This window comes from Pelophylax lessonae (genome assembly GCF_965119305.1).
Source record: "Pelophylax lessonae genome assembly, chromosome: 8".
In the NCBI taxonomy this organism is placed as follows: Eukaryota; Metazoa; Chordata; class Amphibia; order Anura; family Ranidae; genus Pelophylax; species Pelophylax lessonae.
Genome location: NC_138775.1, coordinates 236,624,192 through 236,696,280, shown reverse-complemented (window position 1 = coordinate 236,696,280; position 72,089 = coordinate 236,624,192). Strand labels below are relative to the sequence as shown.

Sequence of the window (72,089 nt, the reverse complement as noted above, 5' to 3'; positions counted from 1 at the left end):
AACTACTTGCAATACTCAAGTAAAGAAAATGTTGAATACTTTAGTACTTCTACTTAAGTAACTTTTTCTGCGAGCACTTCCACTTCTACTCAAGTCACTTTTTGATCAAGCACTTGTACTTTTACTCAAGTAGAAATTTTGAATACTTTATACAAGTCTGAATGCTGGTGAGAACTGCTGGCGGGTAGTGTTGGTGGGTAATGCTGGTGGGTACTGCTGGTGGTTACTGCTGGTGGTTACTGCTGGCGGGTTCTTCTGGCTGGTAATGCTGGTGGTTACTGCTGGCAGGTAATGCTGGTGGGTACTGCTGGCACTGCTGGTGGGTAATGCTGGTCATGCGGGTACTGCTGGAGGAAGCAGTGGCTGCAGTAGAGAGCAGAGCTGCTGCTTCCTGTATGGCTCCTGTCACAGGCTAAGTTAATTTCATATCACTTCGCCTGTGACAGAGCCGGCACTATACAGGAAGCAGCGGCTCTGTCACTGACTGCAGACATCCTAAGTCTCTGCGGCAGCTGGGAGATTGCACGACACTTGCGGGTGTCTGTGAGCCACCGGCCAAAGGCGGGAGGCTCCCACAAGTGGCGGGAGACTTGGGATGTCTGCCATAATCCCCCCTCCAATAAATGATTTGGACCAGTGCACAAAGCAAGGTCCATAAAGACATGGATGAGCAAGTTGGAGGAACTTGACTGGCCTGCACAGAGTCCTGACCTCAACCCGATAGAACACCTTTGGGATGAATTAGGGCAGAGGCTGTGAGCCAGGCCTTCTCATGCAACATCAGTGCCTAACCTCACAAATGCGCTTTTTGAAAGAATGGTTAAACATTTCCATAGACACATTTCCTAAACCTTGTGAACAGCCTTCCCAGAAGAGTAGAAGCTGTTATAGCTGCAAAGGGTGGGCCAACTCAATATTGAACCCTATAGACTAAGACTGAAATGGCATTAAAGTTCATGTTTGTGTGTAAAGGCAGTTACCAATGATTTTGGTAATATAGTGTATACTACCTGTACCTCGAGCCACACCAGAGAGGCAGCGGGAGATTAGGGAAGTTAACAAGTGGCTGAGGAGCTGGAGTTAGGAAGGAGGGTTTCGGGTTCCTGGAGAACTGGGCCGACTTCTCAGTCGGCCACCGGCTCTTTAGTAGGGACGGATTTCACCTAAATGGGGAGGGTGCAACCGTACTGGGTAAGAAGATGGCCAACAAGTTAGAGGGGCTTTTAAACTAGGTGATGGGGGGAGGGTACACATGTAGAATTAGCCAGCGGGGAGCCAGGTTCAGCGGGCACAAATGGGGACATTAGCTGTAGTTCCTAAATCCAAGGTGGGTATGGGGAAAGATCACAAGAGCAGACTAAAAACAACATCAATTGAGGATATGGTATGCATCCGGTCAAAATTACAAGGTTTGTATACCAATGCTAGAAGCGTGGCCAATAAGATGGGAGAGCTGGAGCTGCTAATGTTGGAGGAGGACTTAGATTTTGTGGGGATTACAGAGACGTGGTTTGACAGCTCTCATGATTGGCTGGCGACCATTCAGGGGTATTCCCTTTATCGCAGAGATAGAGAAGGTAAAAAAGGGGGAGGGGTATGTCTGTGTATTAAGAATAATGTACAGGTAAATATGAGGGCTGATATTAATAATGGAGCTATGGATGAGGTAGAATTTCTATGGGTAGAACTTCAAAGGGAAGGCACTATGGGTAAAGTAATATTGGGCGTATGCTATAGGCCCCCCAAACAGAGGGGGAGGCGGACCTCCTTTTACAGATAGGATTGGCAGCAAGGATGGGAAATGTCATTATAATGGGAGACTTTAATTATCCAGATATAGACTGGGCAGAAGGAAACGCGCATTCATCCAAGGCTCGGCAGTTCCTAAATGTTTTGCAGGACAGTTTTATGGGTCAGATGGTGAACGCACCGACAAGAAACAATGCAGTACTTGACCTACTGATTACCAACAATACAGACCTGCTCACGGATATAGAAATACAGGGTAACTTAGTGACCATAGGTCAATTAGTTTCAGTATTAATCATAGAAATAGGAAACACAAGGGTAATATAAGGACATTGAATTTCAAAAGAGCCAATTTCCCAAAACTGCGCTATTTGCTAGAAAATATCAAATGGGATAAAACTCTGGAAACAAAGAACACGGAGGAAAAATGGGAGTGCTTCAAGAGCATAGTAAACAAAAGGATTGGCCAGTGCATTCTAAAGGGAAATAAATTTAAAAGAGCAAAACTAAACCCTGGGTGGCTAAACTCCAACATAAAAATGCATATTAATACTAAAGAAAAGGCCTTCAAAAAATACAAGGCGGAGGGGTCATTGGCAGCATTAAAGCATTACAAAGAGTGTAATAAGAAATGTAAAGGCGAAATCAAGGCGGCTAAAATAGAACACGAGAGACATATAGCGGAAGAGAGTAAAAAAAAACCCCAAGAAATTCTTTAAGTATATAAATAGTAACAAAGCGAGGCCAGAACACATTGGCCCCATAAAAGATGACGAAGGGAATCTGGTCACAGAGGACAGAGAGAATGGGAAAGTGTTAAATAATTTCTTCTCTTCAGTCTTCAAAATGTAATGCTAAATAAAATAATACACCTCAGGAAGTACCCCCATGGCTAACAGAAGATAGATTTAGAACAGAACTAGAGAAACTTAACATAAATAAATCACCAGGATCAGATGGCTTACACCCGAGGGTTCTTAAAGAGCTCAGCCAGGTGATAGCCAGACCATTATTCATGATCTTTAAAGCGGAGTTCCGGGCACAGAAACCATTTTTCAATAAACATACCCCCGGGACAGTCAGGGCTAGCACATTCCACAATGGCTAGCCTCTGATCTGTCCCGGTTCGCACTTACCTGCAAGATGAAATACTCACTTATAAAATTTCTTCCACAGCGTTGCCATCTCTCTTGTGGGCAGCTGAAGCCGGCGCGGTCCTCTTCTGCTTCTTCTTCCGCGTCCTCTTCTCCCAGAGTGCGCCTGCACCGGCCCCTCTCGTCACTTCCGGTGCGGAAGTGACGAGCGGGGCCGGTGCCGTCGCATTGATTCCTGGGAGCGATGACGTTCAGCTCCCAGGAATCATCGCGAGACAGGAAGTGACGGCGGAGCCGCGGCGCTGAGGGAGGAAGTACCCTGAGGTGAGTATTTTCGATCTTCAATTACAAGGTGAGTAAAAAAAAAAAAAGAATCTAACTATCCAATTCCTTTTCAGGTGTTGGAGAACTAGCGGACGGGCACAAAAAAAAAAAGATCGATTTTGTGCCCGGAACTCCGCTTTAAGGATAGTCTACAGACGGGTATGGTGCCAGCTAATTGGAAAAAAGCCAACATGGTACCAATATTTAAAAAAGGGCCAAGATATATCCCGGGTAACTATAGGCCGGTCAGCCTAACATCAGTAGTCTGCAAGATTTTGGAGGGGATGTTAAGAGACTACATACAAGACTTTAGTAATGAAAACTATTATTAGTAGAAATTAGCATGGATTCATGAAAAATCGTTCTTGCCAGACTAATCTATCAACCTTCTATGATGTACTAGTGAGCTGCCATCTACGGTAGATAAAGGAAGGCCTGTGGAAGTGGTATATCTTGACTTTGCAAAGGCATTTGACACAGTTCCCCACAAACGCTTACTGTACAAACTAAGGTACGTAGGTATGGACCATAGGGTGAGTACCTGGATAGAGAACTGGCTCCAGGGGAAAGTCCAGAGGGTGGTGATAAATGGGGAGTACTCAGATTGGGGGGGGGGGTGAAAAGTGGGGTCCCCCAAGGTTCTAGCCTGGGACCAATCCTGTTTAATTTATTCATAAACGACCTAGAGGAGGGAATATCTAGCACAATCTCCGTATTTGCCGATGATACTAAACTAAGCATGCCAATATCTTCGATGCAGGATGTGGAAACCTTACAAGGGGACCTGAACAAAATAATGTGGTGGGCAACTACATGGCAGATGAGGTTTAATGTTGAAAAATGTAAAGTAATGCACTTGGGCATCAGAAACACAAAAGCAAGCTACTCAATAGGGGGAGAACCTCTAGGTGAATCTGAGATGGAAAAGGACCTGGGGGTCCTAGTGGACAACAAGCTTGGCAGTGTCATGCAATGCCAAGCCGCTGCAAGCAAAGCCAACAAAATACTGGCATGTATAAAAAAGGGGATTCACTCGAGAAATAAAGAGATTATTCTCCCACTCTACAAGACCCTGGTCCGGCCACATCTGGAGTATGCTGTCCAGTTCTGGGCACTGGTCCTCAGAAAGGATGTGCTGGAACTGGAGAGAGTCCGGAGAAGGGCAACAAAAATAATTAGGGGAATGGAGGACATCAGCTATGAGGAAAGACTACAAGCACTGAACTTATTCTCTCTGGAGAAGAGATGCTTGAGGGGGATATGATATCAATGTACAAATACTGTACTGATGAGGACCCTAGCATGAGGAACAAACTTTTCAGAGAAAGGGAATACAATAAGACACGGGGTCACTCACTACAACTAGATGAAAAACGGTTTACCCTAAAAATACGTAAGGGGTTCTTTACTGTCAGAGCAGTAAGGATGTGGAATTCTCTTCCACAAGCAGTGGTATCAGCAGGGAGCATCGATCGCTTCAAAAAAACTATTAGATGGGCACCTTAAAGACCACAACATACAGGGATATACAATGTACGTTTAACATCAAATCACACACTCGCATCATAGGTTGAACTGGATGGACTGATGTCTTTTTTCAACCTCACAAACTACAGTGCCTTGCGAAAGTATTCGGCCCCCTTGAACTTTGCGACCTTTTGCCACATTTCAGGCTTCAAACATAAAGATATAAAACTGTAATTTTTTGTGAAGAATCAACAAGTGGGACACAATCATTAAGTGGAACGAAATTTATTTGATATTTCAAACTTTTTTAACAAATAAAAAACTGAAAAATTGGGTGTGCAAAATTATTCAGTCCCCTTAAGTTAATACTTTGTAGCGCCACCTTTTGCTGCAATTACAGCTGTAAGTCGCTTGGGGTATGTCTCTATCAGTTTTGCACATCGAGAGACTGAAATTTTTGCCCATTCCTCCTTGCAAAACAGCTCGAGCTCAGTGAGGTTGGATGGAGAGCGTTTGTGAACAGTAGTTTTCAGTTCTTTCCACAGATTCTCGATTGGATTCAGGTCTGGATTTTGACTTGGCCATTCTAACACCTGGATATGTTTATTTGTGAACCATTCCATTGTAGATTTTGCTTTATGTTTTGGATCATTGTCTTGTTGAAAGACAAATCTCCGTCCCAGTCTCAGGTCTTTTGCAGACTCCATCAGGTTTTCTTCCAGAATGGTCCTGTATTTGGCTCCATCCATCTTCCCATCAATTTTAATCATCTTCCCTGTCCCTGCTGAAGAAAAGCAGGCCCAAACCATGATGCTGCCACCACCATGTTTGACAGTGGGGATGGTGTGTTCAGGGTGATGAGCTGTGTTGCTTTTACGCCAAACATAACGTTTTACATTGTTGCCAAAAAGTTTGATTTTGGTTTCATCTGACCAGAGCACCTTCTTCCACATGTTTGGTGTGTCTCCCAGGTGGCTTGTGGCAAACTTTAAACTACACTTTTTATGGATATCTTTAAGAAATGGCTTTCTTCTTGCCACTCTTCCATAAAGGCCAGATTTGTGCAGTATACGACTGATTGTTGTCCTATGGACAGAGTCTCCCACCTCAGCTGTAGATCTCTGCAGTTCATCCAGAGTGATCATGGGCCTCTTGGCTGCATCTCTGATTAGTCTTCTCCTTGTATGAGCTGAAAGGTTAGAGGGACGGCCAGGTCTTCATAGATTTGCAGTGGTCTAATACTCCTTCCATTTCAACATTATCGCTTGCACAGTGCTCCTTGGGATGTTTAAAGCTTGGGAAATCTTTTTGTATCCAAATCCGGCTTTAAACTTCTCCACAACAGTATCGCGGACCTGCCTGGTGTGTTCCTTGTTCTTCATGATGCTCTCTGCGCTTTAAACGGACCTCTGAGACTATCACAGTGCAGGTGCATTTATACGGAGACTTGATTACACACAGGTGGATTCTATTTATAATCATTAGTCATTTAGGTCAACATTGGATCATTCAGAGATCCTCACTGAACTTCTGGAGAGAGTTTGCTGCACTGAAAGTAAAGGGGCTGAATAATTTTGCACGCCCAATTTTTCAGTTTTATATTTGTTAACGAAGTTTGAAATATCCAAAAAATTTGGTTCCACTTCATGATTGTGTCCCACTTGTTGATTCTTCACAAAAAATTACAGTTTTATATCTTTATGTTTGAAGCCTGAAATGTGGCAAAAGGTCTCAAAGATCAAGGGGGCCGAATACTTTCGCAAGGCACTGTATGTAACTATGTAACAAGGCTCCAGAAGCTCTGGCTTATATCAATGGTTACAGCCCTATATATTTTTATGTAATAAAATATTATATAAAGTGATTTATTCCAAACTCCATACAACTGTTTGAGGCTTATTGGCTATCACCAGTGCAATGCATGGAAACAATGTCTTCTGTGGTGTAGGACTTGGAGTTGGGCGAAAAGGAACTAAAAACCTCTCCAATGAACCAATACTACTTTTATTCATAGTTAAGGGAGTTGTAAAGTCAGAAGGTTTCTTATCTTAATGCTGCTTGCTGTGGGGGCACTTAACAGGAGGGAGGGGCTGGGAGCAGCGACGAGGGACCCGAGAAGAGGAGGATCCGGGCTGCTCTGTGTAAAACCAACTACACAGAGGAGGTAAGTATAACATGTTTGTTATTTTTAAAAAAACAACTAAATAACGACTTTACAATCAATTTAAGACAATACTGGAAGGTGATGAGCTGGCAAGGTGTTCACGGCTGACCTTCTGAGGACATCTTGTGGTCATACACAAGCACTGCAGTTATCAGACATCTAGAATGTCTCAGAAGGGTTCCAGTATTTCTTTAAGACACAATTTTCTAAGCAGTATAAGGGCTTATGCACACAGGCATTAAGTTACATAAGCATTGTTGTTTGTTCGCCTTTAAATAAGTTTGTCTACATCACTTTGCAGCTAGGGGCTGCTGCTCTATGTAGTTAGTCCCACTCTTCTTCTGCATGCTTTAACCTTCATTAATCACATGTATTCCATTCTGTTGGAGCTAGACCCACTATGATTTTCTGACCTATCTGATATTAATCTGTTATGATCTGCGCAAATATTTTGGATTAATAAACTTTCTATGATATTCAAGATGTAATTTGGATCAAGTCACTGTCTGCTAATAGTGCTGAGACAGTAAGTTACAGCTATCTTGCCACAATTTGACCAGGTATAGAGATCTCATGTGCAATGCTTAGTTTGGAGAGGAAGACAACACTTTGCTTTCAGATCTGTAATTTATGTGGATCTGAACAATGCGGTAATGTATGCTTTGGGCACATTCACTCGGTTTTGGTCAAAAGCATTTAGCTGCATACACCATGTTCACGGACCAATTTTGACTGTGTTTTACACTATATGCATGCAAATATTTGTGCTAATATTTACATACGTACAGTGAAAATGCAGCCCATGGCTACCATTGCTGCTTAGTAAATTCAGGGCCGATATGTCAACATCAATAAGGTGTAGGCAGTGGTGACATCTCAGAATGACCTCTACCTGCAGTCACTCTGCACCTGCCCCACTTAATTGATGGTTTACATCGACCCCTGAATGAGTCATTCAAATGAAAAACACATTTGGGATGAGAGGCAAAGATCATGTAATTGGTGGACCAAGTACAGAATGTATGCATCTCACCCCATACAGACATAAGTGGGTGTATGTCCATATGAATTTACTAGCAGTACAGCCAACTTTGTATGCAGGTTATACACTCAAAGATAAAATTATCTGTATTTTATAAAATAAGAAAGAAAAAAAGAAGAAGAGAACAAAATGAAAGCACTTTCACATACAAATATAGAAAAAAATATGGTTTTAAAACATAAGATTAACTCCTTCCGCACTGCCACAGACCTCGCCATTGAGAGCGGACAGCATCTTCCCCACTGCATGCCCGCAGCCAACACTGACCATCGGCTCCACCAGTGAGACCCAGCGGCCGGCACATAAACTGCATTAAACTGCACCAACGGAGTTAGTCAATGCCGTCACCCAGCAGCATTGGAGTGAGGTTTTTAGGGTGTTTAAAGCCCATACAGTATCTCACAAAAGTTAGTGCACCCCTCACATTTTTGTTAACCACTTAAGCCCCGGAAGATTTTACCCCCTTCCTGACCAGGGGGTATTTTGCGATTCGGCACTGCGTGACTTTAACGGACAATTGCGCGGTCGTGCGACGCTGTACCTAAACGAATTTGACGTCCTTTTTTTCCCACAAACAGAGCTTTCTTTTGGTGGTATTTGATCACCTGTGCGATTTTTTGATCACGCGCTATAAACAAAAAAAGAGCGTCAATTTTGCAAAAATAACAATATTTTTCACATTTTTTTATATGAAATTCCCCCCAAAAAAAAAGTAAAAATCAAAATTTTTTAAAATTTTTGGCCAATTTGTTTTATGCTACATATGTTTGGTAAAAAAAAATCGCAAAAAGCGTATTTTGATTGGTTTGCGCAAAAGTTATCGCGTTTACTAACAAAGGGAAAGATTTTTGTCATTTTTGTTGTTTTTTTTTTTAACGCGTAATGGCGGCGATCTGCGATTTTTTTGCGGTACTGCGACATTGGGGCAGACAGATCAGACCCTTGACTGACATTTGTGACACTTTTGGGGTTACCAGTGACATTTCTACAGTAATCAGTGCTATACATATGCACTGTTACTGTAAAAATACACTGGTTGTGAAGGGGTTAACTTTATTTGGAAGGGAGGGGCTGTGTGTATCCCTAGGGGCGTGCTTTCTACTGTGATTGGCTGTGGCTTGAGCTGTAAGGACACTGATCAACGGATCTACATACTAGATCCGTTTTATCAGTGTCTTTACAGCGAGGAGAATGACAGGCAGCTTGTTTACACAAGCTGCCTGACATTCTCCCTCTCCCCCGCCGATCGCCGAGTGACCGGCGGACATCGGGTCCGCTGGTCACACGCGCGGGGGGGGTCCGTGACCACGCGGGAGCGGGAGCGTGCCTCCGGGGGCGCGCGCTCGCTCCCTAGACCCTCACAAGCTAGTGACGTAGCCCTACGTCACTTTGCCTGTGAGGGGCTGACTGCCGACGTAGATCGGCGTTAGGCAGTCGGCAAGTGGTTAGTATTTTATTATATCTTTTCATGTGAAGAAATTACGCTTTGCTACAATGTAAAGTAGTGAGTGTACAGCTTGTATAAAAGTGTAAATTAGATGTCCCCTCAAAATAACTCAACACACAGCCATTAATGTCTAAACCGCTGGCAACAAAAGTGAGTACACCCTTAAGTGAAAATGTCCAAATTAGGCCCAAAGTGTCACAGAGCTGGTGGATGTTAGAGACCTTGCGCTCATCCACCTTCCGTTTGAGGATGCCCCACACAGTGACGTACCTAGAGCATTTGACACCCGGGGCGGATCCTCTATCTGGCACCCCCCCCAACTTTAAAATGTAAAAACACCCACAGAAATTTGTAATGTTTTCAAGAATATTTATTGCACAAATTTCACAGCCCCCCATCACAGTTCCCCTTGCCGTCTGCCCCCTCCCCCGTCTCTCTAATCACAGTTCCTCCTTTTGCACTCTCTGCCTCCCCTGCACAGTCCTACCTTCAGCATAAATAGATAGCTAATATTATTAGCAATGTGTTTAAGTTTGAGTAAGAGATTGGAGACTTGCTAAAGGAGGTGGTCAGAGACTGCAGTCATAGTACAGGAGATGGTCAGAGACTGCAGACATGATACAGGAGATGGTCAGAGACTGCAGACATGATACAGGAGATGGTCAGAGACTGCGGACATAGTACAGGAGATGGTCAGAGACTGCAGACATGATACAGGAGATGGTCAAAGACTGCGGACATAGTACAGAAGATGGTCAGAGACTGCAGACATGATACAGGAGATGGTCAGAGACTACAGACTTGATACAGGAGATGGTCAGAGACTGCAGACATGATACAGGAGATGGTCAGAGACTGCAGACATGATACAGGAGATGCTCAGAGACTGCAGACATGATACAGTAGATGGTCAGAGACTGCAGACATCATACAGTAGATGGTCAGAGACTGCAGACATCATACAGTAGATGGTCAGAGACTGAGGACATGATACAGGAGATGGTCAGAGACTGAGGACATGATACAGGAGATGGTCAGAGACTGCAGACATGATACAAGAGATGGTCAGAGATTGCAGACTAGATACAGGAGATGGTCAGAGACTGCGGACATGATACAAGAGATGGTCAGAGACTGCAGACATGATAAAGGAGATGCTCAGTCAGAGACTGCAGACATGATACAGTAGATGGTCAGAGACTGAGGACATGATAAGGGAGATGGTCAGAGACTGAGGACATGATACAGGAGATGGTCAGAGACTGAGGACATGATACAGGAGATGGTCAGAGACTGAGGACATGATACAGAAGATGCTCAGAGACTGCAGACATGATACAGGAGATGGTCAGAGACTGCAGTCATGATACAGGAGATGGTCAGAGACTGCAGACATGATACAGGAGATGGTCAGAGACTGAGGACATGATACAGGAGATGGTCAGAGACTGAGGACATGATACAGAAGATGCTCAGAGACTGCAGACATGATACAGGAGATGGTCAGAGACTGCAGACATGATACAGGAGATGGTCAGAGACTGCAGACATGATACAGGAGATGGTCAGAGACTGAGGACATGATACAGGAGATGGTCAGAGACCGAGGACATGATACAGAAGATGCTCAGAGACTGCAGACATGATACAGTAGATGGTCAGAGACTGCAGACATGTTACAGGAGATGGTCAGAGACTGCAGATATGATACAGGAGATGGTCAGAGACTGAGGACATGATAGAAGATAGAAGAGCACTAGGGGGGCCGGAGAGCACAGGCAAAGCAGAGAGCACTGGAGGATCTGAAGGGCACGGTGGGGGGGGGCTGGAGAGAATTAAGAGGGGGTTTGGAAAGCATTGCAGGGTTGGTTGGAAGACGCAGGGGGTGGAGATCACTGGGGGGGAGACAGGGAGCACTTAGGGGCGTGCAGGGAAAACCAGGGGGGTGGAGAGCACTGGGGGGACAGGGAGCACTTGGGGGGCGGGCAGAGAAAACCAGGGGGGTGGAGAGCACTGGGGGGGACAAGTAGCACTTGGGGGGCGGGCAGGGAAAACCAGGGGGGTGGAGAGCACTGAAGGGGACAGGGAGCACTTGGGGGGCGGGCAGGGAAAACCAGGGGGGTGGAGAGCACTGGGGGGGACAGGGAGCACTTGGGGGGTGGGCAGGGAAAACCAGGGGGGTGGAGAGCACTGGGGGGGGACAGGGAGCACTTGGGGGGTGGGCAGGGAAAACCAGGGGGTGGAGAGCACTGGGGGGGGACAGGGAGCACTTGGGAGGCGGGCAGGGAAAACCAGGGGGTGGAGAGCACTGGGGGGGGACAGGTAGCACTTGGGGGGTGGGCAGGGAAAACCAGGGGGGTGGAGAGCACTGGGGGGGACAGTTAGCACTTGAGGGGTGTGCAGGGAAAACCAGGGGAGTGGAGAGCACTGGGAGGGACAGGGAGCACTTGGGGGGTGGGCAGGGAAAACCAGGGGGTGGAGAGCACTGAGGGGGGACAGGTAGCACTTGGGGGGTGGGCAGGGAAAACCAGGGGGTGGAGAGCACTGGGGGGGGGACAGGTAGCACTTGGGGGGCGGGCAGAGAAAACCAGGGGGGTGGAGAGCACTGAAGGGAACAGGGAGCTAGGGAAAGATGAATTCCTCATATGCAGCTGCCCCATCCCCCTCCTATCCAGCACACACACTTCGGCACTCACCTTCTTCCTGCCGAGGCTCCGCCCCTTCTTCCCACCGAGGCCCCACCCCCTTCTCCCGCCGTGGCTCTGCCCCTTATTACCGCCGCCGCTCCGCCCCCGCAGCACTGACTGAAGGAGCTGCCTTCACACTGCGATACGGAACACGCCAGGCAGGACACCGGCTGACACCCCCCAGTGCGTGGCACCCGGGGTGGGCCGCCCCCCCCCCTTGGTACGCCACTGGCCCCACAGATGCTCAATAGGGTTTAGGTCTGGAGACATGCTTGGCCAGTCCATCACCTTTACCCTCAGCTTCTTTAGCAAGGCAGTGGTCGTCTTGGAGGTGTGTTTGGGGTCATTATCATGTTGGAATACTGCCCTTCGGCCCGCCCTCTGAAGGGAGGGGGATCATGCTCTGCTCCAGTATGTCAGAGTACATGATGGCATTCATGGCTCCCTCAATGAACTGTAGCGCCCCAGTGCCGGTAACACTCATGCAGCCACAGACCATGACACTCCCACCCCCATAGTTGACTGTAGGCAAGACACACTTGTCTTTGTACTCCTCAACTGGTTGCCACCACACACGCTTGACACCATCTGAACCAAATAAGTTTATCTTGGTCTCATCAGACCACAGGACATGGTTCCAGCAATCCATGTCTTTAGTCTGCTTGTCTTCAGGAAACTGCTTGCAGACTTTCTTGTGCATCATCTTTAGAAGAGGCTTCCTTCTTGGACGACAGCCGTGCAGACCAATTTGATGCAGTGTGCGGCGTATGGTCTGAGTACTGACAGGCTGACCCCCCACCCCTTCAACCTCTGCAGCAATGCTGGCAGCACTCATACGTCTAATTCCAAAAGACAACCTCTGGATATGACGCTGAGCACATGCACTCAACTTCTTTGGTTAAGGCCTGTTCTGAGTGGAACCTGTCCTGTTAAACAGCTGTATGGTCTTGGCCACCGTACTGCAGCTCAGTTTCAGGGTCTTGGCAATCTTCTTATAGCCTAGGCCATCTTTATGTTGAGCAACAATTCTTTTTTTCAGATCCTCAGAGAGTTCTTTGCCATGAGGTGCCATGATAAACTTCCAGTGACCAGTATGAGTGAGAGCAATAACACCAAATTTAACACACCTGCTTCCCATTCACACCTGAGACCCTGTAACACTAATGAGTCACATGACACCGGGTATAGAAAATGGCTAATTAGGCCCAACTTGGGCATTTTCACATAGGGGTGTACTCACTTTTGTTTACAGCGGTTTAGACATTAATGGCTGTGTTTTGAGTTATTTTGAGGGACAGCAAATTTACACTGTTATACAAGCTGTACACTCACTACTTTACATTGTAGCAAAGTGTCATTTCTTCAGTGTTGTCACATGAAAAGATATTTACAAAAATGTGAGGGGTGTACTCACATTTGTGAGATACTGTACATATCCAGATTTTTTTTTGTGATCATTTTTATGATATTCTTTGTAGGGCTTGATCTATCCTTATTTGTGTTTTTTTTCCAATATATGCCCTTTTTGGGTACATGTTCAGTCATGGAACTGATATGTCCTTCTGCGCCCGATTGTGGTGGTGCCCTCCCATAAATATATACTAATACTATCATCTTGATTCATGTTTTATTCCCCTTTAGGGTTTTTTTTTTTTTTTCAAATTTTTTCAGCTTTGTAATATCAAGTTATAATGTTTGTGTATATATGGCTTTTTGCATGTGTTAAAGGAGTTGTAAAGTCAGGAAGGTTTTTTAATGCATTAAGAATAAAAAGCATTATGTGTGTAAATTTGTGTTTATTACAAATCTTACAAACATAATAAAAAAATATATACAAAATAAATAAAAATATACATAAAAAAAAATAGCTTACATCAGCATAAAAACAGAAAATTGCTTTTTTGCCAGAGAAAAAAAACAAAGAAAACGAAATATACCAACCGAGACACATTTTTATATTATTATTATCATGATTAAGCTCAAGAAAGCTCTAGCCTCCACCTAAACACCCCCTCAGGTTAAGAAACGATTACACATTTAACCTATGCATGCAGCCTTTTTTCAAAAATCTGATCTCACAAAAAATCTAGGGGATTTGAAAGAACAGAAAGAAAAGCCGCACACCCAGAGACTGACAGACAGCAGCTTTGGGGACCTGACATTCCTCCGCGCCTTTGTCCAGGCTCCCAGCCACCATCTGTCCTTCTCAAGACCCCGAATCTTCCCAACCTCACCCAGAATGCACCACCACCTCCACAGGAAGGACTTTTTTCCGATCAGAAACTTGACACTGTGCATTCCACGTGAAGTAACGGAATACTAAGCTAACTAGAAAAAGTGTCTCAAAATCAAAATCTTGATGCTTCCCAAACGACCCATACAACCACTCTGCATAACTCAAGTGGAAAAGAAAAGGGATACCCAGAGCCCCACCCACCCGCTTATAGACTAAGCAAGAAATGGTCCATCATCTCCTCCACACTCCACTCTTGGACAACCACAGCTCTCTGAGGAGCGATGCTTCAAGTTGCCCTTTTCATAGAGTCTGCCATGGAACGAGAGGCAGGCAAAATCCAGAAACTTTAAAGGGATTCTCTCCAAAATAATCAAAGGCAGACCCTCCCTCATAACAGGGCCTGGCCAATCCCTCAAGGCCAGTGGCTCGCTAAAGGCAGATTCAACAACCCTCCTCTCCAGGGCAAGAGACCTAATTTCCTCTGCTGTCACTTGCCACTGCCGAAGCATTTTCAGGCACGGGGCAATGTAAGCCGGGAGCTTACTATGTCGGACCCTCAGGCTTTTCACTGACCCACTATTCTCCCAGCTTTGCAGAAAAGGCCTAAACCAGGACCAAAAAAAAAAAAAAAAAATCAACCCACCCAGGCAGTTCCTGGATTGACCATATCTAAGCCACCAATCCAGCTGGGGAGGTAAAACTTTAAAGTTTTAAAAGCCTAATGTCACAAGTTAGCCTATAGTTTTGTCTGTATATTCTTACCTCCTTGCTGCAGTGCTTCTGTCTTGCCTCCCTTCACATGTGGTGTTTGGGCTTATATGGGCGTCGCCTGCTCCACTGTGGGTTATATCCTGTTCCTGTCAATTACTTCCTGGGTCACCTCCCTGTATGCTTCCCTATATATACACATGCTCAGTGTACTGCTCCTTGCTTGAGCAACATTGCTGTTCTCTGAGCTCCCATCCGTGTATCCCTTGGCCATTGTATCTGATCTCCTGTGTACCGACCCGGCTTCGTTTCTCCGTCTATGTTCATCTGCTGCCTGTCCTGACCTCGGCTTGTCTCTTGGATCTCCTTATAGTCTCCTGTTTACCCTGCACACGCCAGCGGTCTCCACATCCTCAGCTGGGCCTACCTGGGGGCCGCAACCTGGTTCCAGTCTGCTGCAAGTCCATCCCCACCATCAGGGGCCCTGGTGAAGAAGCAGGCAGGGGCTTAGACTCCGCGCCCTGAGGAATCCTGAGCTGGGGATCTATAAGTGCTCACTACCAGACACGTTGACAGTTTGCTCAAGCCAGGAGACACCGCAGCCACTTCAGGATCAACTTCAGAGTTTGGAGCAGAGAGTTAACGTTCAGCAGGCTTATCAAGAGCAGATTATGCAGTGTCTGCAGGCTCTTTCCTCCCGTCTGGATCAGCTGCAGATTGTGCCTACTCCCGCTTCCTCCGTTCCAGCTCCCGTGTCCGCCCCTGTCGCTTCCGCAGTCCCTCCAGCAGAGGTCAGTCCTGCAAAACTCCAGCTGCCTCCGCCATCTCGCTTCTCGGGGGACCCCAAAGCTTGTCGGGGATTCATCAATCAGTGCTCAATCCACTTCGAGCTAGCAGGCCATTACTTTCCTACTGATCGTTCAAAGGTGGCGTACATGATTTCACTCCTGTCGGGACCAGCTTTGGATTGGGCCTCGCCACTGTGGGAGCGTCAAGATCCTACCGTTTCCAGTCTCTCTGCCTTCCTACAAGCTTTCCGTAATACCTTTGATGTGCCTGGCAGGGCTTCATCTGCTTCTGGAGCCCTTCTTCGTCAAGGAAACATGACTGTTGGTCAATATGCAGTTCAGTTTCGCACCTTGGCTTCGGAACTGGCATGGAACAACAAGGCTCTTAATGCAACATTTTGGCAAGGTCTTGCAGATCGTATTAAGGATGAACTAGCTGGCAGAACTATACCCACCACCTTGCATGGCTTGATTTCCCTTAGCATCCAAATTGATCTCCGCTTCCAGGAGCGAGATCTGGAAAGGACTGTGTCTTGTCACCCCCCGGTGGGCCACCTTGCTCCTGTTGTCCAGAACATTCTGGAACATCTCTCCTGCAGTATTGGCTTCTGAAGAACCCATGCAATTAGGCCAGACACGCCTCGCTCCACAAGAGAGGTCCGGTCGCTTTAGACTCGGCCTGTGTCTTTACTGCGGAGCTGGTGGTCATATGATAAAATCCTGCCCCTTCCATCCGGGAAACTCTCGGGTTTAGGTCGCTCAGAGGGAGGCGATCTAGACCAGAATCTGAACTCTGCCACCTACCCTCGATTTGTTATACCCGTCTCTATTCAATGGGCCCTAAATTCATATCAAGTTTCTGCATATGTAGACTCTGGAGAAGCAGGGAATTTCATTGAGCAGTCTTTGGCCACTGAACTGGGCATTCCTCTAGTTCCCCTGGCTATGCCTCTAGCTGTTTTGGCAGTGGATGGCTCGACCTTGGCCTTCGGACCCCTACGCTTCAGAACAGCCTCCATCACCATGCATGTCGGTGTCCTTCATCGGGAGGAAGTCTCTTTCCTGATACTTCCCAAGTCTTCTAGTCCCATCATTCTTGGACTTCCATGGTTGAAGAAACACTCACCTTATCTGGATTTGAACTCTGGCCAAGTGTTATCTTGGGGGTCGCAATGCCATCAGACCTGTCTCCCTAAGGTGTCTCCACCTCTCCATGTACCTGTGGCTGAGGTCTCTACCTCTCCAATTCTTCCTCGGCAGTATCTGGCCTTCCAAGATGTCTTTTGCAAAAAAGCTGCTGACAGTTTGCCTCCTCATCATCCCTACGACTGTGCGATTGACCTCCAACCCGAGGCTTCACCACCCCGAGGTAGAGTCTACCCTCTCTCCATCCGAGACCCAAGCCATGTCCAAGTACGTCCAGGAAAATCTGCAGAAAGGATTTATACGTAAATCCAATTCTCCTGCTGGGGCTGGGTTCTTCTTTGTGGAGAAAAAGGATTGTACAATCCGGCCCTGCATTGATTATAGAGGTCTCAATGCCATCACCATTAAGAATCGGTACCCTTTACCCTTGATTTCCGAACTTTTTGACAGGCTAAGAGATGCTCATATTTTCACCAAGTTGGACCTCCGTGGAGCATACAATTTGATTAGGATTCGAGAGGGAGATGAATGGAAAACCGCTTTTAACACCAGAGATGGGCACTATGAATATCTCGTAATGCCTTTTGGCTTGTGTAACGCCCCAGCTGTTTTCCAGAACTTTGTTAATTAAAATTTTTCTGATCTCCTATACGTTTGTGTCATCGTGTATCTGGATGACATACTCATCTTTTCTCCAGATTTGAACACTCATCGCCAGCATGTTTGTACGGTTCTTCAACGTCTTCGGGACCACCGGTTGTATGTGAAGTTGGAGAAGTGCCTCTTCGAGCAAACCCAAGTTCCTTTCCTAGGCTATATAGTCACAGATAAAGGGCTGCTTATGGATCCTGTCAAACTTCAGGCCATCTCCAACTGGCCTCAGCCTTCTGGTCTAAAAGCTACGCAACTGTTCTTTGGATTCCCCAATTTCTATCGCCAGTTCATCCCTGATTACTCCTCTCTGGTGGCACCCATTACCTCCTTGACCCGGAAGGGTGCCAATGCCAGAACCTGGCCTTCTGAAGCTGTCGAGGCTTTCCACAAGCTCAAATCGGCCTTCCTATCGGCATCTATTCTCAAACGTCCTGACATTCTTCAGCCTTTCTTCTTGGAAGTAGATGCTTCGTCCTTGGAAGTGGGGGCCATCCTTCTCCAAAGGCATGACAGTAAGCTCTGCCCCTGTGCCTTTTTCTCGAAGAAGTTTTCTGATGCAGAGAAAAATTACACCATCGGGGATCGGGAGCTTCTGGCTATCAAGCTGGCACTGCAAGAATGGCGACATCTACTGGAGGGGTCTCCTCATCGTATTCTGATCTATACCGATCATAAGAACCTCCAGTATCTGCAGTCCGCCGGACGTTTAAATCCCAGGCAAGCACGATAGGCTCTCTTTTTTGCCAGGTTTAGGCTCTCTTTTTTGCCAGGTTTAATTTTGACATCACCTTCCGGCCCGGCTCCAAGAATGCTCGTGCGGATGCCTTGTCCAGATCATTTGACGTTGCTGACTCCGAGTGTCATATTGAACCTGAACATATTATTCCTGCCAATTGTTTCCTGGCCTCCACTCACCTTCAGTCTCCACATATCCCTCCCGGAAAGACCTTTGTGAGGCCCTCCCTCCGCCCCAAGCTTCTCAAATGGGCACATGACTCTAAACTCTCTGGACATCCTGGTGTGCAACGCACCGGTGCCTTCCTGCTGCGTTACTACTGGTGGCCCTCACTCCGGAAGGATGTTGAGGAATATGTCCAGGCTTGCTCCATTTGCGTGCAGTCCAAGTCTTCTACTTCAGCTCCAGCAGGTCTCCTGTTACCTCTACCTGTTCCAGATGTACCGTGGCGCTGAATCTCTATGGACTTTATATCAGAACTACCCCCCATCAGCGGGCTCCACCGTGGTGGACAGGTTTTCTAAAATGTGTCACTTAACTCCACTTCCAGGCCTACCCTCTGCTGTCACTTTGGCTTCCATCTTCATTAGGGAAATCTTTCGTCTCCATGGTATACCCTCACACATTGTCTCAGATAGAGGAGTTCAGTTTACGGCCCGCTTCTGGAGAGCCCTGGCCACATCATTTGGAATCAAGTTGGATTTCTCCTCAGCTTTTCACCCGCAGTCAAATGGAAAGGGTTAACCAGAATGTGGAACGGTATCTTCGTGCCTTCATTTCTGCCCATCAGGATGATTGGGTAGACCTTTTACCCTGGGCAGAATTTGCCCTCAATAACCATGCTAATGCCAGCACTGGTGAGTCTCCCTTCTTCACGGTATTTGGACGCCATCCTTCAGTACAATTTCCTGTTCCGATCTCTGCTGAGGTGCCGGCAGCCGCAGAGGTGCAACGGTCTCTCAATTCTATCTAGGCAGATGTTTCCAAGAATTTACATCTGGCAGCTTCCAGGTACAAGGTAGCTGCAGATCGTCATCGCCGTGTGAGCCCCAAAATTCTCCCTGGTGATAAGGTTTGGCTCTCTACCAATAATATCTGTCTCAGGGTACCCTCTAGGAAGTTTGCTCCCCGTTTCATTGGTCCCTTTACAATCCTCTGCCAGGTTAACCCTGTCGCTTTTAAGCTCCGTCTCCCGTCACATCTAAAAATCCCCAATGTTTTCCATGTTTCTCTCCTTAGACCATACATCATTAATAGGTTTTCTCGTCCTATTCGTCGTCCTTCTCCAATAGCCAGTACTTCGGATCAGTATGAAATCAAGCAAATCTTGGATTCCAAATTCTCCAGGGGGAGGCTCTTGTATCTAGTGGACTGGAAAGGATATGGTCCTGAGGAGAGATGTTGGATTCCTTCCACTGATGTTTCTGCACCTCGTTTGGTGAAACTTTTTCATCAGAAGTTTCCTCTCAAGGCTGGGCCCAAACGGGTGGGGAGGCCCCGTAAGAGGGGGGGGGTACTGTCACAAGTTAGCCTATAGTTTTGTCTGTATATTCTTACCTCGCTGCAGTGCTTGCCTTGCCTCCCTTCACATGTGGTGTTTGGGCTTCTATGGGCGTCACCTGCTCCACTGTGGGTTATATCCTGTTCCTGTCAATTACTTCCTGGGTCACCTCCCTGTATGCTTCCCTATATATACACATGTTCAGCGCACTGCTCCTTGCTTGAGCAACATCGCTGTTCTCTGAGCTCCCATCCGTGTATCCCTTGGCTATTGTATCTGATCTCCTGTGTACCGACCCGGCTTCGTTTCTCCGTCTATGTTCGTCTGCTGCCTGTCCTGACCTCGGCTTGTCTCTTGGATCTCCTTATAGTCTCCTGTTTACCCTGCACACGCCAGCGGTCTCCACATCCTCAGCTGGGCCTACCTGGGGGCCGCGACCTGGTTCCAGTCTGCTGCAAGTCCATCCCCACCATCAGGGGCCCTGGTGAAGAAGCAGGCTGGGGCTTAGACTCCACGCCCTGGGGAATCCTGAGCTGGGGATCTATAAGGGCTCACTACCACAGACTCGTTGACACCTAAAGTCTTCTGTGTGTAGCAGCCCTCCAGCACCCCTAATACTTACCTGTGCCCCCTCTCTGTCCAACGATGTCCACGAGTCCCTCGGCCGTCCTGGGACTCTCCCTCCTGATTGGCTGAGATACAAGCGAGGCACCATTGACTCCCCGTGGCTGTCAATCAAACTCAGTGAGCCAATCAGGAGAGGGGGCGGGGTCAAACAGCAGCTGTGTGTCTGAATGGACACATGGAGCTGCAGCTCGGCTCAGGTGCCCACATAGCAAGCTGCTTGTTGTGGGGGTACTTAGTAGGAGGGAGGGGCCAGGAGCAGGAACGAGGGACCCGAGAAGAGGAGGATCAGGGCTGCTCTGCGCAAAACCAACTGCAGAGGAGGTAAGTATAACATGTTTGTTTTTGTTTTTTTAAGAAAAAAAAAAACACGAGACTTTATAATCACTTTAAAGTTATTTTATATGGGCCTTTTGTGGTGCACGGGTCTACCCTTAGATTGGTAAAACGGGCACAGACATTTACTGTGCTCTAGTTGGGTTGGGTGCTGGTTTTTGCAGTTTTGCACGGCGGGTGTGTGGCTTCCACATGCCTGTCATCCTCGGACTTTAAATGTTCTGTTGGCCCTTGCATTGTGTGGCACTGGGTGGCGGCATTGTCTCAATCCATTGGTGCAGTTTATGTGCCGGCCCCCGGGTGCCACTTGCAGTTGTTGGCTGCGGGCAAGCAGTGAAGCGGTTGCTGTCCCTTCTCAATGGCGAGGTCTGGGGCAGTGTGCATGCACCGATTTGGCGCATGTGCACTTGGGAGCTGGGTCTTGTGACGTTACCTGCCGACCACAATCTCAATTGTATAAATAGGGGGATAGGTACCCCTCATCCTGATGTATAATTCTGCCAGTGATGTGGACAGTTTGAATTGATGGGTAAGATGCCACTGTGTAGCTCTATTGTGTGTTATGATGGAGATCAAGACGTCTGTGGCTACTGTTAATGGATTTGTTATCTTAAAATCCTGTGTGCTGGGGGCTGCTTTATATCCTTATGTTCTACAATGTTTTCGAATAGGACTAGAATTTTGGAGTTTATTAGGAGCTTGATGCATGTACTTCGATGTGGATCTGGCCCTTCACTCAGCCCCAGTTAAATCTGAGAGGTGAGCAGGATAGGCAGCTTTCATCATCATTTTTTTTTTTTTCCCTTAAATGCATTTTATGTATGCACACTGATATTTGTACATAATATAGTGACATCATGCTTCATTTAGGCCTTAGTGACCCTATTCTGGGAGTACCCAGCATCTCTACCCACCTTTTGTCCATCAATATACACCGCCAGTTTCAGACTACACTGTTTCTATATTAGGTGTGTATTTGGATCATGCTGTTGTTTACACACTTTTCAGGAAGTAATTTATACAAAATTCTTAGTCATTGTTCACATTTCCATTATACTAGGATCTACTGTTTTGTTACCACCTATCCACCGGCAAGACCTGTGGTATTGGTGCCTCTGCCCCCTTCGGGTGTGGGCAAGGTGAGAATTGGGGCCTTCTTTGTCTTTACCTGGTTGGGGGTAACGGTGCACTGCTTGAGGTTAATATTTATAATTTATTGAATATGAAGATTTATACTGGCTGGATTGTGTGTGATCTCATGTGCATGCATAGTTATATGGATGCAAATGGTCTCACGTATACCTTATTTGTTTATTATTTGTATGTTATCGTGTATTTCTGTTTATTTTTAGATCCTCACTCCTTCTCAAACTCCTGAAGAAGCGGTTACCCCACGAAACATGTTGAGAAAGACTGGTGTAACAATGAATGTCGTTTTCCCCTTATTTTAGAGGGGAATTTGTTTCTTATGACCTAGTCTCTTTGAAGGAGTCACTCTCGTGTTTTTAAACCATGTTTTTCTATATTTGTATGTAGAAGTGCTTTCATTTTGTTATTTTCTTTTTTTTTGTAATAAAATACACATAATTTTAATCTGTTAGTGTATCATCTGTACAAGTGATACCATGAAAGTCCTGTTTGCCTCTCTACACTCTAGTTTTATTTCCATTATTATGAGACAAAGGTAGTAATCACCAATAATCAATGACCTCTTGTAGCACATTTAATCATTTGTATGCAGATCCTCACTGTCGGCAAGATGCTGTGTAAATCAAATACAGTTGTGTGCATGAGAGATAAGACACACATCATTTTTCTCTTACAGAGACTAAAAGTTCTTAATTTGTAGAGCTAGCAAAATGAAGGGCAAACTTTTAGTTCTTGAAAGAGTGGAGAAAGATTAGAGTACTTGTCAGGTTTTATTGCTAACCCGGGGCTCCATTTTAGAGATTTCTCTTCACTTCTTGTCCTGGTGAGAACTGTTTTGCTAGATGGAAAGTAACAGTAACCCTCGAAGCAACACAGGCAGGAATGAAAACACTTTGGTAAATGTAAAGTCGATTGTATAGAGTTGGTACTGTAAATCTAAAGTTGATTGGTAAATGTAAAAAGTTGATTGTATAGAGTTGATATGGTAAATGTAAAGTTGATTGTATAGAGTTGATATGGTAAATGTAAAGTTGATTGTATAGAGTTGGTATGGTAAATGTAAAGTTGATTGTATAGAGTGGATATGGTAAATGTAAAGTTGATTGTATAGAGTTGGTATGGTAAATGTAAAGTTGATTGTATAGAGTTGGTATGGTAAATGTAAAGTTGATTGTATAGAGTTGGTATGGTAAATGTAAAGTTGATTGTATAGAGTTGGTATGGTAAATGTAAAGTTGATTGCATAGAGTTGATATGGTAAATGTAAAGTTGATTGTATAGAGTTGATATGGTAAATGTAAAGTTGATTGTATAGAGTGGATATGGTATATGTAAAGTTGATTGTATAGAGTTGGTATGGTAAATGTAAAGTTGATTGCATAGAGTTGATATGGTAAATGTAAAGTTGATTGTATAGAGTTGGTATGGAAATGTAAAGTTGATTGTATAGAGTTGATATGGTAAATGTAAAGTTGATTGTATAGAGTGGATATGGTATATGTAAAGTTGATTGTATAGAGTTGATATGGTAAATGTAAAGTTGATTGTATAGAGTTGATATGGTAAATGTAAAGTTGATTGTATAGAGTGGATATGGTATATGTAAAGTTGATTGTATAGAGTTGGTATGATAAATGTAAAGTTGATTGTATAGAGTGGATATGGTAAATGTAAAGTTGATTGTATAGAGTTGGTATGGAAATGTAAAGTTGATTGTATAGAGTGGATATGGTAAATGTAAAGTTGATTGAATAGAGTTGGTATGGTAAATGTAAAGTTGATTGAATAGAGTTGGTATGGTAAATGTAAAGTTGATTGGTAAATGTAAAGTTGATTGTATAGAGTTGGTATGGTAAAATTGTAATGTGTATGGAAAGCCCAACAGAGCTTCAGTTAGCATTAAAAACCCAACAGAGGTTCTAATCTTTCCTCTCTCTATCCAAAGCTTTGGTACAAACTAGTGGCTGTACATACACACTGAACTACATTCATCTAATAATACAAAAATAGTAAATATGACACTCTGAATACCAAGTCAAATGATTTGGGTACTATTGCTTTTTATTCCTGAGTTCTCCTTGCTCAGAGATTCACTATCAGGATTCTAATGAAAAAAAGGGCCATAACAGATACGGTCAGCACACCAATGTTGAAGGAAAACTAAACCAATATAGCTGGAAATGTTCAGAAAATCCTCCACTGTTCTCTTGTCTCAGTGCAGAGATAAAAAGCTGCTGATCACAGCTTACGCACATATGCAGGATCCGAGCGCGCATATACAGTATATTCACTGTCAGGATAAGATAAATATTTTTGTGGCCAAGCAACAACTAACCTCTATATCAAAAAATGTATGTTTTTATTTGTAATGTACACCAGGTGCAACCACTGAGGCTGAATGTTAGGCCAAGAAGTACTGCAGTGTCCATGATAGCAAATAAGTGTTAAAAATAGAACCAGCATGACCCACATTACATCCAGGTCAAAGTTCATAGTTTATATTTAAATATCAGCATATCCTCTGTAATTTTTTATCTGAAAAGTATTTCCTACAGAAGGGAGATTGCTTTACAAATATTAAAAATGATGGCGTTCCAGCTTTCACACGAAATCTGTAAAGATAAAATACAAAGACAGGTTGAATATATGATTTCAGAAGCAAAATTAATATTTTACGGGACCATAAAAGGCGTGAGCCATCTTAGATTAGCTTTATCTTTTGCATGGGACCAGACAGACTTCAGTGTGAATGAGGTCACAGTGTGAACAATTACAGTAAGTCCAGGAAGATCCTCGGGATCTCCAAAGCTAAAAAACTCTCCTGCGCTCCAAGCGGCATATGATGAGGGAAGGATTAATGTTCAATGGTCTTTGTTGGCATCACTTATGGTCTTGCTGCTCCCTCAGGGCCAAGGGTATCCAAAAAGCACTAAACAACAAGAGAGGGGCGCACCGACCTTGTGCATTACCACTAAAAAGATTTATTAAAATCCAAAATAATATACATTATACTCACAAACAATTGTAGAAAGCACACAGGTAAACTTGATCAGACAAAAGATCTCCAAGGTAGCCAAGGCACTTCACGGTGCTGGATAGCGTGCTAGTGTCGGCACGAATCTGCTATGGCTGATGCGTTTCGAGGGCAAACCCTCTTGCTCAGAGCCGATTGCTACTAGCAGATTCGTCTCCGGTCTCAACTCCGGTCCTCAGGGCACACTAACAGGCCAGGTTTGCAAGAAAACTGAAATACATCACAGGTGATATCATTTGCTGCTCAGTGACTGCAGTATTCTAGTTTGCATCTCCCCAAGGTAACACTTAAAATCTTGCCTGTTCGTGTGCCCTGAGGACCGGAGTTGAGAAACACTGGACTAGACAATGAAGGCAGCAATAGCTCATAAACTATGAAATTGATGGCACCCCTTAGTCATCTCACCTGCTGTGCTGCATGGTTTCCAGCAATGTGTTGTCTGGATTCACTTGGTAGAAACACTCAGAGTCTTCATCCTCAAAGTAAACCTATACAGACAGGTACACGATTACTTATGTCCATTAAGCCACCAGAATAATGTAAGGTGTTAGAAATGCTTGTACAGAATAATGTGAATACTGCTTACATTAAGTATTTGATTAACCACTTGCCGACCGCCGCAAGTACATATACTGCGGCGGTCAGCCCCTCCTGGGCAAAGCGACGTACCGGTACGTCGCTAGCCCACGAGCCTCTAGGGGGCGAGCGTGTGTCGCCGGAGGCGCGCTCCCTCACATCCCCGCGCGAGTGACCGGCGGCTCCGATGTCCGCCGGCCACTCGCGATCTCCCGCTGGAGAGGGAGAAAGGCAGGCAGCTGATGTAAACACAGCCATCTGTCATTCTCCCTGGTGTAACAACAGAGACTATACGATCCTGCTATGTAGGATCCTATGTCTCTGTGGTTACATGACAAGCCACGCCCCATGACAGTTAGAATCATGCCCCTAGGGACACACTTAACCCCTCGATCACTAATAAAGTTAACCCCTTCCCTGCCAGTGTCATTTTTGCAGTAACAGTGCATATGTATAGCACTGATTACTGTAGCAATGTCACTGATACCCCCAAAAGTGTCAAAAATGTTAGTCAGGGGTCCGATCTGTCCGCCGCAATGTCGCAGACACGCAAAAAAAAAAAAAAAAAAAAAAAAAAACGCAGATCGCCGCCATTACTAGTTAAGAAAAAAAAAAAAAAAAACAATAAAAATGACATAAATCTTTCCCTTAGTTAGTAAACGCAATAACTTTTGCGCAAACCAATCAAAATACGCTTATTGCGATTTTTTTTTTACCAAAAATATGTAGCAGAAAACAAATTGGCCTAAAACGTTAAAAAAATTTAGATTTTTACATTTTTTTGGGGGGCAATTTCATATAAAAAAATGTGAAAAATATTTTTTCAAAATTGACGCTCTTTTTTTGTTTATAAAAAAAATCGTACAGGTGATAAAATACCAAAGAAGAGGACTTGGTCAGCCCAGCTGTTTTACATCTTATATGCCTGTCTTTCACGGATGTCTGTAAGTGTATCAGCTTTATTGATATTAAATTGATTTTAGCAATATTACGCTATATGTCCCTCCATTTTTTTCGGTTTTACCACCCACCATGTGGAAGGGGAATCTCTGAATTATTTCATCTACCGGAGATTTGCATGGGTGCCGTTGGAATCGGTGAAAAATCTGTGGGGACACTCCATCATTCTTAAGCCTGTTTGACTCCTACACTATAAGGTGTTTTGGGGTCCCATCCATCTGGTGAGCGCAATATATTTCTACCTTCACTGGTGACGGGATTTGCTGCACTTATATATGATTTGCACCATTATATATTGGACTTTTTCTCACCATCCATTGTTTATGTTACTTGTGGAATGCTTCCTGCGATTGGACAATTTATTTTGTTGGGAATTTTTTTCTTCTAGCGCTGCACATATTTTTGTATTTGTATTGATTTATCACTCTCCTTAGTTCAGTGATTGATGTCAGCTGCTTACATTTTTTAAGTTAGCGCAATAATCTCTATTTTATTCTGTTGATAAAATACCACCAAAAGAAAGCCCTGTTTATGGGAAAAAAAGGACGTCAATTTCATTTGGGTACAGCGTTGAGAGACCGTGTAATTGTCCGTTAAAGTCACGAATCGCAAAATAGGCCCTGGTCTTTGAGCAGCCAAATCCTCCGGGGCTTAAGTGGTTAAATACAAAGAATATAAAGATTATCTGCTAAAAATGATAGACATGGAATAAATGAAAATAACAAGATAATGCAAATGAGGAACTCCAAATGAGCTACAGTATAGATAATGAACATTCTGTAAAGCTGGTCATACATGGAAAAACTGATTACCCCATCCACACAAGTGAGGTAGATAGAGGAATTGGCTGCAACTCTAATAGTACAAACATTTTACAACAAGCCCGTTTATTATTAGATCGACTTCTTACAAACGGGAATGTCCATAGTAGGACATTTGGCCATTACAGCAGACTGCGATCCATCTATAGCCAGCCTAAATATAAATACATCATTTCAAAACTGCACATTCTGCCTAAGCCATAAATATGCAAATTTATCTGAAATTTCAGATGGTTTTGTTAAAGGGACAGTTAAGATGAAAACAGAGATTCCTAGATGTGTTCTTGAAACATCTGTAGAAATGTTCACTTTGTCTCTAATGCACTGACCTCTAGATTTGAAGCAAAGTATTTTCTTTCTGTGTCCCATGGGGGCAAATCCTCAGAGAACATTGCTGTTAAATGATCATGAAACCTAAAAAGAAGAATTGATACAATGTTTGACATAGGTTATACTTGTGAAAAAGTTGAAATGACTAGGATACTAGACCCTTTAATGAAGTTCCGGTTGTTATTTACCTGGAGTCCTCGTGAAAAGCAGAGATAAAGTCTGTCTGACTGTGCTCTGGATAAAAAAACAACACCGGCCAGCTAAGACGACCATTCTCATTCAAAAACACCTGAGCTCCTGTTGCATTTTCTGAGGAAGCAATACTATAATAAGGTGTCTCTTCGTCATCATCGCTTTTATGTTTTTGCAACCTTATCCCTCGAGACTATATTGAAAAATTAAAAAAACAGAGTACATGACTATAATAACAGTTGCAATGGTAATGGATTGTGTACATGGGCTTCAGGCTCACAAACAAACCAATGTGGAAATCGGTTTTCTTGCTTTGACACTCGTTTAAAAGTTGATTTGATCTGCTATTGGCTCACTTCTGATGTGAATGCTTAGTTTATGAGTTGCTTTTGATCGAAATCAAATTTCCTTTGCATTCAAATTGGACTTGTATAAGGCAGAAAAGAAATTCAGAAGCAGATAATTGCCCATGCAAATAAAGTGTTTGGAGGGATAAATTTCTAATGTAATCCCTCCAAACCTTAGGCCTGCTTTGCATTAATGAGCGCTAAATTGCATTGTTTAGCACAGGTTAACACATGAATTTTGGTATATTACTGTACCATTTGTTTAGAAAAGCACCCATCATGTTAAAGTACACATTGCATTAAAAAATAAAGAGTTTTCGGGCCTATTTATAATGAATGTGCTGCTTTAGTGCCGGTTCACACTATAGCGCGTGCGGCGATCGCATGTAATATCGGAGCGCTCTACTCCTTCACATAGGTGTGCGCAGCCTGTTGCATTAGGGTGTGCACCCCAAAGTTTAAATACACATGAATGTGTTTGCCTACATGTATATGGCCCCGGTACATTACTCTCCCTGCTGGCAAAGTGAAATAGAAGTGTGTGGCACTTCTCTTATGGCAGAGCAGGTCCGAGGGAGATCTTTCCCATCTCCTCACTGGCAAACAGAGCGATAATGCTAATGTGCCCTAGGTGATTAGGGTGTGCCCAGGCACACCCGGCACACCCTGTGCGCACGCCTATGCTCCTTCATTACATGCGATCGGATGTGCGGTGCGAATTCAGCCATACACTTTGTATGGCTAAATTCGTACTGCACCCGCACAAAAGTTGCACATGACTCTTTTTTTTCAGCCGCATCAGGATCGGATCGCACAGTGGTTCTGGTGAGTGTCCTTGCGACTGGTGAGTGTCCTTGCGACTGGTGAGTGTCTTTGCGACTGGTGAGTGTCTTTGCGACTGGTGAGTGTCTTTGCGACTGGTGAGTGTCTTTGCGACTGGTGAGTGTCGTGCGACTGAGTGTTGGGCAACTGAGAGTGTTGTGCGACTGACCAGGCTGTGCGATTGTGAGTGTGGTGCGACTGACCGGACTGTGCGATTGTGAGTGTGGTGCGACTGAACCCGGCTGTGAGACTGTGAGTGTTGTGCGACTGGCAGTGTTGTGCGACTGACCGGGCTGTGAGATTGTGAGTATTGTACAACTGAGTGTCAAGTGAGTGAAGCGGAGTACCAGAGGGTGAGAAGGTAGAGTTAGGAAGCCAGGAAATAGCCACATAGGATAGACTTAAATCACTGAATCCCCATTAGATTAGATTAGTAGGTACAATGCCCGGTGGGTGTGGAGATGCGCCTCGGTGTACATCTTGTAATATGTATGCGTTCCTCAGACATGTGATCGAGGGCGAATACAAATGCGCAAGATGTAAGCACGTTGCTTCCCTGGAAGCTCAGGTCCTGAATCTAGGGAAGCAGCTGGCAACACTGAGACGAATGTCCATACCGGAGGAGAGCCAGGATCGTACCAGTCAGGTGCAGGCAGGGGTCTGCACAGAGGTGGGCGGAGTATCGGAGGTGCAGGCATCAGAGCAGTTTAGAGGGGTGACAGTTAGGAGGGGTAGAAGGGGACAAGGCAAGGAGGCTGATCCTGGGCTGGAGCACCCCAATAAATACGCCCCGTTGTGTGATTTTGGGGAAACCAGTCAGGGACCAGCATTGCTGGAGCAGAGGGATGCCCCTAGCTGCCAGGGGAAGAACTCCTCCAGTGAGGCTGGGAGAAAGGGAAAGGAAAGACAGGTGCTGCTGGTAGGGGACTCAATTATTAGAAGGACAGATAGTGTAATCTGTGACAAAGACCGTGAGCGCCGAACAGTCTGTTGTTTGCCGGGCGCTCGGGTTCGGCACATCGCGGATCGGGTGGACAGATTACTGGGTGGGGCTGGGGAAGACCCAGCTGTCATGGTACACGTGGGTACCAATGACATAGGCAGAGGAAGACGGAGAGTCCTAAACTATTTCAGGGACTTAGGCGCTAAGTTGAGGAGAAGGACCTCCAAGGTAGTATTTTCCGAAATACTACCTGTACCTCGAGCCACACCAGAGAGGCAGCGGGAGATTAGGGAAGTTAACGAGTGGCTGAGGAGCTGGTGTAGTAAGGAGGGTTTCGGGTTCCTGGAGAACTGGGCCGACTTTTCAGTCGGCCACCGGCTCTTTGGTAGGGACGGATTGCACCTAAATGGGGTGGGTGCAGCCGTACTGGGTGAGAGGATGGCCACAAAGTTAGAGGGGCTTTTAAACAAGGCAATGGGGGGGAGGGTACAGATGTAGAATTAGCCAGTGGAAAGCAAGTTTCAGAGGGCAGAATTGGGGGTGATAGCGGTAGGGTGCTCGGAGCTCCTATACCCAGGGTGGGTATGGGGCAAAATCAGGAGAGCAGCCTAAAAACATCAAAGGAGGATATATGTAACCGATCAAAATTACGAGGCTTGTATACCAATGCCCGAAGCCTGGCCAACAAGATGGGAGAGCTGGAGCTGCTGATGTTTGAGGAGGACTTAGATTTTGTGGGGATTTCAGAGACTTGGTTTGACAGCTCTCATGATTGGATGGCGACCATTCAGGGGTATTCCCTTTATCGCAGAGATAGAGAGGGTAAAAAAGGGGGAGGTGTATGTCTGTATATTAAGAACAGTATACAGGTAAATATGAGGGATGATATTAATAATGGAGCTAAGGACGAGGCAGAATCCCTATGGGTAGAACTTCAAAGGGAAGGCACTGTGGGGAAGGTAATATTGGGCGTATGCTATAGGCCCCCCAACCTGAGGGAGGAGGGGGAGGCGGACCTCATTTTACAGATAGGATTGGCAGCAAGGATGGGAAATGTCATTATAATGGGGGACTTTAATTATCCAGATATAGACTGGGCAGAAGGAACCGCACACTCAGCCAAGGCTAGGCAGTTCGTAAATGTTTTGCAAGACAATTTCATGGGTCAGATGGTTAATGCACCGACGAGAAAAGATGCGGTACTTGACCTACTGATTACCAACAATACAGACCTGCTCACGGATATAGAAATACGGGACAACTTAGGAAACAGTGACCATAGGTCAATAAGTTTCAGTATTAATTACAGTTATAGGAAGCAGAGGGGTAATATAAGGACACTGAATTTCAAAAGAGCCAATTTCCCAAAACTGCGCTCGCTGCTAGAAAATATCAAATGGGATAGAACCCTGGGAACAAAGAACACGGAGGAAAAATGGGAGTGCTTCAAGAGCATACTTAACAAGGGGATTGACCAGTGCATTCCAAAGGGAAATAAATTTAAAAGAGCAAAACTAAACCCTGGGTGGCTAAACTCCAACATAAAAATGTATATTAGTGCTAAAGAAAAGGCCTTCAAAAAATACAAGACTGAGGGGTCATTGGCAGCATTTAAGCACTACAAAGAGTGTAATAAGAAATGTAAAGACGAAATCAGGGCGGCTAAAATAGAACACGAGAGACATATAGCGGAAGAGAGTAAAAAGAACCCCAAGAAGTTCTTTAAGTATATAAACAGTAAGAAAGCGAGGCCAGAACACATTGGCCCCATAAAAGATGACAAAGGAAATATGGCCACTGAGGACAGAGAAAAGGCGGAAGTGTTAAATCATTTCTTCTCTTCAGTCTTCACAAAAGAATCGGAGGGCTACACGGACCTAGCTTGTAAGGCCGGACTAAATAATACACCTCAGGAAGTGCCGCCATAGCTAACTGAAGATAGACTTAGAACTAAACTAGAGAAACTTAACATAAATAAATCACCGGGACCGGATGGCTTGCACCCGAGGGTTCTTAAAGAGCTCAGCCAGGCGATTGCCAGACCATTATTCTTGATCTTTAAGGATAGTTTACAGACGGGTATGGTGCCAGCTGATTGGAAAAAAGCCAACGTGGTACCAATATTTAAAAAGGGGCCGAGGTGTATCCCGGGTAACTATAGGCCGGTCAGCCTAACATCTGTAGTCTGCAAGATTTTGGAGGGGATGTTAAGGGACCACATACAAGACTTTAGTAATGAAAACTGTATTATTAGTAGCAATCAGCATGGATTTATGAAAAATCGTTCTTGCCAAACCAATCTATTAACCTTCTACGATGAAGTGAGCTGCCACCTAGATAAAGGTAAGCCTGTGGATGTGGTGTATCTGGACTTTGCAAAGGCCTTTGACACCGTTCCCCACAAACGCTTACTGTACAAACTAAGGAAGGCAGGTATGGATCAGAAGGTGAGTACCTGGATAGAGAACTGGCTCCAGGGGAGTTTGCAAAGGGTGGTGATTAATGGGGAGTACTCAGATTGGGCGGGTGTGGAAAGTGGGGTCCCCCAGGGTTCTGTCCTGGGACCAATCCTGTTTAATTAATTCATAAATGATCTAGAGGAGGGGATATCTAGCACAATCTCGGTATTTGCGGATGATACTAAACTAAGCATGCCAATATCTTCTATGCAGGATGTGGAAACCTTACAAGCGGACATGAACAAAATAACGGGGTGGGCAACTACATGGCAGATGAAGTTTAATGTTGAAAAATGTAAAGTAATGCACTTGGGGGCCAAAAACCAGAAAGCAAGCTACTCACTAGGGGGGGAACCTCTGGGTGAGTCTAGGATGGAAAAGGACCTGGGGGTACTGGTAGACAACAGGCTTGGCAGTGGCATGCAATGCCAAGCCGCTGCAAGTAAAGCCAACAGAATACTGGGATGTATAAAAAAGGGGATTCACTCCAGAAATAAAGAGATTATTCTCCCACTCTACAAGACTCTGGTCCGGCCACATCTGGAGTATGCTGTCCAGTTCTGGGCACCGGTCCTCAGGAAGGATGTGCTGGAACTGGAGAGAGTCCAGAGAAGGGCAACAAAAATAATTAGGGGAATGGAGGACATCAGCTATGAGGAAAGACTACAAGCACTGGACTTATTCTCTCTGGAGAAGAGACGATTGAGGGGGGATATGATATCAATGTACAAATACTGTACTGGCGACCCTAGCATAAGGAACAAACTATTCAGAGAAAGGAGATGCAATAAGACACGTGGCCACTCACTAAAACTAGAGGAAAGGCGGTTTAACCTTAAAATGCGTAAGGGGTTCTTCACTGTAAGAGCAGTAAGGATGTGGAATTCTCTTCCACAAGCAGTAGTATCAGCAGGGAGCATTGATAGTTTCAAAAAACTGTTAGATGGGCACCTTAGAGACCACAACATACAGGGGTATACAATGTACGGTTAAAAGCAAACACGCACACACATCATAGGTTGAACTGGATAGACTGGTGTCTTTTTTCAACCTCACTAACTATGTAACTATGTAACTTGTGCGATCCGATCCTGTGCGAACTGTCAGATCGCACTGCGATATGCGATCAAACTGGGGGTGTCGTTAACATTTAATTGACACCCCCTGCGTATCGCATATGGCAGTGTGAACTGCCAGATGTGGGTTTGCGATGCGGGAACAGGCTGCGAATTCGCAGCCTTCCCGCATCGCACAAGTGTGACCCGGGAATTAAAGTGATTGCAAAGTCTCTTTTTTTTTTGTTTGTTTTTTTTAAATGTTATACTTGCCTCCTCTGTGCAGTTGGTTTTGCACAGGGCAGCCCGGATCCTCCTCTTCTTGGGTCCCTCTTCTGTGCTCCGGGCCCCTCCCTCTTGTTGAGTGCCCCCACAGCAAGCAGCTTGCTGTGGGGGCACCTGAGCTGAGTCACAGCTCCCTATGTCTATTCTGACACGGAGCTGCGACCAGCCCTCTCCTGATTGGCTGACTGTCTTTTAATGACAGAAGCAGGAGCCAATCGCGCCACGCTGCTGTCTCACCCAATAGGGAGGAAGAGTCCCGGGCAGCTGAGACACTCTTACAACATCGCTGGATAAAGATGGGCTCAGGTAAGTATTAGGGGGGCTGCTGTACACAGAAGGTTTTTTTTTTTATCTTAATGCATAGAATGCATTAAGATAAAACCCTTTGCCTTTACAATACCTTTAACACAATGGCCTGGGGAAATGGGAAAGGGGCATTACTTGGTGTCCTTACATACCATGCTGCACATAAAAATGCACTGAAAACTCATGTGCAGTAATGTGCGCATTTATATGCATTAATGTGTATTGCGGTGCAAACAAAGCACACAGAAAGCCCTTGTTTTCTATGTGACTATCCATGACTTGCATTTATCCAGTGCAGAAAAATGCAGGTCACTTGGCATGGTGTGAACTAGCCCTGTCAGGGTTAAGTGTGCCAGGTACTGCTGATTAACCTTTGCAGAAGCAAACAATAACTTAGAAGCAGACAGAAATATGGGACACTGGAAAGACAGGACATACCACGCTCTATTAGGTTTTTTTTCCCCCTATTTTTACTTTATTCTACACCAGTACCACATGACTTTGGTTGTTTGCAGATTTTGTTTGTCTAGTAACCTTCCAGATGTGGGTAAAAACAATATATATTTTTTACCTACGCACCGCATCACGATCACACTCAGTTTATGTGAACCGATGCGAGTGTCTATGTTAAGTTGACACCCCAAAAACAGTTTAAAACGCAGTGTTGAATCGGATGGTATGGGTGTGAACACTCATGCAATCAGTTTCAAATGTGGAAAAAATGGTGCCTGCACCTTTGTGTGGGTGCACTGCAATTGCAATGCAAAGAATCACATGTGATTTCAACAGAAATGCGGTGTGTGAACCAGGGCTTAAAGCGGAGTTCCAGCCTTTTCACTCACCTGTCCCACGGTCCAGCAAATGCGGCCGCCCGAAGCCTCGATCCTCTTCCCTCTGGTCTCGGCCGTGCCGGCATCACTGGTGTGGGCACCCGGCTGTGACAGTTTGCAGCTTCACAGCCGGGTACGCACTGCGCATGCGCGAGTTGCGCTGCGTGTCTTGATTGTCCGACAATCTTCTGGGACCTCTGACATGTCCCAGAAGATTGCAGGGAGGGAGGGGGAGAGGAGAACTTCTGTTCAGGGCGCCGTGGCGCTCCGAGCAGAAGTGGGAGCAGGTACCTGTCAAAACTAGGTACCCGCTCCCCCCCCAAAAAAATGACATGCCAAATGTGGCATGTCAGGGGGTTATTACTACCTAAAACGGAAGTTCCACTTTTGGGTGGAACTCCGCTTTAAGAAATACTTAAATAACTGTTTCCTATTGCATAAAAATAAGTTGTTATAAGTTGGATTTCCAGATTTAAAGTGCAAGTAAACCCTCTTTGTTTTCAATCAAGGAAGCTGCCATCTTGGCCAGTTGCAATCTTCAACTACCATGATGCTGTACATGTGATCAGTTATGGCACCAGCCATTGAACGGTTTGACAGTTTAGTTCAGAGCACAAACAATGTGACAGTTACTTTCCCGGCATGTGCCGGGAATGTAACTGTTTTTTGAAACTGTTAAAACATATGGTTTACTTACGCTTTAAAACCAACTGTATCTTCTAAAAAATCTTCTCTAAAACCAGCAGTGATTAGAGCAGCTGCTGGGAACTTGAGGCAATAAATGAAAAACTGGTAAACTTTAACACTAAATAATTTCTCCCCCTACTCCTCAAAAAAAAAAAAAAAAAACTCTTTAGATTACATACACAATCCATAATGAATGCTGCTGCAAGACTTACCCACCTTACCAACCGTTCAGTGTCCTCCACCCCTCTCTGCCAATCCCTTCACTGGCTTCCACTCACCCAACGAATAAAATTCAAAGTGCTAACAATAGTTTACAAAGCCATCCACAACTCTGCCCCCAGCTACATCACTAACCTGATCTCAAAATATCAACCAAGCCGCTCTCTTCGGTCCTCCCAAGACCTCCTGCTCTCTAGCTCCCTTGTCACCTCTTCCCATGCTCGCCTCCAGGATTTCTCCAGAGCTTCTCCCATTCTTTGGAACTCTCTACCCCAATCTGTCCGACTGTCCCCTAATCTATCCATCTTTAGCCGATCCCTGAAAACCCTTCTCTTTAAAGAACCTACCCGGCTACTAACTAATAACACTGTTTCACTTGCTCCATCAGCTCATCCCCCACAGCTATTGCCTTTTGTATCAACTGACCCTCCCTTTTAGATTGTAAGCTCTAACGAGCAGGGCCTTCTGATTCCTTTTGTTCCAAATTGTATTGTAACTGTAATGTCTGCCTTCATTTTGTTAAGTGCTGCGCAAACTGTTGGAGCTATATAAATCCTGTATAATAATAATAATAATAATAATTACATACCTTAATGGCATTGAGCAGAAGATTCTTTTCTGTCTGTTTCTTCTTTTCAGTCTGTTTCATTTTCCTGGCATCTCTGTCTGCTGTCCTCTGTAAATAGAATAAGACTTTGGTATTCACTGTAAACTCCTTTTCCTGTAGTCCACTGATGGACACAGGACGTCCTATATCATTAGGTTAAACTGTTACCTACAGGATTTTTTGACTCTGGCATACAAACTATAGGCCAGCACAGGACAACCCATTCTACTACCAGTATGCCTCAGTTTTATAACAAAGCAACACTGAAAACATTAACATAAACATAGAGGGGTGACACCAATGTCCTCAATAGGATACAGGAAGTTTTAAAGCTTCAGGATGTCCAATAGCAGTCAAAATGATGGATAGGCAATATAGCAAACAAACAAGAATCAGGAGTAAAGCAGGACCTGGCTGTGAGAACAAAGCTTTAGAAAGGGCTTTCAACAGCTCACTGGTTAGGTCCTTGAATAAAAGGTGCATCCTCCATCTGTATGGTAGTCCCATTGTAAAGACAAAGAGGCTGGGTTCTTTCTGGAAACAGACCATTTCATAATGGCATAGAACTAGGTGGTTCCACAACTTTTATGCCTCCCATCCTGTTCTTGGACAATCAGCATCTCCTATGACACATTCTATTGTCATTAGATTTAGGTGTCTTCCCAATACTCATTAGAACTGAAGAAGTGGCTTGGATGAGCCGTGAAAACTTTTCAACATTACAGAACACGTCTACCAGCTAGATATTACAGAACAAATACTACCAGCTAGACCATGAGCTGGATAAATGAGAGCACTCACTGTCTTCTTTATAATGGCACCAAAATACAAAGCTTCAAAGCTGCCATTGTCCTCCAACTGTCTCATCCCAGAAGAGGTACTACAGCCTGCAGATTACACACGCCTCTCACCTGCAGTTTATCTGCCTTTGTTCTGGTTTCCACCAGCTTTTTCTCACTTGGGTTGATCCGTAAACCTTCATCGCACCACTTCAAAGCTTCTAAATAATTCTTTATTTCCATGTAGCATAAAACACCTGAAATACAGCAGAAAAATGGTCAGTACAAGGGCAAACCTTTGTTTGTTGTCTGTCTTCCTGGGACTGTCGCATCCTGACCACCGGGGTATTGCTGGAATATGAATTTCCTGCATTCTTCATATACAGTGCACCTGGAAAGTATTCACAGCGCTTCACTTTTTCCACATTTTACAGCCTTATTCCAAAATGGATTAAATTCATTATTTTCAAACTTCTACAAACAATACCCCATAATGACAATGTGAAAGAAGTTTATTTGAAATTTTTGCAAATTTATTAAAAATAAAAATATCCCATGTACATAAGTATTCACAGTCTTTGCTCAATACATTGTTGAAGCACCTTTGGCACCAATTACAGCCTCAAATCTTTTTTGAGTATGATGCTACAATGATGCTACAAGCTTGGGACACCTATTTTTGGGCAGTTTCTACCAATCTTCTTTGCAAATCCATTTTGAGATCTCTCCAGAGATGTTCAATCGGGTTCAAGTCTGGACCACCCAGGGACATCCACAGAGTTGTCCCGTAGCCACTCCTTTGTTATCTTGGCTGTGTGCTTAGGGTCTTGTTGTCCTGTTGGAAGATTAATCTTCTCCCCGATCTGAGGTCCAGAGTGCTCTGGTACAGCTTTTCATCAAGGATGTCTCTGTACATTGTTGCATTGATCTTTCCCTTGATCCTGACTAGTCTCCCAGTTGCCACCAACATGCTTTACTGTAGGGATGCTATTGGCCAGGTGATGAGAGGTGCCTGGTTTCCTTCAGACATGATGCTTGCCATTCAGGCCAAAGAGTTCAATCTTTGTTTCACCAGACCAGAGAATTTTGTTTCTCATGGTCTCAGAGTTCATGTGCCTTTTACTGGAGGAGTGGCTTCTGTCTGGCCATTTTACCATACAGGCCTGATTGCTGGAGTGCTGCAGAGATGGTTGTTCTTCTGGTAGGTTCTCCTCTCTCCACATAAAAACGCTGGAGCTCTGTCAGAGTGACCATTGGGTTCTTGGTCAACTCCCTAAGGTCCTTCTCCCCCCAATTGCTCAGTTTGGCCAGGCAGCCCGCTCTAGGAAGAGTCCTGGTGGGTCCAAACGTCTTCTATTTATGGATGACGGAGGCCACTGTGCTCATTGGGACCTTCAATGCTGCAGACATTATTCTGTACCCTTCCCCAGATCTGTGCCTCGATACAATCCTGTCTCAGAGGTGTACAGACAATTCCTTGGATTCATGGCTTGGTTTGTGCTCTGACATGCACTGTTAACTGTGGGTCCTTACATATACACAGGTGTGTGCCTTTCCAAAATCATGTCCAATCAACTGAATTTACCACAGGTGGATTCCAATCAAGTTGTAGAAAGATCTCAAGGATGATCAGTGGAAACAGGATACACCTGAGCTCAATTTCGAGTGTCATGGCAAAGGCTGTGAATATTTATGTACATGGGATTTTTTTTGTTTTTTATTTTTTTTAATAAATTTGCAAGGGTTTCAATCAAACTTCATGTTGTAATTATGGGTATCGTTTGTAGAATTTTTACAACAACAGAGAATTGAATCCATTTTGGAATTAGGCTGTAACATAACAAAATGTGGAAAAAGTGAAGCGCTGTAAATACTTTCCGGATGCACTGTATTCTTCTAAGGAACCCACAGCCAAATGTTAGTGACAATGTTACTGGCCTTTAATGGAGCCTGTATGAATTTATGTATATAAAGAATACAATACACAGGAAACACAAAGTTCAGCTTCCAAAAAATACATGCGTATTACTTGCTCAAACAATAGAAATACAGAAAGGAACGCCAGACCAAAACCAGAAGAAAAAGTCCAAGGTCATTTTACTTCTTGTATTAAAAAAAAAAAAAAGTAATATAAAAACAAGTCAATGCATTTCAGGGGCAACACCACTCCCTCTTCATCATGGCTGAACACAGGATAAAACTTGGATGGACTCTGAGAAATCAGTGACTATAAATGCTTCAGTTGCTGCTCAGGAACTGTTACTCCATGTTAGTCCTCCCACGTTTTATCCTGTGTTGAGCCCCGAGGAAGGGACAGTATGTTGCCCCTGAAATGTTACAAAAGGGACACGCTAGGTCTCTTCTGCATTAAAGTTATTTACCTGCCTGTCCGCTCCTGTACAGTGAGCTCACTGTACGAGTTCAGTAAAGCCAAGATGACTGAACCCCTGTGCATGCGCAGGAGTGACATCATCTCAGCCATCCAATGAAAGCAGCTGGCAATCTATGCCAGAAAGCTGGCCGCCTGAAGATGTCATTGGCCGATAGGGAGCTTCAGGATGCCATATCGCTGGAGTAAGGGTGAGTTTAGCTCCGCCTTATGGAAAGTTTATTCTCTTAAAAAAGAAAAAAAGGAGCACTTTGTCCTGCAGCAGTTCATTAATTAAACCAGCAGAGAGAAACATATCACCACCAAATGTCAGTTTATAATTATTTTGCAATGCAAATCAAAATTCACTGTGTGGCCATTCTAAATAATAATTTCCCAGAGTGACTAAATATCTCTGCTCTATGCACATTTCTATCATGGCAGCGACCATTTAACCACTTGCCGACCGCTCACTGAGCTGGTACTGCGGCAAAGTGGCTCGCTATTGTCCAGCGTTATTGTCTCGCTCCCGCTGTATTCAGACACAGCGGGAGTCGGGCCAGGGGAGGAGAGGTGGTGATCACCGCCGCTCTTCCCCAATCGTCGGGGATCGAGTGAGGAAATCCGCCCAATTGTGTAAACAAAGCAGGCGGATCTCCTAAGTGACAGACAGGGGCAGATTACAGGATTCAGCATAGCTGAACTTGCGATCTGTGTCTGTGTCACACAATCCTCTCCCCCCACACACGTCAGTAAGCATGAGGCATACATTTAACCCCTTGATCACCAATAAAGTTAACCCCTTCCCTGCCAGTGTCATTATTACAGTAACAGTGCATATTTATAGCACTGATTACTGTAGTAATGTCACTGGTACCCCCAAAAGTGTCAAAAATGTCAGTTAGGGGTCCGATCTGTCCGCCGCAATGTCGCAGTCCCGCAAAAAAAAAAAAAAAAAAAAAACGCAGATCGCCGCCATTACTAGTAAAAAAAAATAAACAATAAAAATGACAAATCTTTCCCGTAGTTAGTAGCTGCGAAACCAATCAAAATACGCTTATTGTGATTTTTTTACCAAAAATATGTTGCAGAAAACAAATTTTCCCTAAAATGTTAAAAAAAATTTATTTTTATTTTTTGGGAATGTTATATATCAGAATGTAAAAAATATTGTTTTTGTTTTTCATAATTGTCGCTATTTTTTTCAAAAATTAAAAATCGCACAGGTGATCAAATACCGCCAAAAGAAAGCTCTATTTGTGGGGAAAAAAAAGACATACATTTAATTTGGGTACAGCGTCGCACGACCGCGCAATTGTCCGTTAAAGTAACGCAGTGCCGAATCGCAAAATATAGCCTGGTCAGGAATGGGGTAAAATCTTCCGGTCTTAAAGCGGTTAAAAATATGCTCATTGAGGATTTTTTTGTCAAAGACATGTAGCTAAATACATTTTGCCCTAAATATATGACAAAAATTTAATATATTGGATATTTTTTAACTGTCAAAGTAGAAAATGGCAATTTTTTCGCAAGATTTTCGCTATTTTTTTATTAATATCGCAAAAAATGAAAAACGCAGAGGTGATCAAATACCACCAAAAGGAAGCTCTGTTTGTGAGAAAAAAAGGACGTACATTTCGTTTGGGTACAGGGTTGCATGACCGCGCAATTGTCAGTTAAAGTCGCGCAGTGCCAAGTTGCAAAAAGTGGCCTGGACGTAAAGCAGGAAAATCCTCCGGTGGTAAAGTGGTTAAACGGGACATTTTCAAAGAGCTGGTTTTCACTGACAATCACCCCGCAACAGTAGCATGAATGCAAAATGTAAATGTGATTTCCACATGTATGTACAGTGTTCAATAACATGTTGATATAGCTTTATATGTAGAGATCTGGGGAGAACAGTGTCCTCAGGGCAAGGCCGACACAGAGGCAGCCACCTCGGGTGCTGAGGTGCTAGGGATGCAGTTGAGGAGAGAGCCGAGTATCACCAGTCAAGCATTTTCTGGTAGAGTAAAAATATATGCTGTGAAATATTATAAATATTTAAAGAATAAAAAAAATAATTACCCCGAATTATGGCTTTTAGGTGGTCTGGTTTCTGTTTTCTTGCAGCAACTGCATCATTAAGAGATGAGCGGTAGTTACCTATGACGAAAGACATCAGCAGCTGAGTACAACACATTTCTGTGGCAGCAGAAGAGGTGACTGGTGGACTGCAGTGCCTTGGCAAACAGTTTGGGACCTTTTACTTTTCTACATTTGTTAACTACAACTACACCTGCAGTATTTAATACATTAGTAGCATATGGGTATCATCAGTAACACTTATTCTTCAACAGCTTGTGCCCTTAAATAACCATTACTAGTTAACGTAACCTTAACACTTAAAGTGGTTGTACAGATAAAAGTTTTTTTACCTTAATGCATCATTATCTGCAATAAGGTAAAACAATATAAAATAAAATCTTTAGTAGCCCCCCAAAAAAAACATACCCGAGCCGGATCTCCATCCAGCGCTGTGCACATCTGCAGCATCTCTCCTCTCCCCTGTTTCACAGGCTTAGCTGAACAAAAAACAGTGAGCAGAAAGCCAAGGCAGCCCGTGTGTCTGAATAGGTGCAAACAGCCCAGCTCCAGAGCAAGACTGCATGAGTGCCCCCATAGGAAGTGGGGAACACTAGAAAAAGCGGTTAGGTGCTGCTCTGTGCAAAGCCACTGCACAGAGCAGGCAAGTATGACATGTTTATTTAAATGAAAAAATGTAAGGCTTTACAATCACCTTAAAAAGCATAACTTAAAAATGAGCTATTGACATTTAACCTTAACACTTTGCCTAACACTCAAATTGAACTCTCCCAATAACCTTAAAGAGGAACTGAATTCTGAAAGCGGTACCCCAAAAAGACGGAGTAAAAAGACTAGTCACCAACATTGCCCGTGGTCTCCCTGCAAGGATTTTTCCCTTCTAACCTACCTTACCACTGTACCCCTGTGAGGAGTTGGCCAGCTGGGTAGAGGCTGGGCTCTGTATCCTCATGTCATTGCCTTCAGCAAGAACAAAAGGGAGCAACACAGCAGTGACATCACCAAACCTCACTCCAAGTCTCCTGAGCCTAGAGGCAGCACTACCTTAGTCTCATACTGCAGATATACAGCTATGAGGCTACAGGTATTGGAGTGCCTAGGCACACTCACATACCAGAAGTTCATTGCTATTTTTTTTTTTAGAGGAAATCTATACAAAAGGTACATTTTCAGGGTACTGCTAAAGCACGGTTAACATTTTTAAATTGCCCCTATAAAATGGAAAGCCTTAGCATTTTGAATTGAGGTCTCTTTAAACTGGAAACTAATCCTGTATCCTATTAACCATACAAAGGTGCCTGGATGTGGCTTCACACGTGTTTGCAATTATTTTCAACAAAAATTTCTGTTTTTAACCTGAAATTAAATTAATAAATGAAATCACTGAAATAAAAAAAAAGTTTTTATTAGATGGGGGGTGGAATGGGGAATTGTATATTGCTCTATAGATCTGGACTCTGGACCCGTGCCTCTGTACATTTGCTAGATTACAAATTAATCTGAGTGGTTGCCATTATTCCCCATAAGTGCCACAGACAGTAATAACAACATGACAGTAGTCATATGCTCTCCAAAACATTAAAAATGGCTGGATTTCCATTTAAAGTCCAGCCAAACTTTTTGGATTGCATAATCCTTTAACCTACCTAAATAAAACTGTGCTGCCGCCCTGTTGGTGTACAGGACCGCATTCAGCTCCTGGTCCTTGCTGTTTTTCTTGATTCCCTCTGTATATGCCTCAATGGCTTTCTTGTAATTCTTCTCTTTAAAATGGTCATTGCCCTCTTCTTTGCAGGATCTGGCCAGTTCTGTTGCAGGAACACAGACAGTGATTGTGAAGAAGATATGAACACTCAGCTAAAAGAATGATCAGAGTAACTTGTGGATAAAAACTACATTACAATTCATGACATAGGCAAAGGTTTCAGAAAAATATCATTTGTTCCATGTAGTCATCATGCACAAAGCAATTCTAGTTCATACTCATTGTTACCATGCATAATAGGGGATTACAAAGAAATACAGTTTATCAATAGAATTTACTTTCATATGTACACGAGTACTGAGTACTTAAGGAGATCTCAAGTCAAAAATGGATTGCTTCCCTACAAATGCTTTTAAAAGCACTCCTGGTGCAACCATCTTACTGATTCTCCACTGTTTCTGAGTTTGTTCACAGCGATGGCCACATTCTGCATGAGGCAGGGGCACTGACTGGCTGCTGTCTGGAAGGGTTGTGTTCAGTATCAAGTAGAGGTATTGGATTGGCTGATACCTGCTGATTACCCTCTATATCCTGGTCTAGCCATTGGGTAGGATAGATCCTGCGTGAGGCAGAAGCACTGATTGGCTTCCGATGACGCTTTCCTCACCATTGACAGGCTGCCTCTGTCTAAGCAGCCATTCTGTGCCTCGATATATATATGGAACCAAGTGGGTCAAAAAAGTATATAAGACCCTTTATCACTTTATTATACTTTAGGAGCAAGGGGGATGAGGTTTAAGGTATGCTTTAATAAGACTGTACTGTGGGTTAAAAATTAAAACCTGGTAAGGTAATCAGTAAAAGATTTTATTGCTGACAGATTCCTCATGTTGAGCTGGCTGAGCGGTAGAGCAGACCAATGAAGTATCGCATATAGATGTGTTGTGTTTGCCCTGTAACTAGGACTCCACAAAGCAGCCAGAAAATTAGCAACCTCCAGACCTGGGTGCCGGTCTTGGCTCAGCCATGCTGACAAGGCCCCTTAACCACTTCAGCTCCAGGTTTTATCCCCTTTGTAACAAGACCATTTTTTGCTATTCGCCATTGTACTACTTTAACTGATAATTGCCTGGTCATGCAGCACTGTACCAAAACAAAATTTATATCAAATAGAGCTTTCTTTTGCTGGTATTTGATTACCATTGTTTTTTATTATTTCTTGCTTTATAAATGGAAAAAAAAAGACCGAAAATTTTCAAATGAAAATATTTTCTACTGTTATAAGGCATATCCAATTAAAAATATTAAAAAATCTAAAATTCTTCAGAAATTTTGGCCAGAATGTATTCTGCTACTGTGAATCCTTAAGTTTTCTTGGCTGCTGCAAAGTTTCAGCTCCCTTCTTAAATTTTCTATAGGAATAAAAGGTCTGGAGACCGACTAGGCCACTCCATGACCTTAATTCTTCTTCTTTAGCCACTCCTTTGTTGCCTTGGCCGTATGTTTTGGGTCATTGTCATGCAGGAAGACTCATTAATTACCCATCTTCAGTGTTCTGGCTGAGGGAAAAAGGTTCTCATGTAAGATTACACAATACATGGCCCCATCCATTGGCTCCTCAATGCAGCAAAGTTGGCCTGTATCTTTAACAGAGAAATAGCCCCAAAGCATAATGTTTCCACCTCAGTGCCTGACTGTAGGGATGGTGTTCTTTAAAGTCATAGTCAGCATCTTTCTTCCTCCAAACACGGCGAGTCAAGTTAATGCCAAAGAGCTAATTTTTTCTCATCTGACCACAGCACTTATTCCCAATCCTTCTCCAATTTAGATGTTCATTGGTAAACTTCAAACGGGCCTGTACACGTGCCTTCTTGAGAATGGGGACCTTGCAGGATTTCAATACATGGTGGCGTATTGGGTTACCAATGTTTTTTTGGGTGACTGTGGTCCCAACTGCCTTGAGATCATTCAGAAGCTCCTCACGTGTAGTTCTGGGCTGATCCCTCACTTTTCTCAAAATCATCCTTACCCCCATGAGGCAAAATCTTGCATGGAGATTCAGACCGAGGGCGAATAATGTTTTTTTGTATTTTTTCCATTTGCAAATAATGTTGTCTCCTTCTCACCAAGCTTCTTGCTGATGGTCTTGTAGCCCATTCCAGTCTTGTGTAAGTCTACAATCTTGTCCCTGACATGCTTTGTTAGCTCTTTGGTCTTGCCCATGATCGTGAGGTTTGAATGAAAGAAAGATTCTGTGGACAGGTGTCTTTTATGCACAAAAGTTGTCGTAAGAGAACCTTCCTAAATTGACAGGACTAATCTGTGTACCACATGAGCACAAACTGTAGGTAGACTGTGGGAGCCGGAGGCCTTCGGTCATGAGCACTTTGTGATCGATCCTGTGATATGCTGTAAAGGTCTTTGGTGTATCTTTTTTTTTTCCATTTTATGCTATTATGGCAGACTATTGGGATTGTTGTACCACTGTTTAATGTCTTTGTTACTCACTTTTGTACTCTAAAACGTTTTTCAATAAAAACCATTGAAAAAGACTGTGGGAGCCAGAATTATTGTTGGTTGGTAGGGGATCAAATACTTATTTTACTCACTAAACTGCAACTCAATTATAACATGTATCATGTTTTTTTTCTGTATTTTTGGTTGATATTCTGTCTCTATCATTTAAAATACACCTTTGATAAAAGTTATAGACCCTTAATTTCTTTGTAAGTGGGCAAACTTACAAAATTTGCAGGGATCAAATAATTATTTCCCCACTGTACCATACCAGGCTGATGCCCCTGGAAACTGGAAATCACAGAAGTAGGCACATGGCGTCAACGTCCCGCCTCGTCCAATCAGGGAACGCTTTGCATTCATTCAAAAGATGCAAAGCATTCTCTGAATGACGCCTGTGCTGAGCAGTTGACCTCCTGTGATTAGAATGCTGCAGGGCAGCTGCTCGGTACAGGACGTAGAAGTCAGTGGGGATCACTGGAGCAGTGGTACCCACTTCATTGATTTCCAGCTTCTAGGGGCATTGGCCAGGTGTGGTATATTCATAGTTACACTGGTCAAAGCTGGGCCAATGCAACTATGTATAAAATTATTCTTGGAACTATTCTTTAACAAAAAATAATAATTTAAGGAAAGGAAACTGCTGCAACTAAGCATTTTAAATACTTCAGTTTTCTGTGCTTTTACATTTCAAATCTGTAAAGAAAAGCGCACGCAACCTCGGGCAATAACGCTTTAATAAAGGACAATAACACAGTACATTGGAATTGCACTCACACTTTTCCTTTAAGACAATCGCTTTACAGCATTCCAACAGGAGCTACTCGCTCCTCCCGTCCCTCCAGATGGTGACTCTGCGGTCTCCTCATCCGCGGCTGCCACCGCTGTATCCCCGCTCTCCTTCACTTCCTGTGTTGCCTGGTCACCGGATGCCGGTTCTAGTGCGCCTGCGCACTATACCAACGTGATCTACAGCGCCTCAGGAGAGCCTCAGCCAAAGCCGGAGCCACAAGTTGTACGGAGCTGCGAGGTGGGGGATTCAAGACACGGGTGCACTGCCTCTGCTGTTACTATGTTACTTACTAGTCCATAGTAACAGCAGAGGCAGTGCACCCGTGTCTTGAATCCCCCACCTCGCAGCTCCGTACAACTTGTGGCTCCGGCTTTGGCTGAGGCTCTCCTGAGGCGCTGTAGATCACGTTGGTATAGTGCGCAGGCGCACTAGAACCGGCATCCGGTGACCAGGCAACACAGGAAGTGAAGGAGAGCGGGGATACAGCGGTGGCAGCCGCGGATGAGGAGACCGCAGAGTCACCATCTGGAGGGACGGGAGGAGCGAGTAGCTCCTGTTGGAATGCTGTAAAGCGATTGTCTTAAAGGAAAAGTGTGAGTGCAATTCCAATGTACTGTGTTATTGTCCTTTATTAAAGCGTTATTGCCCGAGGTTGCGTGCGCTTTTCTTTACAGATTTGAATTGTTTTGATCCGCCCCCCCCCCCCCGGTGGAGTGAGAGAGGAGCAGCAGCAACCAGGACATTTCAGCCAAAAAAACATACAAACAAAGGAGGTGAATACATGGACAGCGCCATGGGCTGGTGAAGTACTCCTCTTTGTACTTGTTGCATATCAGCATGTGCAGGATCTGTCCTTTTTGACTGTGCTTTTACATGCAATTTAAGTTGGTGGCAGGCTGTATTTAAGGTAAATGTCTTTTAATAGCTTCCTAAACATTTTATACTACCTTCAGGATCGTCAGTCAAAATCGACTGCAGACAAGCCAGCTCCGGGGTTTGCTCTCCATTGACCTCATCTGGAGCTTTCTTCATGAACATGGGAATCTTATCAAATTCCTTCAAGGAATGCAAAAAACACTCATAAATCTCACAATAAATCACCTATTTACCATTACAGAATATTTCATAATGATCTCTCTCGGTTTATGTGTACCTATATACAAAAAAAATTGGGATTGCACAAGAGAACTGCTATTTGCACTGAACAAAGGTCAGCAATCTACAGTAACCGATCAGATTTTAATTAACTGCAGTTAGATCTGGTAAGTTTTTGTAAATACACGGCTTCACCAATGTCTAAAATTTCTGTTTGAAGGAGTCGAGTGGAAAATTGAAGGACGAAAATCACCTGCATCCAATCAGATGCAGTTACTGTTTAGGTATTTTAAAAGTGGCTAATATTGGCTTTCAGAATAAAATAGCCCACAGCAAAAGATTTGTCCTTCCATGGTATTTTCATGGATGAAGGAATCTGATATATTAAAAGGGGTTTCCAAACACCAGACATTAAGGCTCCGTTCACATCTAGGCGTTTTGGGGCGTTTTTGGGGCGTTTTTCTGCTCTAGGATAAGCTCTCAAAACGCCCAACAAGACAAATCCTATTCATTTCAATGGCCCCTGTTCACATCTGAGCGTTTTGACGCTGTATACAAAACGCCCAACGCTCAAAAAAGTACATGAGCTTCTTTTTGGGCAGATTACAGGCGTTTTCCATTGATCTCTATTCAATCTAAAAACGCCTGCACAAAAATCGCGGTAAAAATCGCGGTAAAAAACGCCGCAAAAATCGCGGTAAAATCGCGGTAAAAAACGCGCGAAAAACGCTACGCTCAGGTGTGAATGTAGCCTTACTAACACTGGTGAACACAATACCTGATACAGCTGTGCATAGTAACCAATTAGCTTCTAGGTTTTAGTCCTGGTTCACACCATTGCGACTCGTCATGCAATTTGACAGATTCAGCCAGAGACTATTTATGGCAATGAAACCGTTCCTATCACCGCAGCTCATGTCGCATCGATTATGGAAAAGGTTTGTGCATTACTTTTGACAATTTAATTGCTACTTACATAGACTTCTATTATAAGAAGTTGCAATGAAATCGCCAGTGCAAATTGCACTGATATGCAGCTTTGAAATTGGGCTGACATAGCGTGATTTCAAAGCCACACCATTGTGAACTTAATGTTAAAGCTTAATTGAACAAGCTGTAGTTAGAAGCTGATTGGTGTACAATCTGGAACCAGTTTTAGTAATACCGCCTTCCCCATGTTAAAAGTTCAAGAAAGGCTGCTGCAGAGGCTGAATGACACAGCTGCTTTTTTCCCTCCCAATAGAAGTCCTGCTGTGCAAGAGATTATAGGAAAACAATCGCAAAGTTGACCATGCACTAGAACAATTACCAACAAATGTTCGTACAAACATTTGTACTAAGAAAAATTCTCACCAGTACATTCAATGATTTGACAAAGGTTGTTCAAAAGTACTTTTCAATTTTGATTCTAACATTCAATTTTGGAATAAATGTCATTTCCTGAATGAAAACCACATTCAATGCTCCCTCAGTCTTTTCCGTCACTGCAGTTTAAAAAGAAAACCAATTTGAACATGCAAAGAGATTGAAAACTAAATGAGCATTGCTGAAACAAATTTCTTCTAGTGTACAGTGGTGATCGAAAGGTAAAAATTTGTATTAATGTGCATAAAGAAACAATCCATGACACTGGCAGGTCTCAGCCTTGCAAAGGGGGCAGTGCATGCTATAAATTCTGCAGGGTGCCCAAACTTTTGCAGACGCCATTTTTTTTTTATTTTCTGTAATTTTGAAAGTGTCAATGATGGAAATAAAATCTAACTTTTGTTGACATATTATAAGAATGTCTAATCTGTAATTTGATGCCTTTTGGAGATTTTTCTATCTTTCCTTGGCTTCTTTATGCACATTAATACAAATTTTTACCTGGGGTGCCCAAACTTTCGATCACCACTGTATGGTCAGTTTTAATCAGATACAGGTGATTTGGACATCTATTGGGTAAAGGGACCCCCGCTGTACTTACCTTCATAGGTGATGAGCTGACAGTGCCCACACAGCCAGTGTAACGGTTCAGGAATTTGAAACCTCCCCTCTCCTCTCCTCTGCTGGGCTTCCATAACAGATTACAGCGATTCTGACTAATCAGCCCCGGCACAGAGAACTGCTCTAATCTAAGGGTCATTTTTTCTGAAAAGGTGAGCTCACCACTTTAAAAAGCCTCATTTAGGGTTTTTGTACCGATTATTTATCTGGATTTATGTTTTTGTGCAAGTTAAGTTGGTCATACACTAGCCGAAAACTCGTTCTAACTAATTTTCGAAAAATGAAAAATCGGCCATGACAGCAGACGATCGTGCCATCATGTAATGACCAAATTTTGAACGATAAATCGTTCAATGGACGTTTTTCGTTCGGTTTGTCACAAATGCCGAGTGCAAACACTTTGGTTGAGAAACACATTAACCTTTCAATTCATCGTTCGTTCGGCAGAATTTTCCAAACTGTTCCTTCGATTTTTTGGCTCTGAAAAGTTAAAAACTATTTTCTATTTGTGCCCATTAACTGGAGGAAAAACAAATAATCGGACCAAATGCCAGATTTTCAAACGATTTTCGGCTAGTATATGGCCAGCATTAATCTTTAAAGCTGAACTTCATATATGGCTATTTTTGCAGTTATTTTGATCCAGCTTTGACCAATGTAAGTATGAGCCATACCTGGCCGATCCCTGTGACCAATGTAAGTATGAGCCATACCTGGCCGATCCCTGTGACCAATGTAAGTATGAGCCATACCTGGCCGATCCCTGTGACCAATGTAAGTATGAGCCATACCTGGCCGATCCCTGTGACCAATGTAAGTATGAGCCATACCTGGCCGATCCCTGTGACCAATGTAAGTATGAGCCATACCTGGCCGATCCCTGTGACCAATGTAAGTATGAGCCATACCTGGCCGATCCCTGTGACCAATGTAAGTATGAGCCATACCTGGCCGATCCCTGTGACCAATGTAAGTATGAGCCATACCTGGCCGATCCCTGTGACCAATGTAAGTATGAGCCATACCTGGCCGATCCCTGTGACCAATGTAAGTATGAGCCATACCTGGCCGATCCCTGTGACCAATGTAAGTATGAGCCATACCTGGCCGATCCCTGTGGAACCTCACTTATTGCTGGGTAAGCAACCATCTATGTTCACAGTACGGCAGGGCAGCCACTTGGCTCTGGACCCAAAAGCTAGTGGGATCGGCTATGTATTCGCACAACCAGGGTTGCACCAATACCGACACCCGTATCGGTGCTGATACTAAGTATTTGCGCAAGTACACTTCTACTCGCGCAAATGCTCCGATACCTAAAACCAATATCTTTGCGGTGCAATTTGAGCCCATACAAAACGAATGGGCTAAAATCGCACTGCAAAGAACCGCATGTGATTTGAACAGGAATGCAGTGCGATTCCTGTCTGAATCACATGCAGTTTCTCGCACCCCTCCTGTATGAACTCAAGCTTGTCATAGTGACTTCAGCCTGGGTTCACACAGGAGTGGCGCGGGAAGCCGCATGCAATTTGGACAGGAATTACCCCACATTCCTGTTCAAATCTAATGTGATTCTTTGCATTGCAATTTGAGCCCATGCATTTTGTATGGGCTGAAATCGCACTGCAAAGGTATTAGTAATTGGTATTTGTGAGTACTGAAGTACAAGTTACAGTACTCAAACTCGCTGGTACAAAAAAAAAAAAAAAAACAGATATTAGTGCATCCCTGGGCACAATTCATACAAACATTGGTCAAGGCTGGGCTTATGTAACTATGCAAAATAAGCCATATCTGGAATTCAGCTTTACCGTACCATACAGACTGTCTATAGCACAGCATTAAGGTCTGAATTATATTTGTGTCTCTACAGAGCTTACTTTCAAAGGAAAAGTTTCTCTGCATATAAGAGCCAATCAAATTTCACCTTTCATCTTTCATTACTTAGGTAGCACAATGGCTAAATGGTTAGGACTTCTGCCTAGCAGCACTGGGGTCGTCAGTTCAAATCCCAGCCATGGCACTACTGAATGTATTTTGCATGTTCTCCCTCCGGGTACTCCAGTTTCCTCCTACACTCCAAAGAGGGTAGATTAAATGGCTTCTGTCTAAATTGACCCTACTATGTGTATGTATGGATGTGAGTTAGGGACCTTAGATTGTAAGCTCCTTGAGGACGGGGACTGATGTGAATCTACAATATATATGTGCAAAGCACTGCGTAAATTATTGGCACTATATATTTAAAAAAAAAAAAATTATATATATATATATATATATATAAAGGTTTCTATCATTTAGTACACCTCGTCTTTATTAAACAAAACCCAGAATCTTACCTCCTCCCATCGTTCTTCATTAAAGGCTCCCTTGTATTTATGGGTGCGGAATTTTTCCATAAACTGCTCCATGGTTTCATCTTCCTCTTCTGGCTTAGGATCCATGGCCACAACTAAAGATATAAGCAGGATAATTCTGAGGGTCCATGTAGTACTACAATGTACATCCAGCCAGTAAAGTGTCCTCTACTAGACAAGGCTATGGTTGGCAATTGTAGTAGAAATGTTAAGATGACCATACACAATACAATCTGATTGTACAATCCCTTTTAGATCTACCGCCAGCCATGTAATGCAAGAGCCAGTCTGATTTAATACAAATGCAATGAATAGTTTAGGTTTGTCCCCATATTACATAGTTTTGGTAAGTCTAAAGGAGATTGACAATTTCCTTGAAGCGTGTATGGCCAGCTTTAGGTCATAATGCAAAGTGTATCTTGTTCCTATAGTACATAGGCACTTTCCCTAGCTGTTATCAGGCCAGCAATGGCAGCACCCATGTTTCTCTATGGCATGTCCAAACTCCAGGCAAAGCTTTCTACTATTACAGAGCAAGAAAGGGATACAGCCCCTGGAAACTTTTTATTGCTGCCTGTGTCTCTATAGAGGAGTTTTTCCCTCTTTTCTGGTCAGGACAGGAAGTGATGGGACATTTCTCCAATGGGGACACAGATAACAAATACACATTTTTATAAAGTGAGGAGGGGGGGGGGGGGGGGTCAGAACTTCTGACAATGTTTTTATTGCTGTGTGTGTCTTCTTGTCCTGGTGACAACACCATTCCTTGTACTGGCATAACAGCCAGAAATAAAGACCTGTTAAAAAATGTAAAGTGTATCTATAGCCTTTTATAGCTTTGGATGGAATGGGGAAGAATTACAATCCTTGTTCTACTGCTATACGGGCCATGTTGCACATTTCCTTCACTTCCTGTCTGGTAAAAGAAGGTGTCACCAGGGCAAGAAGTGAGGGGAAAATCTCTCTAGTGGAGCCCCAGATAGCAGTAAAAACCTGACAGACTCTAAATTTTCCCCACTCTTTCCCAAACTAGAAAAAATAAAGCTATGTCCTAAGATATGACTGTAGCTAGGCTTTAAAACTGCCATGTCATGCAAATCTTTTAATAACTGATAAAAGGTACAAAAAAAAAAAATTGTAAAATAAATAATAATAATTGTAAAATAAATGTACCTACACACAGTGTGAGGATCTGTCTAACTGATCAGAGTTATAGACATTCAATCAGCCTCTCACACTCCACAACAATTGGGTGACCCTGATGAACTTGCCATCTGAAACCCATGTTTGGTCAAACTAAAATAGGACACAAGAGCTGCAAAGCCTGGAGGCCAGTAAGTAGTAAGTCCTGGCTGGGACTTGTAGTCCCACCCTCTCCGGTCACAGCTGATCTATACATGTAAACAAACAGCTAATACTTGTAAGTGTATTCCCCTGATCAAAACCGCGTCTTCTTGCTGGGACTTTTAGTCCTTCACTCTGCCGCCACAACTGACCTATAGATGTAAAAAAAATAGCTGATAACTGTAGGTGTAATCCCCTGATCCAAGTAGTGAGCGCAGGCTGAGACTTGTAGTCCCACACTCTCCTGTCACAGATGACCTATACATGTAAACAAACAGCTGATACCTGTAAGTGTATTTCCCTGATCAAAACTATGATTCCTTGCTGGGACTTGTAGTCCTTCACTCTCCAGCTACAGCTGATCTATACATGTAAACAAATAGCTGATAACTGTAGATGTAATCCCCTGATCCAAGTAGTGAGCGCAGGCTGAGACTTGTAGTCCCACACTCTCCTGACACGACTAGCCTCTGTACTGTATGTAAACAATAGCTGACACATGTGGGTGTAATCCCCTGAGCCACATAGTGAGTGTTAGCTGGGACTTGTAGTAAGTACTGGCTGGAACTTGTAGTCCCACACTCTTCAGCCACAAACATGGCTTACACATGTAAATAAACAGCTGATACCTGTAGGTGTAATCTCCTACTGTGCATAGTGAGTGCTGGCTGAGACTTGTAGTCCTACACTCTCCAGTAACAACTGACCTATACATGTAAACAAACAAGCATATACCTGTAGGCGAATTCCCCTCATTGCAGCAGTGAGTGCTGGCTGAGACTTGTAGTCCCACAATCTCCAGTCACACCTGATCTATACATGTAAACAAGCAGCTAATGCCTGTATATATAATCCACTGATCTAAGCAGTGAGTGCTGAGACTTGTAGTCTTACATTCTCCAGACACAACTATCCTACACATGTAAACAATAGCTGACACATGAAGGTGTAATCCCCTGATCTAAGTAGTAAGTACTGGCTGGAACTTGTAGTCCTACACTCTTCACCCACAGACATGGTTTACACATGTAAATAAACAGCTGATACCTGTAGGTGTAATCTCCTGCTGTGCATAGTGAGTGCTGGCTGAGACTTGTAGTCCTACACTCTCCAGTCACAACTGATTTATACGTGTAAACAAGCAGCTGATACCTGTAGGTTCAATCCCCCCATCTAAGCAGTGAGTGCTGGCTGAAACTTGTAGTCCCACACTCTCCAGCCCCATCTAGCCTACACATGTAAACAGCTGAGATCTGCAATGTAATCCCCTGCTGTGAGTAGGGAGTGCTGGCTCACACACTCCAGCCACAGCTGACCTATACATGTAAACACACAGCAGATCCCTGTAGGTGTAATCCCTGATCTGATACGCAGTCCCCATACACACAGCGTACCTTCAGCAGCTCCCCTGTCACACTCTTCTCTACTTCCGGTTCTGGGTCCTCCTTTCTCCACGTGCTTCCGGTAGTGCAGCACACTCTCTCTTCCCCAACATGTGTCCGGTGTGAGCTTCCGGGTTGTGTTATCCTTGGCAGTGCCGGGAGGACAGAGCAGAGTGTATGGTGAGTGTGACAGTAGAGGGGGAGAGCTCTGTGCTGGGATGGTCTGTCTACCTGCTGCATTCTGTTCATTACAGGGACTTCCTCTCACCTCCAGTCATTTGTCTTTTTCCAGCTTCAGAATGGAGGAGGTCTGATGTATGACAGGGAGCTCTTCTCTTCTCTTCCCCAGTTATATATGGCAGTGAAAAAGTTCTGACAGGATTTGCCCCTCTTAATGACAAGGCCATTTTTTCAATACGGCACTGCGCTGCTTTAACCACTTTACAACCGGAGGATTTTGCTGTCTTCCGTCCAGGCCACTTTTTGCGATTCGGCGCTGTGCGACTTCAACTGACAATTGCGCGGTCGTGCGACGCCGTACCCAAACGAAATTTACGTCCTTTTTTTCCCACAAACAGAGCTTTCTTTTGGTGGTATTTGATCACCTGTGCGATTTTTACTTTTTGCGCTATAAACAAAAAAAGAGCGTTTATTTTGAAAAAATAACAATATTTTTCACATTTTTTTATATGAAATTCCCCCCAAAAAAGATGTAAAAACCAATTTTTTTAAAAGTTTTTGGCCAATTTGTTTTATGCTACATATGTTTGGTAAAAAAAATCGCAATAAGCGTATTTTGATTGGTTTGCGCAAAAGTTATTGCGTTTACTAACAAAGGGAAAGATTTCTGTCATTTTTGGTGTTTTTTTTTTAACGCGTAATGGCGGCGATCTGCGATTTTTTTTGCGGGACTGCGACATTGCGGCGGACAGACCGGACCCCTGACTGACATTTTTGACACTTTTGGGGGTACCAGTGACATTACTGCAGTAATCAGTGCTATATATATGCACTGTTACTGTAAAAATGACACTGGCAGGGAAGGGGTTAATTTTATTGGAGAGGGAGGGGTTAATGTATGCCTGGTGCTTACTGACGTGTAGGGGGGGAGGTGACTGAGTGATTCATGGACAGATCGGATGTCCAGCTATGCTGAACAGTCCGATCTGTCACTCCCTGTCACTATGGAGATCCGCCCGCTGTGCGGATCTCCAGACTCGATCCCCGACGATCGGGTAAGAGCAGCGGCGATCGCCGCTGCTCCTCCCCTGGCCCGACTCCCGCTGTGAATGAAAACAGCGGGAGCGAGCCTCCGGCGGCGCGCAAGCGCCGCCCAGAAGGGGAGGAGTCCAGTCACGTTAATACTACGTGGCTGGACGGGAACGAGCCACTCTGCCGCAGTAGTATTACTGTGAGCGGTTGCAGAGTGGTTAACCACTTAAGCCCCGGAAGATTTTACCCCCTTCCTGACTAGGCCCTATTTTGCGATTCGGCACTGCATGAATTTAACGGAAATTTGCGCGGTCGTGCGACGCTGTACCTTAACAAATTTGACGTCCTTTTTTTCCCACAAACAGAGCTTTGTTTTGGTGGTATTTGATCACCTGTGCGATTTTTTTGATCACGCGCTATAAACAAAAAAATTGCGACAATTTTGCAAAAACAACAATATTTTTCACATTTTTTATATGACATTACCAAAAACAAAAATGTAAAAATCTAATTTTTTTAACATTTTTGGCCAATTTGTTTTCTGCTACATATGTTTGGTAAATAAAAATCGCAATAAGCGTATTTTGATTGGTTTTCACAAAAGTTATCGCGTTTACTAACTAAGGGAAAGATTTTTGTCATTTTTGTTGGTTTTTTTTTTTAACGAGTAATGGCGGCGATCTGCGATTTTTTTTATTTTTTATTTTTTGCGGGACTGCGACATTGCGGCGGACAGATCGGACCCTTGACTGACATTTTTGACACTTTTGGGGTTACCAGTGACATTACTACAGTAATCAGTGCTATACATATGCACTTCTACTGTAAAAAATGACACTGGCAGGGAAGGGGTTAACTTTATTGGAGAAGGAGGGGTTAAGTGTGTCCCTAGGGGCGTGCTTCTAACTGTGCAGGGATGTGGCTGTTTGTGTAACAGCAGAGATCTACGATCCTACATAGCAGGACCGTATGATCTCTGCTGTTACACAGGGGAGAATGACAGGCGGCTTTGTTTACATTACATTCTGCCTCTGCCATTCTCCCTCTGTAACTGACGATCGCGAGTGACCGGCGGACATCGGGTCCGCCGGTCACTCGCGCTGAGGTGTCCGTGAACGAGCGGGGGCGGGAGCGTGCCTCCGGCGGCGCGCGCTCGCCCCCTATTGGCTCACAGGCTAGTGACGTACCCATAGGTCACTTTGCCTGCACGGGGCTGACCGCCACAGTATATGTACTTGCGGCGGTCGGCAAGCGGTTAACCACTTTCAGACCGGGCCTTTTTCTGAGGCTTGTTGTTTACAAGTCAAAAATGTTGTTTTTTTTTTTTTTGCTATAAAATTACATAGAACCCCCAAATATTATTTATATATAAATAAATATATATATATATATATATATATATAATATAATTTTTTTTTTTTTTTTTTTTTTAGCAGAGACCCTAGAGAATAAAATGGCAGCTGTTGTAATAATTTTTATCACACCGTATTTGCGCAGTGGTCTTACAAACGCAATTTTATTGAATTAAAAGTAAGAAAACAGTAAAGTTAGCCCAATTAGTTTCGTTACGCAGAGTGAATAGATACCCAACATGTCATGCTTCAAAATCGCGTACGCTCATGGAATGGCGACAAACATTGGTACCTAAAAACCCCCATAGATGACACTTTAAAAATTTCTACAGGTTACCAGTTTAGAGTTACAGAGATCTAGGGCTCAAATTATTGCTCTAGCGCTAATGAACGCGGTGATACCTCACATATGTAAACATTGTTTACATATGTGGGCGTGACTTGCGTATGCGTTCGCTTCTGCGCGAGAGCTAACGTGACGGGGCGCTTTAATTTTTTTTTCCTATTTATTTTATTTTTACACAGTTTTTTTTTTTTTTTTTTAAGAAATTTTGATCACTTTTATTCCTATTACAAGGAATGTAAACATCCCTTGTAATAGAAATAGGCAGGCCAGGTCCTCTTTAATATGAGTCCTGGGGTCACAAAAACCTCAGATCTCACATCTACACTAAAAAAGAAAAAAAAAGTAATTTTTTTTTTTTCATATTGGAAAAAAAAAAGGGCTCTTTAAATCGCTTTCAAGGAAGCGACATATGACATGGCTCCGGTCCTCCAAGGCCAAAGAGTCGAGTGAGGGCCATCTTGCCCTCATTCGACTTCCTGCCTGAGGGGAGAGCAGATCGGATATTTTTCCCTGCTACCGGCAGGTTCGGTAAGCGGGGAAAATGACCTTGGAGGGGGGGCCACCTCTACCGTCGCCCATAAGGGTGATCTTGCGGTGAATCCTCTGCTGGGACCACCGTTATGTTAAAGTGGACCGCCCGCAGTTTAAAAAAATACCAGGGTTATGGCATCTATCTGCTGCCATATCCCCAGTATTTAACGTCAAAGTACCGACGTAAAACTGCGGCAGGCGGTTCAAAAGTAGATAACTGACAATTAATTACCAAACATTATATATTTTTATAAAGCAGAGGCCCCACAGAACAAAATGGTGGGTGTTGCAGTTTTTTCTGTCACACGGTGTTTGCGCAGAGATTTTCCAAACACAATTTTTTCCAAACACTTTCCAGCCCTCCCATGTTAAGGTTGTATTTGTGGACACAGAAGGGCTTTTCAGGAACACCAGTCACTGTTGCAATTTGGACTGTTGTATCTACGTGAATGGAGGACAGAGCGAAAACATTCCGTGTGTCCCTCCACTTCACTGCAAGAAATCTATTACACTTCAAACAAGTCGGGAATCTGCAAGCCGTTGGGAAAGCCCCAGCAATTAGGTTGCTCGGTGCCACGTGTGCAAATTCCAGCATCAAAAATGTGACTAAAAAGTGGCACGCTTGTGTAATAACTGTCCACGTATAAATGGTACCCCTTTCCAAATAAGGGTGACACCAAGTCCCAAACAATTTTCGTTGCTCCCTATGTAGTCTGGGCAGTTGGGGGGGGTTTCACATTGCTATCTTTTCCCTCTGTTGCCCTGTCACAGAGCTTATACATCTTGACCCCATATCTGGCATGCTTGCTGGGGAGAAACTGTTTGAAAACCAGACGGCCAGAAAATTTAAAGAGGAGTTCCAGCCTCGGAAACGTTTTTTAGATACATTTTCCCCCGGGACAGTCAGGGCTTGTGCATTCCATAATGGATAGCCTCTGAACTGTCCCGGGTTGCACTTACCTTTTAGAAGAAATACTTACCTTGAAAATGTCTTGTCCAGCGCTGCCATTTCAGGTGTGAGCAGCTGAAGCCAGGACTTCCTCTTCTGTGTCCTCTTAGGTCCCAGAATGCCCTGCACCGGCCCCGCTCGTCACTTCCGGGGCAGGCGCGGCCTGCCCAGAAACTGTTTAGCAGGGAATGACGCACCTGCACCAGAACTGATGAGCGGGGCCGGTGCAGGCACATTGATTCCTGGGAGTTATGACGTTCAGCTCCCAGGAGTCAATGCAAGCAGGAAGAGACGGCGCGGCCACAGAGGGAGGAAGTTGAAGAAAGGTAAGTATATTTTCTTCAATAACAAGGTAAGTAAACAAAAAAAAAAACTATCCATTTCTTTTTTAGGTGACCTAGAGCAAGCGGATGGCCCAAAGTGGTTTTTGAGGCCGGCACTCCGCTTTAATCAGGGACTCATCAACACAGACAGCTTGTTGGGGCATATACAAGGCTGCAAACTTTTGGTTGAAGTGATTTACGAGGGGCCGAATTTTGTGGAGTCGGTCATATCCAGGGTCACCCCGAAATGCATGAACCGCAAGATTTTCTAGTCCTGGCCATGGCAGCAGAGAACACGGGCATATGATGAATTGGGTCTGTGGACCAATACAACTGCAACTCACTCTTTTAGTAATGCCAATAAGGAGGGATAGGCCCAGAAGGGTTTTAGGTTCTGAAACAGTGATACCTTTCCATGCAAATTCTCTGGCAAGGGTCAAATTTGGATTTGCGGCAATAAATTGATCGGCATAAAATTGCTTTGGTCCACAATAGATCTGTACAGATCCTCCATGAAAAACAGCTCATAAAAGCCAAGGGGAGTAAAATCGGCTGTTTCCACCTGAATTCCAGGTTGGCCAGTGAATGGAGGGAAGTACGAGCGCTGCAAAAGTGGTGGGCTCCCAATCACGATTTGCAAGCGCATCAGGGAGGACATTATGGGCTCTACGGGCATGTCTTCGAATTCTTGGTGGCTGCGGGACACTACTTGTGCTAACTACCGCACCAGCTAGAACTGCACTTATGGGACTCGTCACTTCACCAAGTGTTACTGCAGTGCTGGTTTGACTACGACCAGGATCTACTAGGCCTCTGGTGCTTGCCAGTTCACCAGAAGGTTGAGCGTCACTAGTACCGACACTCTGCTGCATATGAGAATTCTGCGATTGTTGCACCCCAGCAACAGAAGAACGGGGTCGGGTATGCCTGACCTTAGCAGTGACCACTACTCCGCCGTCAGAGCTATCTGTCAGGGTGCCGCTCCTCTCTACAGGTTCAAATGCTGAGCCTGATTCTGAAAGTGAGGCTTCGCCATAGCTCTCATCTGTCATGCTCAGCATCGTGTAGGCCTCTTCACTAGTATACCTCTTTTTAGACATTTTGGCCAATACATTTTTTAGGTACCTAGTGTGACTCACAAGTAAAAAAGCACCTGGTTGTCAAGGATTGTTTGAACCACTACCAAAAAATGTAACTGCTAGTGGTAGCAGAGATCAGGCCTGACTCTGCTAACGCTGTGGTTTAGTGTGCTGTGTATTGGAAGTGACAGTAATCTGCTGATACTGCACTTCTTGGGGGCTGAGCGGAGGGGCTAAACGCAGGTGCTGGCAAGTGTCGGGGCTGATCCTGCTAACGCTGCATTTTGGGAACACTATACTATAGCAGACACTAGTATAGTTCTTATCTGATTAAAGATATTGATCCGTTCAGACACTATACTAGTAATGGAAATCAAAGAGTTAAAATTTATTACTAAATATGTGGCAGGTAATCTGACGCTGTCTTGGATTGACGCTAACTAACGTTAACGCTAACTGACGTTACCTGTGACACTTATACAGTGATAAGAAAAAAGATCTGTACGCTATAATAGTGACACTGTGACAGGGCAATGAAGGGGTTAACTTGGGGGTGATCAGGAAGTTAAATCTTTATTAGGGGATATATTTTGCGGGTACCCTAAACCTATCTGGGACTGCCGCTAAACTACCACTAACTGACATCACAAGTGAAACTAATACAGTGATCAGTAAATTATCTGTATACCTTATATAGTGACACTGTGACAGAGAGGGAAAAGGTTAACTGGGGGGTGATCAGGGGGTCAAATTTGTGCCTATGTGTACTGGTGTCAGTGTAGTGCTTGTGTACTCACAGTTGGTGCTCTCTCTTCTCACGCTGGAACTGAAAAGGGCTCCAGGAGAGGAGATTGCATCATATCCTGTTCCTCTGTTTACATTACACAGGCACAGGACATTCTGCAATTGGTCAGAACTGATCACCAGGTCCAGGCCAAAAATCATTGGACTGGGCCTGATAACTGATCGGTTCTAAACTGAATCAACACAGCGTTGGGGGGGGGGGGGGGGGGCGGCGCTCGCGCCTCCAACCCCTGCGCGTGACCGACATTCCGTTATATTGACTTGCGCAGCCGAGACACCTTCCTGCAGTAAAACTGCGGCGGGTGGTCATCAACAGGTTAAAGCGGTATTAAAGTGATTGTAAAGTCTTGTTTGTTTTTTCAATTAAAATTACAAACATATTGTACTTACCATTCCAGATCCTCCTCTTCTCTGCTCCTGGCTCCTCCCTTTTTTTGAGTGCCCCCACAGCAAGCAGCTTGGTATGGAGGTACCCGGGCCGAGTCATAGCTCCCTGTGTCCAATCAGACATGGAGTTGCGGCCTGGCCCCACCCCCTCTGTCCCCTGATTAGCTGACTGACTCTGACAGCAGTGGCAGCCAATGGTTCCGCTGCTGTGTCTTAGCCAATCAGGAGGGAGAGTCTCAGACAGCTAAGACACTCATGGACATCGCTGGAACGAGATGGGTTCAGGTAAGTATTGGGGGGTGCCAGAGAGGCTGCTGCACACAGAAGGTTTTTTTTTATCCTAATGCATAGAATGCTTTAGGCTCCATTCACACCTCAGCGCATCGTTTTTTTTTTTTGGACTTTTTTCAGGCGTTTTTTGCAGGTGTTTGGAGGAAGGCATTGACATCTAACAAAAACACTTGTAATCAGCCAAAAAAAAAAAAAAAGCTCATGTACTTTTTTGAGCTTGAGGCATTTTTCTTCTAGAGACAAAACGCTCATATGTGAACAAGGGCCATTGAAATTAATGGGATTTTGCTTGTTGGGCATTTTGAGACTTCAGAGATGAGCGTTTTACGAGCTGAAATACGCTCAGGTAGGAGGTACACTCCTCACATTTTTGTAAATATTTTATTATATCTTTTCATGTGACAACACTGAAGAAATTACACTTTGCTACAATGTAAAGTAGTGAGTGTACAGCTTGTATAACAGTGTAAATTTGCTGTCCCCTCAAAATAACTCAACACTCAGCCATTAATGTCTAAACCACTGGCAACAAAAGTGAGTACACCCCTAAGTGAAAATGTCCAAATTGGGCACAAATTGTCAATATTTTGTGTGGCCACCATTATTTTACAGCACTGTTTTAATTAACCCTCTTTGGCATGGAGTTCACCAGAGCTTCACAGGTTGCCACTGGAGTCCTCTTCCACTCCTCTATGGCGACATCATGGAGCTGGTGGATGTTAGAGACCTTGCGCTCCTCCACCTTCCATTTGAAGATGCCCCACAGATGTTAAATAGGGTTTAGGTCTGGAGACATGCTTGTTCAGTTCATCACCATTATCCTCAGCTTCTTTAGCAAGGCAGTGGTCATCTTGGAGGTGTGTTTGGGGTCGTTTTCATGTTGGAATACTGCCCTACATCCCAGTCTCCGAAGGGAGGGGATCATGCTCTGCTTCAGTATGTTACAGTACATGTTGGCATTCATAGTTCCTTCAATGAACTGTAGCTCCCCAGTGCCAGCAGCACTCATGCAGCCCCAGACTATGACACTCCCACCACCATGCTTGACTGTGGGCAAGACACACTTGTCTTTGTACTCCTCATCTGGTTGCCGCCACACACACTTGACACCTTCGGAACCAAATAAGTTTATCTTGGTCTCACTAGACCACAGGACATGGTTCCAGTAATCCATGTCCTTAGTCTGCTTGTCTTCAACAAAATGCGAGCTTTCTTGTGCATCAGTTTTGGAAGAGGCTTCCTTCTGGGATGACAGCCATGCAGACCAGTTTGATGCAGTGTGCGGCGTATGGTCTGAGTACTGACAGGCTGACCCCCCACCCCTTCAACCTCTGCAGCAATGCTGGCAGCACTCATACGTCTATTTCCCAAAGACAACCTCTGGATATGACGCTGAGCACGTGCACTCAACTTCTATGGTCGACCATGGCGAGGCCTGTTCTGAGTGAAACCTGTCCTGGAAAACCGCTGTATGGTCTTGACCACCATGCTGCAGCTCAATTTCAGGATCTTGGCAATCTTCTTATAGCCTAGGCCAGGGATCCCCAAACTACGGCCCTCCAACTGTTGCGGAACTACACATCCCATGAGTCATTGTAAAACTCTGACAATCACAGACATGACTAGGCATGATGGGAATTGTAGTTCCTGAACAACTGGAGGGCCATAGTTTGAAGACCCCTGGCCTAGGCCATCTTTATGTAGAGAACAATTCTTTTTTTTTTTTTTTTCAGATCCTGAGAGAGTTTTTCGCAATGAGGTGCCATGTTGATCTTCCAGTGACCAGTATGAGAGAGTGAGAGTGATAACACCAAATTCAACACACCTGCTCCCCATTCACACCTGAAACCTTGTAACACTAACGAGTCACATGACACCGGGAATGGAAAATGGCTAATTGGGCCCAATTTGCACATTTTCACTTAGGGGTGTACTCCCTTTTGTTGCCAGCGATTTAGACATTAATGGCTGTGTGATGAGTTATTTTGAGGGGACAGCAAATTTACACTGTTATACAAGCTGTACACTCACTACTTTACATTGTAGCAAAGTGTCATTTCTTCAGTGTTGTCACATGAAAAGATAGAATATAATATTTACAAAAATGTGAGGGGTGTACTCACTTTTCTGACATACTGTATATATAAACAGAGTGCCATCCTACTATAAAAAAGCATATGTATGGATACATAAATCAAAAACATATAAATACACTCCATGCTGTCCTAGTAACAGGCATGTAAGAACGAGTAGGAAAAGAAATATATATAACCCATATAGTTAACCTCCCTGGCGGTATGATTCTTTTGGATTTTAGGTGCTGAAAGCGGTACCATTATTTTGCATGTAATTCTTGTGAATGAGCAGCCCAAACCAACTGCATACATTTATATTTTATATATATATATATATATATACATATATTATGTATATGTATATTATATATATATATATATATAAATATTTAATGTATACAGTTGGTTTGGGCTGCTCATTCACAAGAATTACGTATATATATATATTTACATTAAAAGTACAGTAAAACTGCAGGAAAGGGCACTGGGGGGCAAACTAATGTGATTTTTTTTTTATTTTGAATGGTATCAGTGTGTTTGGTGTGGTTTTTACATTTGAATTTTCCGCCGGTTCCTGCCCCCTGTGAACGTCACGTCGCAGGAGACTGAAGTCGGGGCACGGAGACAATCGGGAGAAAGATCCGCCGCTAGACACCACCGAGACACATCACTGGATCCCAGTGGCAAGGTAAGAAACCTCTTTTACAGGATCCAGCGATGCTTCTGGCGGTACCCCGAGTGTGGCTCGGGGTTACCGCTTTTGGCTCTGAAATTTAACCCCGAGCCACACTCGGGAATACCGCTAAGAAGGTTAAACAAAAGTCCAAAGACAGTGAGTCCGTTCCTAAGTGTTGGATCCAAGTGCAAAAGATAGTCCCACTTCTCAAAAAGGATGGATAGACTTTCAATAATATGAGATGTGTGCTTTGTTCATATTTCATGTCTGAAGTTTACAACCACTTTCAGCAGTAGGGCTGCTGCGGTAGAAGTTAGGGAAGTAGTTGTGATATCTGCCTGGACCAAAAGACTGTGCTCCCGGAGTTCACTTTTAACATCTTAGGTGTGAACTTTGTAGCTGTGCTGAGAACTAACATGAAATGTTATGCTTGTCTTTCACAGGGAGCCTGCAATGGTGAGACTGCTGAGATTATCGTTGCCCCATCTTGTGGCCAGCAGATATCATTACCACGATGCAGGCCAAAGAAATCGCCACTTAGTCTCTAAGATTTATAATCCAGGAAACCTATGGAAAGAAAATTCTTCAGAACCGCAGCAAAAATCCAACGAGTCCACCAGCAGGAGTCAAAGACTGATGACCAAAGCAGGCTTAATACGGCCCTCTAGCCCTGGCTGTTTCCATTACATGCCATACACTGTGCGAGCCATGGAGAAGCTAATTCGCCTTGTCGATCATGTCATGCAGGAGATTGGAGGACAGAAGATGGACATGACTACTCTTTGCTCTGCCGCGCTTTGGAGACAAAGTGGACGTTGGGATTTAGTTGGAAAGGAACTGTTCTGTCTGATGGACAGACACAACCAGGAATACTGCTTGGGGCCAACACATGAAGAGTCTGTTACCCATCTTGTTGCCACAGAAGGGGGTATTAACCAAAAACAGCTCCCTCTGCTGCTCTACCAGATCACACGGAAATTCCGAGATGAGAAGAGGCCATGCTTTGGCTTGCTGCGTGGCAGGGAGTTCTATATGAAGGACATGTATACGTTTGACATAACTGAGGAAGCTGCCTACCAAACGTACAACAACGTGTGCAAGGCCTACTCCAAACTTTTCCACACTCTTGGCCTGAAGTATGTGAAAGTCCAGGCAGATACAGGAAACATTGGGGGGAAAACATCACATGAATACCACTTACCTGCCAGCATTGGTGAAGACAGGTTAATGGTGTGTGGGAGTTGTGACTTTGCAGCCAATGTGGAGACCTTGAAAGCCGAGGAGGAGAACTGTCCGATATGTTCAGGAAAACTGGTGGAGAGCAAGGGCATTGAGATAGGGCACACGTTCTATCTGGGAACCAAGTACTCCCTTGTGTTTAATGCAGTCTGTTATGATTCACAGAGCAAACCCACCATTGCTGAAATGGGATGCTATGGCATTGGCATATCAAGACTTTTGGCAGCATCTATAGAAGTCCTTTCCACTGAGGAGGATATTCACTGGCCAGGTTTAATTGCCCCATACCAGATCTGTCTCATTCCCCCCAAAAAGGGAAGCAAAGAGATTGCAGCATTACCAGCAGCAGAGGAACTCTATGATGCTGTATGTGCAGTCCATCATTTGAGAGATGAAGTAGTTCTAGATGATCGGGACCATTTGACTATAGGAAAAAGGTTAAGGGAAGCCCATATAATGGGCTATCCATATATAATTGTAGTGGGCAAAAAGGCTTTGGACAGTTCACCGCAGTTTGAAGTGCATAATCACAAAACTGGCGAGGTCCAGTTTCTCTCGAAGGAAGGCGTGCTAAGCTTTGTGCAAGAAATCCAGGTGGTCTAAATAAAGTTTTTCTTTGGGACTAGAGCTGGTGTGGGGCTCACATGGTCTTATTTGCATGGTGTAGGGAAGTGGCCTCCAAACTCCAGCCCTTTGCTTGCCTTTATCTGGCCCTTGGGGCAATTTTCCTCCCACTGATGCAAGACGTTATTCCTCCCATTGACACCAACAACGGGGTATAATTCCTGTTAATGACATTAACAACAAGGCACTATTTCTCACATCACCATCACCAACGATGAGGCATTATTCCTCCCACTAATACCAGTGTTGGGGCACTTTTCTTCCACTGCCCCCGATGATGAGGTACTATTCTTCCTACTTATACCAATAATGGGGCACTCTTTTTCCACTGACACCAACGATGAGGCACTATTTCTCCCATTAATACCAACGATGGGGCACTATTTCTCCAATTAATACCAACGATGGGGCACTATTCCTCTTGTGGCACCAATGATGGGGCACTATTCCACTCACTGACACCAAGGATGGGGCACTATTCCACTCACTTACACCAAGGATGGGGCACTATTCCACTCACTTACACCAAGGATGGGGCACTATTCCACTCACTGACACCAACAATGGGGCACTATTCCACTCACTGACATCAAGGATGGGGCACTATTCCTCTCACTGACACCAAGGATGGGGCACTATTCCTCTCACTGACACCAAGGATGGGGCACTATTTCTCTCACTGACACCAATGATGGGACACTGTTCCTCCCACTGACACCAACGATGGAACACTGTTCCTCCCACTGACACCAATGATGGGGCACTGTTCCTCCCACTGACACCAAGGATGGGGCACTGTTCCTCCCACTGACACCAAGGATGGGGCACTGTTCCTCCCACTGACACCAAGGATGGGGCACTGTTCCTCCCACTGACACCAAGGATGGGGCACTGTTCCTCCCACTGACACCAAGGATGGGGCACTGTTCCTCCCACTGACACCAAGGATGGGGCACTCTTCCTCCCAGTGACACCGATGGGGCACTCTTCCTCCCAGTGACACCGATGGGGCACTCTTCCTCCCAGTGACACCGATGGGGCACTCTTCCTCCCAGTGACACCAACGATGGGGCACTATTCCTCCCAGTGACACAAACGATGGGGCACTATTCCTCCTAGTGACACAAACGATGGGGCACTAATTCTCTCACTGACACCAAGGATGAGGCACTATTCCTCCCAGTGACACCAAAGATGGTGCACTATATCTCTCACTGACACCAATGATAGGGCACTATTCCTCCTAGTGACACCAACGACGGACTTTTCCTCCCGGTTCCATCAACAATGAGACACTATTCCTCTCACTGACACCTATGATGGAGCACTATTATTCACCTTCATGCCAAAGATGCACGGTTCTCTCCCACTGTCTCCAAGACCATTTCTACTCCCAACCAATTTAGGGCTGCTGCAGGCAACCAAATGTGTTCCCACATCAATAAAATAATTTAATAGTAATAATTTAAAAACAGTGCTGCGCTGCTAACATTATCTCCAATAAAAATGTGATAAATTTATTTTTCATATAAGATATATTCTATCAACACCATGATCTATAAGGCATAAATATAACACACAAATGAATACCGTGCTGCCCTGCTAGCACATGTATTACAATATGACACCATATAATTACTAATATCAATTATGCAAAAGTATATACAGTATCGCACAAAAGTGAGTACACCCCTCACATTTTTGTAAATATTTTATTCTATCTTTTCATGTGACAACACTGAAGAAATTACACTTTGCTACAATGTAAAGTAGTAAGTGTACAGCTTGTATAACAGTGTAAATTTGCTGTCCCCTCAAAATAACTCAACACACAGCCATTAATGTCTAAACTGCTGGCAACAAAAGTGATTACACCCTAAGTGAAAATGTCCAAATTGGGCCCAATTAGCCATTTCCCCTCCCCAGTGTCATGAGACTCGTTAGCGTTACAAGGTTTCAGGTGTGAATGGGGAGCAGGTGTGTTCAATTTGGTTTTATCTCTCTCACTCTCTCATACTGGTCACCAAAGTTCAACATGACAAAGAACTCTCAGGATCTGAAAAAAAGAATTGTGGCTCTACATTAAGATGGTGAAAAATAGATTATAACATATAAATAATAATTCATAAAAGTGCGCTTCTAGAAAAAATGAAACAAACAAGTCATATAAGTAAATAGTGACAATAATGTGAAAACACAATATGGATAACTGTGCAGAAAATATTTCTTGAAGAAAATCTCTTCCAACTAAAAATGGGTAAAAGACCAATAACGTCCAAATAACCAGGTGACAATATTCCAACAGCTGGGATTGCACTGACGTGAATTTAGGGTGCTCTTGTGGCCTCTTACCAAATAAAAACTCCATTAAACGTGATGATAAATGAACCAATAGTGCAATAGTGATGGTGACACCCAGTGATGAAGATGGACTCTTACCACAATGTAGGGAGAAAAGAGCCAAAACTGTGGTGTCAGAGAATCCAGTTTCTGATCAGCCAGGGATGGTGGGACCCCCAATGGGATGGATAGAACAATCAACTCCTTATCTGCATGGGTTCGGGAATGGGAATTCAGAGAGAATGTCCACCATGGAAGGAAGGAGGAAACTAATAGTGCATTACCCAAGAAAATGTATTAGAGAATAAAAGGTAAACACTTACAGACATCCGTGGTGTGTACAGTAATGCTCAAATAAAAGATCACGCCCGCCTGCAGTGCGGTCCGTGACCGATACTCCGCCCGACCTAGCTCCCCCCGACGCGTTTCCACTGAATAATATAAGCGTATATTAATTGGTTTGCACAAATTGTATAGTGTCTGCAAACTATGGTATATATGCTGGAAATTTTTTTTTCTTTTAATACTAGTAACAGTGGCAATCAGCGACTTATGATACTGCGATATTGCGGCAGACAGCCAATCTGACACTTTTTTGACACTTTGTGGGTAATTAGTGACACAAATACATTGATCAGTGATAAAAAAAAATATACACTTACTGTACTAATGACACTGGCTGGGAAGGGGTTAACATTTAGAGGCAATAATTGAGTTAACTATATGCCTAACCAGTGTTTTTGTGTTTACTGTGAGGTGCTTTCACTAAGGGATGTGCTGGATTTTATTCCCTGCTTTGCAGGGAAACAAAATCCAGCACATCCCTGCTGACAGGACAGAGCTCTGCCTTGTTTACATAGGAAGAACTCCGTTCTGTCTTTCTCCTCACCGATCAGCAGGTGCCGGCGGACGTCCATTAACTGTCACCCGCTGATCAGGTTGTGCTGTACCAGCACAAGCGGCGCGCGCCCTTACCCGGAAGAGCAGAATCACGTATTTACTGTACACTATCACAGTAGATGTACAGTGCGTGGTTGGCAAGTTGTTATGAGGATGGACTTAGAAAAAAGGTTCCTGCACTTTGGGGCGACTTCCGCACAATTTGCATTGACTTCTGTTAGAGAAGTCGAATGCAAGCCGTGATGAAGTCGGGTAGTGCATGTCAACTTTGAAGCCGCGCCGGTGTGAACCGGCCCTTAATGTCAAACTGTATTAATTAGAAATAGTTCAAGGCACAATGCATAAAAACTTACTTTGGCGTTCTCTTGGCCTTCAAGGGACATACAGATGTCAAGATTACTATTACGAAAACCAAATCTGCTCATAGAGAAGCCAAACTAGTACAGCCCGGCATTACCTATTTGGAACATTCATTTGACAGGTCACTTTAAATTTTAAATATTATAGCGGTTGATAAAGCAGACCTCACCATTCAAAGCTTTACTTCATATATTATACATTATTTGCTGCTGACTAACCTGAAATGATAACATTAGATTTGCAATTCTTACCTTTCTGTAGCTCTGAGATCAATCCAGGTTCTGGGCCAGACCAGGACAGAGGTGTAAGAGTAAAGCCCCGTACACACGCGTTGAAAATTGGCAGGGTTTTTTTGCCCGACGACCGATCTGCCGATTTTCGGCTTGTTAGTATGACGCTTCCGACAACTGACTCCGACTTTGCGGCCGTAAAAAATCTGGTGTGCAGACTATAAAATTTTTGTTGGCCGTCAAAACACCGCCGATTTTCGTGCAGTCAGTACAGATTTCGACAGGGAAAAATCTAATGAGCAAGTCTGGGCATGCTCAGATAGGAAAGAACACAAAGAAAGCAACCCAACACATGACATCACTTCTGAAGTAGAATTTTGTTGGGCGAGAAAATTCGTGTGCAGTCTAGGCACATTCCAACCTACAAAACACAACTCTGGACAAAAGACGGACAATCGGTCGGCCGATAATCGCTGCGTGTGTACGGGGCTTTAGGCTCTTGTGAATCAGTGGCTTTGCCTTTAAACTGGGTTTCCCCGCATCCAATTCACATGACATGTGAGTGTGCCCGGATCTCAATGGAGCCGGTTCACATAGGTCTGAGGAAGCCCCGGAGTGGATTGCAAAAGAGTCCTGTGCAAATTTGAGTCTGGGTCAAGTGCGAATTTCGGGCAGAAATTATTCTGTGTGGCTCAAATCACACTGAATTAGCACCAAAATCATGCCTGATCTTTTTTGGCTGCGATTTGGATACAATGCGGAATCTGCATAGAACTCGCTGCAAATTCTCAGTGAACAAGTGTGAACCAGCACTAACAGAGAGGGCTCGATGGAGTGGGTAGGTAGGGTGGGGATTGAGGACCAGGGGGTATATCTCACTGAGGGGGTGGTGGTGCCTGTAACTTAAAGCGATGTGTGGTAGAGCCTGTTCTAGAAGAATGAGGGCTAGAATCCGGTTGTTGTGAGTAACAACACAATTTACATGATCATGGCTTCACTGCCTAGTGAGTCACCAAGCTAGAGAAATCATTCTCAGTTTTCAGATCCCTACAATAATAAAATATGGGCTGATGCACCCCATGATGCACCTCCATTCCTAATTAATATAGAAAGTTGCAACAGTTTGCCCTTGGGACTTTAAATGAGGTGTGACACGCCCAAAGATAAGATATAGATGCAAGTTTATTGGTACATACAATGTCCACAAGAAAACACGGACAAGTAACATATTGCCAAACAGACAATGTGATGTCATGATTGGGCATGTCACACCTCATTTAGAGTCCCAAGGGCAAACTGTAGAAACTTTCTATAATTTTCAAATTCCCTCACCTTTATGGTGTTCTAGCTTCCCCATTTACCATTTAAAATGGTTGTAGATCAAAATGCAAAAATGATACTTGGAGATTGCTGGAGTTAAATAGTATTACAAAGATGTGTGTTTTTTAGAATGTACAGGTCTTCACACCTGACACCATTGGGTTCACCTCCTGTAATTCTTGTCCAGGCAGCCGTGCATCTATAATCACCGGGAAGGTGAGAGTTTGGAGTGAGGTATTGCAGTCTATGGAGTCACACCAGATGGCAGTAGGGAGTCATTCTAGGTTATGGTTTCCATTAAAGGATAAGTTC

At 44.1% G+C, this 72,089-nt stretch overlaps 2 protein-coding genes across 2 annotated transcripts; one reads left to right on the top strand and one right to left on the bottom strand.

Moving 5' to 3' along the window:
- Window positions 1-24,328: 24,328 nt before the first annotated feature.
- TTC4 (tetratricopeptide repeat domain 4) lies at window positions 24,329-54,832 on the bottom strand. Its single transcript, XM_082265274.1, has 11 exons — window positions 54,752-54,832; window positions 51,996-52,108; window positions 47,520-47,628; window positions 43,204-43,365; window positions 41,540-41,617; window positions 37,237-37,361; window positions 36,308-36,394; window positions 27,762-27,958; window positions 27,573-27,657; window positions 25,292-25,374; window positions 24,329-24,464 (listed from the first exon to the last, which is right to left on the bottom strand). The coding sequence occupies exons 2-11, from the start codon at window positions 52,098-52,100 to the stop codon at window positions 24,362-24,364; spliced, it is 1,134 nt and encodes a 377-aa protein (XP_082121400.1). The 5' UTR covers window positions 52,101-52,108; window positions 54,752-54,832; the 3' UTR covers window positions 24,329-24,361.
- Window positions 54,822-66,624, top strand: PARS2 (prolyl-tRNA synthetase 2, mitochondrial). The gene is made up of 2 exons (XM_082265273.1): window positions 54,822-54,919; window positions 65,208-66,624. Exon 2 carries the CDS (start codon window positions 65,218-65,220, stop codon window positions 66,604-66,606), a length of 1,389 nt encoding a protein of 462 aa, XP_082121399.1. The 5' UTR covers window positions 54,822-54,919; window positions 65,208-65,217; the 3' UTR covers window positions 66,607-66,624.
- Window positions 66,625-72,089: the final 5,465 nt, after the last annotated feature.

What these genes read in the sequence shown, in the direction of transcription:
- PARS2 (XM_082265273.1), top strand. Translation starts at nt 65,218, where the DNA reads ATGGTGAGACTGCTGAGATTATCGTTGCCCCATCTTGTGGCCAGCAGA.
- TTC4 (XM_082265274.1), bottom strand. Translation starts at nt 52,100, where the DNA reads ATGGATCCTAAGCCAGAAGAGGAAGATGAAACCATGGAGCAGTTTATG. An exon ending in CCTAAAAGCCATAATTCGGG is followed by an intron (nt 37,362 to 41,539) that starts GTAATTATTTTT and finishes GCTGTATTTCAG; the next exon opens with GTGTTTTATGCTACATGGAA. An exon ending in ACTTTGCTTCAAATCTAGAG is followed by an intron (nt 25,375 to 27,572) that starts GTCAGTGCATTA and finishes CTGTCTGTATAG; the next exon opens with GTTTACTTTGAGGATGAAGA.